Consider the following 72,089-nt stretch of genomic DNA (forward strand, 5'->3'; position numbering starts at 1 on the left):
AAAAAAAAAAAAAAAGTTATTTTATTTTAGGGATTCAATTAAACACCTAACACCTTAAGAAAGAAAGAAAAAAAAAACCAGAACATATACAAATGAATTCCTCTGTGTTCAGAGTGAAGCAACTCAAAATTAGAGTAAGTACATTTGTGAAATATAAAATAACAATATGAGACTAACACCCAAGGACAGTAGAGACAAAGGCCAGGAAGATTGCTCCACAGTTGGAAGCCTGCCTCATGAGCTGAGGGAGAAGACAGCTGGGATAGAAAAGGGATCACAAAGTCAATGACGGCTGGAGGGATCGTTCAGGATGGGAGATGTGTGCTGAAAGTGATAAAAGAACCAAACATGATGGCCTCTCAGTATCTTTATTGCAAACCATGAGAGAGAGTAAGAGGGGGAGGGGTGGGATGGGAGGTGGGCGGGGAGGGATACTGGGGTCATTGGTGGTAGAAAATGTGCATTGGTGGGGGATGGGTGTTTTATCATTGTATGACTGAAACTCAAACATGAAAGCTTTGTAACTGTAGCTCACAGTGATTCAATAAAAAAAGAGAATCAACAATTCAGTGGTAAACAAGTATACTTTAATAATAATTTTGGTAAAAGCATCTTTGCACAGATATGCAGGTATAAAACACACGAGATCCTTCTGTTTCTCAAGCACTTCTTAAAACAAATGTGACTTAAATATTTAAAAGTTTAAAAAAACCAAGACACCAATAGGTGTTTGTAAAGTTAAACTTGAGACAAATACATTTAATGTCCTAACACTGAAAACATCTTAAAACGTGACTTATTACTCTTACTAGGTTTGGATTTTAAGATTTACCTCAGCGAAGATACAAGTAAAAATATACTTATATAGCTAATCCATCATTATTTGAACATTACTTAGAAATTGGTCTTAAAATCACATTATTTTGAAAAACATTTACAAAATGCTCCAGTATTATTCTTATTGTCAACATCTCTTCTTGAGAAAGAAATGAGTATTAAAAAGTCTGTCCAAGTATTTCTGGGATGAGAAACAGACACTATGCTCACAAATTCAACCTATGAGAGTGTGCTAAAAGAGATCAACATCAAGAGGTAACATGAAGTTACAGAAGCCAACTTTAGGAGATCACTCATTGCAGTGTACTTCCCTCTTTCCTTAGGTTTCACCAGTATAGTTCTAGAGAGATGCATGTCCTAATTTCCGCATATTTAACAGTGATCAGTTTCCTTATAGGTATAAAATAGGCTTACTTCTTTGACAACATTAGTCTTAACTGCAAGGAAAAGGTTATTACAAGAACCCAATTCTAGGTGACTCAACCGTATTTTATCATCACAAGTAGCTTGCCAGTGTTTCCTAAGGAATATCATTAGTATTGTGGTTAATTCCAGATACTACAAAACACTAAGCATTCCTGGGCCACTCCCTGAAGCTAGCAGTTTCCAAAGTCACTGGGATAACCTAAGAATATACACATACACTTCCAACTGCCCCTTGATGAGAACCAATGAGCGCAATGATCCAAGATTAATATCTATTAACTTCTTGACTTCCACAGAAAGTAACTGCTTCATTACCTCCAGTAAACAATGACTGAAGAGGAATATTTGTTTAAAAATTTTGTAATTACATATTACTTTGAAAAGACAGGCAGATTTCTCCCAGTGGTAATCTGAAAAGAATAAATGCACAAAGAACAGTACTTATTTATCCCAAATGCACACATACAATAACAGGAAAAATGACTTTATGACCAACAGGCATAGTTTACCCACTTATCTTTAGTATAAAAAAATACGTTCAGTTATTACAGTAAGATTAAAAAGCAAGTATATCTTCTTGATAAATTCCTTCACACTGATGTTCCTGGAAATTGTTGCTGTCTCTGCTCCAAAACTTGCTGATTTAACAGTTGTTGCTGTTTCTGTAAAAACTGCACCACTTCAGGACTTCTTAATAATGACTTAAATGGAAGAAAAATATATTTATTAACAGCATTAAGGTGATGTAACAGGTCAGACTGTACCTGTGCAATGAAACTGCTATATATTTACAGATACACTATGCATGCAAAACGAAACATGCTTGAAATCAACTCATGTTGGCATCTGATGTGCCTTTATTAAACTTCAACTAATCAGAATAAAATATGATGTAAAACATGATGTAAAATACACCAAAATACTTAATCCTAACAATAATAATGGAGGAAGCCTGATCTTACCGGTGACTTTCCATACAAAGAAAATGAATTTTATTTACATGCCATGATATCATATATGCTCTTTGTGAAACATGAACAAACAAACAGCAAAGAATAACAGTGATCTCGGAATCAAAGGAAAAATGAAAGGGGGCCATCAGTACAAACAGCATTCAAGTGTGAGTTTGGAAGTATATCAAACATGAAGACTAGGACCAGAATTCACACTTCATTTTGTTTTGGGGGTCACAGCTCCAGTGTGCTCAAAGGGCCACGTGCAGTGTGGGGATTCAAACCTGGGCCTCCTGCATGCAAGGCAGGAGCCCACTGACCTCTTTTGCCCCGAAACTCAAATTTCTGGCATTCTTTCAGAAGTGAAAAATTGTGTGTTGGCATATACACCATGTTAGCAGGTTGCCAGATTTTCAGAAAACAGCTGCTCTAAAACCATCATTTTAAACTTAGTGGTAACTGTATAATGACTCTAAGACTATGGATACTGTTTTTATTAATAGTTATAAACTGACGAGAAAACAACCTTGGCTCAACAAATTACAAAGAGTCAACTTAATAGAGTACAAAAAGTTATGCAAAACGAAACATGTTTGAAATTAAATAATTACTTAACATTATAACACAGTTTATTTGTTGTGTATCTAGTAGTTTCGCTTGAAACTTCTCTGTGAAAACTGCCCAACTTTCCTTGAGAGTGTACAATAACTGCCTAGCTCTATCAAAGACCCAGAATTCAGTACAAGGAAATGTTTCAAAAGCACATCCTATGTGGTAGAGCACATCAGCGGTAGAGCACATCCCTTGTGTACATGCGGCTGTGGGTTGATCTCTGGATGGAGCGACAGATACACAGACGCATTTTCTCTCCCCTCCACCAAGACCGCTACCCCCTTATCTTGCTTAGCTACTCAAGTTTTAGTCAAGACAATTCAAAGTGCTCCTTTCCATATAGTCCGAGGAGGGCATTTTGAGTTTAGTTGTGTTGGGAGAGGCATAATTCAATTCTGATAACCACAAACATCTAAACAGTGCCACATATAACAACTCCGGTTAAGAGGTACACAATGACTTTACTGATACTCACCAGTCTTTTCTGATTTAACACTTGTTCTAAAAGGGTTGGTCTTGCAGGTCTATCTCCAAAAGATCCCGATCTTTGTTTAACAATGGAGAGTATATTATCTGTACTTTCCTGAAATGTAAGATAATCTTTCAGTGAGATGACCAGATCTTTGCTTCTCTTCGCTCTTGCTTAGTTCCCATGGGACTTGACAGTCAAAAGCAAGGAGCTGGAGAGTAGTACAGCAGGTAGGGTGCTTGCCATGCAAGCATCTGACCTGGGCTTCATCCCCAGCATCCACTATGGTCCCCCAAGCCTGTCAGGGATAATTCCTGAGTGTAGAGCCAGGAGCAACATCTGGGCACTTTGGGGTACAGCCCAAAAAACTAAGAAAAAAAAACCACCCTGGAACAATGAGAGGCAAGTTGCCGACAGTTAATTTTCTATCAACATCCTCACCCTACCGGGTCTTAAAAATCCTGAAACACCAAGTGGGTGGGTAGGAGTGGGGAACTAAGAGCTCTGCGAGGGTTATTTTCACTATTGCCCATAATGGCAAATGGAAATCGAAATTCTTTTCATAAAAAGCTAATCAGGTAAAAAACAAATTGAGCTTGCCTTTGGATAGGATATATAAACTCATGTGCGACTTATATGTTGCTAAGACTTTCTTGATAATTTTCCTTCAATTAACCAGCAATAAGCCTGGAGGACAGCAAAAGGTTGCCTAAAAGAACAACTGAAAGGGGCTGGAGAGATAGTAAAGTGGGCAGGTGCTTGTCTTGCTGGCAGCCCATAATGTCCCCTGAAGCACAGCCAGGAGTGATCCCTGAGTACAAAGCCAGGAGTAAGTCCTGAACACTGCTGGTTCTGGGTTGTGGCCCAAAAACTGAATAAGAAAAAGCAATCAATAAAAAAACTTTAAAAAAATTTTTAAAAAATTTTATTGAATCACCATGAGATAATAAAAAAACTTTCAACATTTAAAATGTACTAAGAAAAAAACTGGCAAACTGGACTAGAAAAGATTGCAAAGTATGGGGTATAAATAATCTGCAACTAGTAGAGACAAAACGGCTAAGTCCTCAAATGCCCAACTTGTGAGACTCAGTGGTGGAACACGTATGAAGCCTGAATATTGATGACTGGTTACTAAAATCAGCAGCACAAATGTGTCTTTCCAGTTACCTGGTAGGACACTTATATTTTTCTGGCCTAAGAAAATGTTGTAGTTAACAGAAACATTTTGAATCACACAAAACCATGATCCCGGCAAGCTACCGAGAGTATTTGATATGCCAAACACAGTAACAACAAAGTCTCCAATGGAGACGTTACTGGGCCCGCTCGAGCAAATCGACGATCAACGGGAGGGCCTTTACCTTTTACCTTACAAAACCATGATATAATATTAACCACAGTAGAGAGTTCTGACTAAGCAAATGTATTACCAGGCAGCAGAGCTCTTTTCCCTCCACACAGGTTATTCGTGAAGCTATCTGGTCTTCCTCCACTGGTCTCTGAGTTGCCTAACAGAACATCCCTTTAATCTTTTCATTATGAGAAGTCTACCAATGGGTTTGAAAACACTTTCAACTCTGAAACACTTTAATCCTCAAAAACTAAAAAAAAAAAAAAAAAAAAAAAAAAAAAAAAGTTGTAAAAAGAGGGTTCTAACAACAACAACTACAAAAAATCTCTTCAGCCTTCTCTTTTTATAGTTAGCTGATTCATGGTACTTTGTTTCATGTTTACGTGTACAAAATGTGAAATACCGTGAATCTTTATTCTCACCGCGCCATGGCATTATGAAGACCCAGATTAGTAACACAGGGTGGAAACTGCCTTGAATTATCTAATCCAAACTTCTGCAAATGTTGGAACTTCCTTTACAAAAGTTCTCAGTGCTTTTTTTCTGAGGAATGTTTCAGCTTTTCAGGCATTCCACTGCTTTTGAACAGCTCTACCATTATTGCAGCTTTAACTTAGGTTCAGCTGTATTACATATTCCTTGTAATTTTCACCTAAGAAGTCCTGATTGGTTCAGAACCATGCAAAATAAATCTACTTCTTTCAAACTAGAACCTCTTGGATATTAAATGATAATGACTCCCATCCCTCAGGATAATAGGGGCAACTTTTAGAGACTACATTTACATTATATCTACATTACATTTATATCTATTCCTAAGTAACCTTGATGTGTAAGAAATACCTTCAATACCCCAATTTCTAATCTGTTGACACCAAGCAGAGACATCAAAAGTCATTAACTTCACTCCCACAGTCCTACTGTTACTGTTACTCCCCAACTAGAAACTTTCACTGCGAAACTCCAAACCCAAATCCCACCGCTTGGTATTCAGTAGCATACAAAATTTGGCTTCAAACTCTCTAGATTCATCTTTCATGGATGTTTCCACCAATAGTCCATTTTCACCGACTGCCTTCCTCGGGGTCTTTCATAGCCCCAGTTTTCCTTTGCTACAACCTACAACAGGCTCTTCTCTCTGCTCACTTACCAAAATCCCAGGGGAAGCAGTATAGTGTGGAGGGAAGATTGTTTGGGATGGCTGCCTCAATGCCTCAATTTTCACGTAAGACATGAACTGATCTCACTGCTTTGGAGAGCCCGCTGACAGCTTAGTACAGTGCCTAACACAGGAGCAACCTGGCTGATGAAGAACTAACTCTTAAGTCATCCTCTTCGGCTTACAATCAGTTTGGCTTTTTCTCAGCAGTGCCATTCCAGGGCATCTCGTACTGCAAGGATCTATCCTCTCCAGCACTAAACCGACATTATATAACTGGCTTTTTATATCCTGACTAGGAATATTATTTTCTTTACCCTCAGTTCAACAAAATACTTAGAGTTCTTAAAACTTCAGTACTAGTAAAGTGCTCCAAAATACGATATACCACTATAGCGGGTCATTCCTTATAGGAGTCGTTTTCTTCTCTAAAAAAAGCACCCCGATTATTTTAGAACATGAATACTAGTAAGATTCATTGTGAGAGGTGGAGAGGCACTAATTCAGTATCTATTTGTCATTTATACATATTTTTCCTCGAACTGTAGCTGTGACTGTGGAGTTTTAAAAAGTTAACGATAAGAAATATATCCTGAAGTTACTACCCCTCTGTAAACAAATACGAAGTGAATGGGTAGATGCCACTAAAATATACAAAGGACAAACAAACCAACTTTCTTAGTTTTCATTCTGTAGTGAGATGCTATAATTTCTTACAGTTCAAGAATTGGTAAAATATGCCCCCCCCTTTTTATAAGGGGGTGGTAGTGGTGGCCACACGGTGCGGTGCTCAGGACTCACTCCTGATTCTGTGCTCAGTATCTCTCCTGTATGAGTTGGGGGATCGTATGGGGTTGTCAGGAATCAAACCGGGTTTGGCGGTATGCAAAAAAAAAAAATCCTACCCATCCTACCCACTCTATTATCATTCTGGCCCCTAAAATATGCAATTTTGCAGGAATACAGAAGAGGTTCTAAATCTAAGATCCCCGAACCCCAAAAGTAAGTGAACAAAATTTAAAAAATAAAGAATACACTAAAGAACATCTTATCAGTTAAAAAAATTATTTTCAGGATCACACCTTTTTTTTTGCTGCTTTGTTTTTGGGTCACATCCTGCAGTGCTCAGGGCTTACTCCTGCCTCTGTGCTCTGGGGTCACTTCTGGGGGTGCTTGAGAGACCCTATGTGGTGCTATGGATTCGGGAATCCAACCCAGGTTAGCTGTGTGCAAACCAAGCACCTTGATCCCTGTACTATTTCTTTGGCCTTTTAAACAAACTCCTCCAAATATATATAACTTTACATGACTAGATTTGACTGTTGTCTATGTTTCTTTTGGGGGGCAGCCGGCACAGCAGAGGGTGCTCAGGGTCTACCCTGGCTCTGTGCTCACGTGACTCCTAGCAGTGTTCAGGGACCATATCTGGTGCCGGGGACTCAAAACACCATGGTCACAGACACTTGGATCCCTTTTAACAGCCATGTATACTTTCCCTCTGTGTTGGAGGATCACACCATTTATTAAAAGGAGAAAAACACGAGGTGAAATATCTGCCTCCAAGTATAAAACTACTCCACGATCTATTGAATAGACTGATTCTCAACATGGAATTATTTCACAAATTCCCAACATGAAGAAAACAACCATTTAACAGGCGAAGAAAGACGATTCAAGGTCACACAGTCAGCAACTGGTAAGGTGGGGGAATTGCTGTCCTAAATCCAACTTGGCTTTTGGGCCACACCCACTGGTATGGGTTGGGGGATCCCAATGGGGTGCTGGGGATCGAACCCAGGTTGGCAGCATTGCAAGGCATGCATCTACCCGCTGTACTCTCTGGCGCCCTGGAGTACAGAATTAACCTTCAGTTGTGCTTGAGTGAAGCAACCCCCGTATCTTGAGACTTACCCTCCATTATTAATAATTTTTTTTCTTCAGGATACTATGAAATGGGGTACTAGGAACAGGGTTGTAGGCATGGAGTATAGAGGAAAAGAGTCTAACAAGATATTAAGTGGGAGTACTGAGAAAAAGCACTGAAAATATAGTTCTGAGAACTAGAATATTAAGAACCAGGGGCTGGAGTGATAGTACAGTGGTAGGCCGCTTCCAGGTGGTGCCAAGGATTTGATCCCCAGCATCCCATATGGTCCCTGAGCACCACCAGGAGTGATTCCGGGTGCAGAACCAGGAATAACCCCTGAGCAGTACGGAGGAGGCACCTGCCTTGCACACGGTGGACCCTAGTTTGATCCCCGGCATCACATCCTGGTCCCTCGAGGACTGACTGGCATGATCCTTGCTGTAAGACCTGGGCACCCCTAACTGTGACGCCGAAACAAGTGAACAGGTACTAAGCCAGGAACTAGAACAGAACACTGAGAACAGAGCACTAAGTACTCGGAGCAGAGGAAGCAGAACAGGGTGCAGAGACTAGGGATGCAGAACACAGCCACAGAAGAGCGCAGTGGCCAGGGAAGCGATCACCGTCCTCCGAGCACGCGATTCACCGAAGTTCCTACGGGTCTGCGCCCGTCTCTTGAGTGGCGAATCACACCCCTCGCCCGGTCCTTCCGTGTCCCATCGCCTGCACACACCGAATGGCCTCATCCATCCCAAGGAGGATCTGCACGAACTTTTCACAACTCGGGCAAGCCCTTCCTAACTCTCGGCTTCACGCCCGCCGGCCCTCCGAGCAGGCGGGCAGGCCTGGGCATGCTGGAATGGGCCCCCGGCGGAAGCGCGGGTCCTCCTCGCCCCCCTCCCCGGCCACGGCCCCCCTACCTCCAGCTTGACGCTGCCCGAGCCGCTGGCCGGGGCGCTCCCGCCGCCGTTCTGGGCCTGGTCGCTCTTCTTCTTCTTGTACTTGTCCTTGTACATCTTGTTGCGGTGCTTCTTGCACATCCACGGCTTGCGCTGCTTGGCCACCTGGCTGGTGGTCTCGCGGCAGCCCTCGTAGGTGCACGTCTTGCTCACGCAGCCCCCGCCGCCGCCGCCCCGCGCCGGGGCTGCCCCGCCGCCGCCGCCGCCCTCGCCCCCCGAGTGGGTCTCGTCGTCCTCCAGCTCCTCCAGACTCGCCGCGCTCTCGCCACCCCCGGGGGGGTCCGACGTGTCCAGCAGGTCCGCGTCGTCCTCCCCCGTCTCCTCCTCGCCGTCCCCCGCCGCTTCGCACGGGTGGCCCCCGGGCTGGCCCCGGCCGCCGCTGCCCCCCAGCGCGGCCGCCGCAGCCTCGTCCTGGCCCGCGCACGGCCGCATCACCAGCAGGGCGAACCGCGAGTCCGGGGCCGGGGCCGGGGCCGGGGCCGGGGCCGGGGCCGGGGCGGGCGCGGGGGCGCCGGGGCGGGGCGCGCCACCGCCGGCCGCCGGCCCCGCGGCCTCGGCCGCTCCCGGCGCCTCCGTGCTGCCGAGCGCGCGCGCGGGGCCCCCGGCGGCCCGCGCCTGCCCGCCCACCTGCCGGCCCGCTCAGCCCTGCGCGCCCCGGCGAGAGGAAACGGAGGCGGCGGCGACGGCGGCCGGCGCAGGCGCTTCCGCCGACGCCTGCGCGCCCCGAGCCGGGCCGGGCGCTCGGGCGCGGGGCGGGGGCGGGCGGCCGCGCGCCGGGGACTGCGCAGGTGCCGGGCGGGGCGGGGCGCGGGCGTTTCGCGGCGCCGGCCTCCGGCCTCCCGTTTGTTCCGGCCCTGAAACAAATGACGTTCCCCACCCGCAGCCCCGCGCCCCTGGAAACGCACCGGACTTTTCACTTCTAAGGTCGATCTGAAACAGCCGGTCTTGTGGACGATGAACGTGGGGGTAGAGGAGCCTTGGACCGACGTTAGGGAAAACAGGCGTCGGTCTACAGCTGCTTGGAACCGCTGCTCTGCTGAAACTGGGTGCATCCCCATGCCAGGCAGGAACAGGTGCCGCCCCGCCCCCGACAGACCGGCCCTGTTCTCTCGGCTCATTCCCTCTTCCCATCGATTGCAAAAGCTGGCCGGCCCTGGCCATCCAGCACGCAGTCCGGTCGTGCACAGTCCGTGTTTGGAGAGAGACGCATGCTCAGCTCCCCGGCGACGCTTTATTTTCATTCTCTATGGGAGCGATTGGGGGTGCTTGGGGCTTTCTGACTGGTGGTTCGTGTTGCACTTCTGGTGCTTTTTCCGGCTCTGAGAGGCGGCTGGAGGATGGGGGGTTGGGGCTGTGGTATTGAGGATTAAAATGAACACTGGCAGCATGCAAGGCACGTGCTCCTGGGAGTTACCTGCCTTGTCCACCCGTTCCATTTTATTTATTTATTTTGGGGTCACTCACAGCGGTGCTCAGGGATCTTGTAGTTCTGGAGAGCAACCCGGGGGGCCAACGAGCAAAGCATGTGGACATGTGCCCAGCCTGTTTGCCCTTATTCGGTGCCTTGAGCGCTCTCTCTCTCTCTCTCTCTCTCTCTCTCTCTCTCTCTCTCTCTCTCTCTCTCCCATTAAAGAGACACACAGAAGAAGGAGCAATCACTGGCCCTGATCCTTGTGATCAAGGCTTGCTGATAACAGCCTTTCTGAACCTGCGCGTTCTCATAGGCCAAAAGTGCACATGGGTCAATGGTGTGCTGACGCCATTGATGAAAGTTCGTTGTGAAAATGGGAAGAATGCAATGAGCTAGAGGTGAATATTAAACTGGAAACGCGCCTTCATTGCCTCATAAAGTATAACATCAGATTTGTAGGTAAAGGGTTGCACATCACCCATTATCCATTATTCTGCTTCCCCTCCCTTTTGTGACTTACGTTACATTCCCCCACCCAATAGTTGGATGAAATCGTGACTTGTGTATTTTTTTACATAAACTTTATTTGTAAGTGAAAGTATAAAGCTATAATTTGCAAAACTTTTGATAATTTATCAAGGATGGAAATTATGCTGTTGGTTTGTTTTGCAGTGCTAGATATCAAGCCCAGGGCATCACATATGCAAGGCAAGTGATAGACCCCCGTCCTGGGAACTAGGGTTTTAGATTTATTCAGTTACTCCACTCATATGTGAGAAGCAAAGCACTGGACAGATGAAATGAAGGGGAAAATCAGGCCAATGTCCCCCGGCTGTAAAGCTGTGATTACAGAGGAAGAGGGAAGGGATTGAAGTGGGGAGTAGCCAATGGACCATGTAGAGAGATTGTACCTGTGGTAGTTGTGTGGCAACAAAATTTAAGACAGTGAAATTTTACCCTTAAAATATGTATAGACAAAACACCCAAGGATAATAGAGATAAGGGCCAGGAAGATTGCTCCACGACCTGGAAGCTGTCCCCACATGCTGGGGGAAAAGGCAGCTGGGATAGAGAAGGGGTCACTAAGTAAATGATGCTGGAGGGCTTGCTCAGGATGGGAGATGCCTGCGGAAAGTAGACCATGGACCAAACATGCTGGTCACTTACTATTGTATTGCAAACCATAACACCCTAAGGAGAGAAAAAGTAAAAGGGAATGTGCCTTCCACAGAGGCGGAGGGGGGGATGGGGATGGTGGTGGGAGGGATACTGGGAACGTTGGTAGTGGAGAATGGGCACTGGTGGAGGGATGGGTCCTTGATCATTGTATGATTGAAACGTAATCACGAAATTTGTAGATCTGTAATTGTATCTCATGGTGATTCATTAAAAAAAGAAAAAGAAAAGAAAAAAACATAAAAAGAAAAAATATGCACAGATATGTAGGCTAATATTGTCTCTACCTTTCCTTTGAAACATTTATTCCACCTTTGAAAATTTGATTGAAGTATAACTTACATACCACGAAGTTCACCCACTTTAAGTGTTCAAGTCATTCTTTCTGATTCTATACAGAGTTGTGGAGCCATTACCATAACCGTAACTTTATTATTTTTTTATATTGTGCTATCTTTTTTTAAAATTTTTATTAGTGAAACACCATGAGGTACAGCTGTAGACTTAAAAACTTTTGTGCTTGGGTTTCAGTTATACAATGACCCATCCCTCCACCAGCGCCCATTCTCCTCCATCACTGATCCCAGTATCCCTCCCACCCTCCGTTCCCCCCATCCCACCCTACCTCTGTGGCAGGGAATTCCCTTTTGTTATCTCTCTCCTATTGAGTGCTGTCATAACCGTAACTTTAGAACACTGTTTAAAAATCAACTTGAAAAGAGTCCTTGTACCGCTGGGCTGTCACTCCTCATTCTTTCTCTCCTCTTCCTTCCCACAGCCCTGACATTCACTAATCTATATCCATTGCATGTTCAGAACATTTCATTAAATATCATTGATCACAGTATGTGTTTTTGTGGTGTCTTGTCTTTTTCACTCAATATGTAAATTATTTTTTCAATGAACACTTATTGTGTTTCTATTAGTAATATAGCTCTGTAGGCTCAATAAATATCAATATGAATAAGAATACAGCCTTCTTTCAAACAGCTTAGGGTAGTCTTATTCTGGGTAGAAATAATGGTTCCCCAGAGAAACCTGAATGAGGTAGGTATTAAGGCCAGCAGGGAAGGGTCCATCTGGATCCTTTGACACCTCCCTTTTGACCAGCTCTCCTGGCACCTCTTCCTAACCACAGGAACCACAGAAGTCATGTGGATGAACTATTTGGAACTGCAAGAGACTGAAGATGCCGCAGAATTTGCCCACAACACGAACTTTTGCTTCACTATAATGGGATTGTAAGGAAATTACCACCCACCTCCCACCCCATCTGATGCTATGATAGTTCTGAAAATAGAAAATATGGTGTAAAAAGACGGTGACATCAATGTGAAGAAATTTTCACTCAGAGCCTGACTTTTCTTAGAAAAGCCCTTCTTTGCTCATGAATATCAATTTCCATGCTTAGGAAAAAACTCTTCGTACACTGGTGCTGAGAAATTACACCTGTGGAGGGATGGGTGTTGGAAAATTGTACGACTGAAACACAATCATGAACAACTTTGTAATGCTCTATCTCATGGTGATTCAATAAAAAAGAAAAAGAAAAACTGTTAATATAAAATAAGATCCAGTTAATATAAAACAAGATCCTGTCACTGTCACTGTCCTCTCATTGTTCATCGATTTGCTCGAGCAGGCCCAGTAACGTCTCCATTGTGACACTTGTTACTGTGTTTGGCATATTGAATACGTCACAGGAAGCTTGCCAGGCTTTGTCTTGCGGGAGAGATACTCCCCATAGCTTGCCGGGCTCTCGGAGAGGGGTGGAGCAATTGAACCTGGGTCGACCAGGTCAGCTGCATGCAAGGCAAATGCCCTAGCCAATATGCTATCGATCCAATGATACGTTAGAAAGAAAAAAAAAAACTCTTTGAAGTATTCAGACTTCATTCTTCTCTGATCAGGTCTATTTTGACTTCCCTCTGTCTCCCTTAGAGCATGTATTAAACCTTCAATAAAACTTTCTTTTGCTTTTCTGTATGTCTTCTTAAATTCTGCTCAGTGGTGAAAGCAATGACCTGGACCCTGGGTTTGAGACTGTACGGTCTCTCTGGCCCCAAATGTTAATTTTAAGGCATAACCAGGATGGCATGTAGAATGAATTAGTCAAATACCTTCATCTTCTAAAATGAATTGAAGATTAGAGTTTGTGAGACCAGAAAAGAGCAGAGACATGGGGGCATACTGGAACAGAAATAGTTTAGGATAAGCTAAAACAAAACAGACTATTGTGTATCTAATACAGAACAGGTGATGTAGGGGGAGAAGGTAGTTAAAGTAGGGAGAACACTAAAACAAAGGCTTTTAAAAGAAGGAGAAGAATGAGGGGAATTATTTACAAGTGAAGGGTGAAATGCTCTTCTATATTGTGTGACACAAGGGCTGATTAATGTTTAAAATATTATTTCTTCAAGCTATATCATTTATTGAATCAACATCTGTAGCACTGTAGCACTGTCCTCCTGTTGTTCATCTATTTGCTCAAGCAGGCACTAGTAATGTCTCCATTGTGAGACTTGTTACTGTTTTTAGCATATTGAATATGCCATGGGGAGCAAAATCTAGAACCTAAAAATATGTGAAAGACTGTTCTCTAATAAGGGATAACTGAAAACTAGATTGGGGAGAGAAACAGTCATATAAGAGGCTCTGGGCAGGGTGCTTGAAGTTTTGGGGCAAAGTATCACAATCAAATTAAAAACCCAAGGAGTGCCCCCTACCCCAATAAACAGATGCTTTAACAAGGTAATTTTCAAATGACATATCTTATAATAGTATTTAACAGTAGAACATTTATAAGAATATTAGATATTCAAAATCTTTACCAATCCTAACCCATCCCAGGTGTCTTCCCTGTATGGCCAAGGTGGGCTCAGCAGAGAGGCGGGTGCATTACTGAGACTACCTCTCCAGCTTCCCACTTTACTCAACTCACCTGCAGCCGTATGAAACTCAATTTAAAATAGTTATATATTGCGCCAAGAAGACAGTTTCAAATATGGCTTCGAAGGTTTTATTTTTGTTTTGTGATATTCCAAACTTGATATTTATTTTCCCATTGATCATATTGAGAAATTTCATAAAAGCCTAGAGTGGACCCACTTCTCTGAAATAATTTCTTTGTGAACCGTCTTATTTAAGAAGTATTTTAAAGCTTTTCATTGACATTTGATCGGTTATGGGTTATTTATCATTAATGAGATTGCTTTAACCACCTATGATCTCTTTAAAGCAGGGCTGGAGAGATAGTACAGCATACAGGGTACTTACATTGCATGTGACTGACCTGGGTCGATCCTCAGCACCACACACGGTCCCCTGAGTACTGCCGGTACCGATCCCGAGGAGCACAGAGTCAGGAGTAATCCCTTAGCACCACCAGGTGTCCCTCTGCTCCCATCAAAAATTACTGAGGATTATGTCATTGATGGATATTAAAATGACTTATGAAAGCATATTTATTTGCTTCTTTTTAAGTGGGCTCTAAATGAACATTACTGATGCTCCACCTGTCAATGAAACAATGATGTTGAGCAAAGATTATTTTCCTTTTAAGCAAAATTTTTTCTTTTTGTTTTTGGGTTCCACCTAGAGGAACTTAGGGCTTACTCCTGGTTCTTACTCATGGTAGAGCTGGGGGTACCATACGGGATGCCAGGGATCAAAAAAGTCTTGACCACGTGCTAAGGAAATACACCTCCACTGGACCATACCATCAAGTTCCCTCTTAAATAATTTTTAAGGTTTCAAATATAGATACATTTTGTGTTTATCATTAGTAATTTTTTCTATGCTTTGGGGTCACACCTGACTGTGTTCAGGATTTACTCCTAACTGCTCTCAGGGATCACTTCTGATAAGCTTGGAGGACCCTATGGGGTGCCAGAGATTGAGCCTGGATTGGCTGCATGCAAGGCAAGTGTTCTACCTGCTGGACTATGGATTGGCCCCATCAGTGATTTTGAAAATATTATTTTTCTTCCACCATTTTTGCCCTTGAAGACTTTACATGTGTAAATAGTAAAACTTCATTGTCAAACATGATGCTTTTATATACTTTTAAATGACTTATTTGTGGTATGCAGATGATTTCAGCATATTTTGTAACTGTAAAGTAATAAGGCGATGATAGAGTTTTATTTAATAGTTAGTGTTTAATATTAAATTTTATTTGGTTGTGGGGTGAGAGATTCCCCAAGAAGTCTTGATCACACTTTTTCCCAAATTGAAGAGTCTTTATTAACCATCAGGGGTTGCCGAGCCTGAGAGCAAGACTCTCAGCACAAGAAACAGCTCTAAACCTAAGTCCAGGCAAAATTTTAAACATTTCTGATGTCTGCTTGACTACATCAATCAATGTACTCATTAGCTAAAGCAAGCAAGCACGATTACGGTAGAAAAGCTAGATGCTCACTGTTGGCATTGAATGGGTAAAATTTTCTTTTACTTGGCAGCTGCAAAGAGCAATGTGGAATAACTACTTAGTCTGAACTCAAGTTTTCTCTGGGGATCCTATCCCTGAGTCCTTGGGGTGTCTGGTCCTGCTTCCTGGTTAGCTTTTAGCAGCCACCTGATTTGCTACTAACTTTGGATCACCTCATCACAATTTTTATCTGAGTTTTATTAAATGTTCTTTTTTATTTGGAGACTATATATTTATATTGTGGGACTAAATAAATTTATTATTTATCTCAGAATTTTTACTTTGGAGAACCCGGCAGGCCACCGAAAGTATCCTGCCCACAGGGCAGAGTCTGGCAAACTTCCCGTGTCGTACTCAATATGCCAAATACCAGTGACAATGATAGGTCTCATTCTCCTAGCCCTGAAAGAGCATTGAATATGGCTCTTTTAAAAATCTCAGGGCTAGGAAGAAGGAGAAGTTACTGGTGCCTGCTCGAGGCAATCGGCAATCGACGAACAACAGGATGATCATGATCGTGATCTCAGAATTTTAGTTGTGAACCCAGTGTATCATACTAAGAATAATTAAATAGCCTAGATTTAAAATGCTTGCATGAATACAGTTTTAGCAAAGAAAATCCAAATTCTTTTTGGGGGGGTGGTTACAACCAGCGATGCACAGGAGTTATTCCCGGCTCATGCACTCAGGAATTACTCCTGGCGATGCTCAGGGAACCATATGGGATGCTGGGAATCGAACCCCAGTTGACCGCATGCAAGGTGATAGCAAGCCCTACCTGCTGTGCTATTGCTCCAACCTCGAAAATCCAAATTCTTAATGAAAGCAAAATTTCTATTAAATTGGAGTTCATTAGGTGAATTTTTTTCCTTTTGTAGGGAATTTTATTATAGTTGCAAATCGATGAACAACGGGAAGACAGTGACAGTGGCAGTGATACGATTAATTTTTCTTGATTATTGTGTAGAATGCAACATTTTATAACAATTTTTTCTGTATAAATAAAGTAATTTCATGCATAGAACATTGTTGGGCATTTCATTCACAGCATTACAATGTTTCATCGACTTTAAATATCATAAAAATATGTATTTTTTCCAGTTTGATCAATATGTTCCTTTACCAAATGCTCACTTAATTTTGATAGGTTTGTTGACTCCACTGGAAAAACTGCATAGGCGACTATACACATTGGTAACTGTTCATTTCTACAAAAAGCTGTGAAGTTCAATTTCAAATATGTAACTGAATATTTGCCCACATTTTAAATTTATATTTGACATTTGGGGGAAAAGAGCTTATTGAGAACATTTAAATATACACTTTGAATCAGCACCATTCTACAACTTTATATGTACACTTATAATTGTGCTGTTTTGGTGACTCAAAGACTTACCGCTGATGGAACAAAGGCTAAGATAAGAATAATAATAAGAGGTGCATAAGAATATTAAAAAGAGGTGCATCAGGTAGGATGCTTGCCTTGACCCTCTGCACTGCAACTGGTCCCCCAAGCCCAGCCACAGAGCTTTGAGCACAGCCAAGTGTGGTCCCCAAACAGACAAATTGGGCGAACAAAAGACCCATTCACAGTGGTTGATGATGAGCAATTCATGTTAAAAACACTCTAGTCACAGACATTGGGAAAACCTTGTTAAAAAAACAAACAAAAACTAAGTTTGCATCCGGAGCAATACTACAGGGTTAAAGTAGTATCATGGTGTTCCAGAGACCACCACAAATGATCCCTGAGCACAGAGTTAAAAGTAGGTCTGAGCCAGAGGAACCCAGGTATGCAGGACCTGTGGCTGAGATTTTCAAGCCTGCTCCGGATCAGGACTGGGCCTCCTCTCCCCAGACCCCAGTTTTCCAGTAGCTTGACAGTCACACCTACAAACTGCCCCTCCCCCAAAAGTCCATGTAATCTCATCAATAGCCAAGATCCAGAGACTACAAAATAAGGCCCGAGCGACAGCATAGAGTGTAGGGAGTTTGCTTTGCACGTGGCCAACCCAGGTTCGATTCCTCCGCCCCTCTCGGAGAGACTGGCAAGCTACCGAGAGTATCCCACCCGCTCAGCAAAGCCTGGCAAGCTACCCATGATGGATTCGATATGCCAAAAACAGTAACAAGAAGTCTCAAAATGGGGATGTTACTGGGGTCCGCTCAGGCAAATTGATGAACAACGGAGGACAGTGTACAGTGCTGTAGTGCTTATACTCGAGTCCACTGATGTACCTAGAGTAGCACATGTCTGTTTTGTTTCTTTTATTTTATGGCATTTTTCCCTTTCTGGGGGTCACCCCTCAGCCCCCTCCCACCCCATCTTCCTGCTTGACCCTTTGCTTTCTCCTCTCTGGAGGAATCTGCATTCTCACTAGTGCATGTTACTCACCCCTCAGGCTTCCCAGATAAACGTATCTTATTTCACTGTTCCTCCCCTTCCAGTACTCAAAGACTCATTTGCTTCTCCTCTCAGGGAGTCTGGCCCCAATTTAAATGCCTTAAATTCTGAATCTCAGAAGGCTTTTTCTGGTCCTCAGACAGATTGCGTATTTCACAGGCCTGGCATACCTTTGGGCTGATTTGCCTTGGAGACTGTCTCTTCTCAATCCCCAGGATCAGGTCACCTTACAACATTTACTGAAAAATATGTTGTCATAGTATACTGCACTGGAGAAAAAATTGAAAGAAATTAATGCTGATCCTAGGGCAAAGAAAAGAATAACGGGGAAAAACAAACTTTCTAGAGAACATGACAGCTCCAGATTTCACAGTAAAACAAGAATGACTTGAGAAACAGCTCAGTATAAATATCGTAAATAAGTAGAGGAAAAATGTATATAAAGGTCGTGAAGAGACAGACCCCATAAAAGAGAAGTTGTTTCCTTAAGAATTAAAATCTAAGAAACATACTAAAGAGAAACTTAACCAAAAGTGAGGGCCTCACTGGAACCATAGCACAGTGGGTAGGGCATTTGCCTTGCACGTGTCTGATTCAGGTTCTATCCTTGGCATCCCATATGGTCCCCTGAGCACTGCCAGGATTCATTTCTGAGTGCAAAGCCGGGAGTAACCCCTGAACATCACTAGGTGTGACCCAAAAGGGAAAAAAAGTTAATCTCAATGACCTTTAGATATAAAACAGAAAGGAAAGTGCACTATTATACAAAATGCACTAATTGGTATTAAAGATATTAGATATAAGAAAGATGTTGAATTATGACTCAAAAATTAAAAAGCCCTAACTTCTTAGCATGAAAGATAAGTCTTACCCTGACCTGGTGTCATTTTACCTTTCTGAATTGTTTCTTGATATAACCCTCATCTCTGTTCCAATTATACCAAACTCTTTGCGAGAATGATAGTTTCTCATATTTCCCTTTTGGTTTTTGCCTTCCACCCTACCTCCTCACTTTACTTAAACACTGTGGTTTACAAAGTTGTTCATGATGCTTTGTTACAGCCATTTAAGATTCCAACTCCAATCCCACCATCACTGTCACCTTTCCTCCACTATTATCCCCACTTTCCCAACCATCCCTCAAGCCTGCCCCCTTAGTAGGCTCTTGATAATTTGTTTTATTGCTTGTTACCACTAAACAGCTAAAGGAATGATCAAAAAATATTTCCATAGAAGAAAATTTGTGAAAATTATTGTCTCTCACTATGGGGACATTAAGTCCTAGTCTGTTGCTGTTGCTAGTTAAGCCTTTTGTGTTAATGTTTCTGTTAGTCAAGACTGTTTTATTTTAAATTTTTGTTGGTGAGACACCATGAGGTACAGTTGTAGACTTACAAATTTTTGTGCTCAGATTTCAATTATTCAATGATCAAACACCCATCCCTCCACCAGTGCCCATTTCCCACCACCACGGATCCCAGTATCCCTCCTACCCCCCCACCCCCCCCCATCCCACCCTGCCTCTGTAGCAGGGCATTCCCCTCTCTTCTGTCTCTCCTTTTGGGTGTTGTGGTTTGCAAAAGAGGCATTGAGTGGCATTCATGCAGTGTCCTTTTTGTATGGACACAAGAAGACAGTAAATGCTATGCTTTTGTAATGTGGGAGTTTATTGACTCAGTGATATTGTCCTCCTGGGCATCTATCTGTTCTCTCGACCTAAGTCTCAGCTGCCCTTACTTCCCAACACCCCCAAAGGCAGGATCCCAAGGAGGGACTGGATGGACCCAGGGCAAGCGGTGAGCTATGTGCTATGCTGGCATCTAAATGGGCCTGACCAAAGTGCCATAATGCTTAACTATAAGAGCTTGGTCATGGACAAATGTTGTCATGATCCAAAAAGTAATAACTAGATTCAAACCCTGCTAGGATTAGGAATGATTAATCTGGCTTGAGCACTGTAGTATGAGCCTGTGGCAAGATGTTCCCAAGAGCTGCCCTACAAGCCTCAGTGTATCCCTCTCTTACTGTGTCCATACAAAAAATAGTATTAGGATGTTGATTGAGTTATTGGACTGAGGAAAGGAGGAAAACTTACCTTAAGAGGTATTTTGCCCCTGGGCAGTCAGGAAGGGCTTTGGAACACCCCTAGGTGTTGTTTCTGCCCTTGAGCCTGTGAGCAAAGAAAGGGCTTTCTTATGTTGATTTGGCTACCAGACTGCGAGTGGTGTGGGCCCAGAGAGATGCGTGAGACAGGAGAGGAGAGAGAGCAGGGCAGCAAGGGTGAATGTGGACAAGGAGGACAGAAGGAGAGGAATGTAAAAGAATGCAGGAGCAGGCACGTGGAGAGAGGGAGCCCAGGCTGCGAGATGGAGCGCGGAGAGATGAGCTGGAGAGACAGGAGGAGACAGGAATGAGGGGCAGTGTGAGATAGAATGGGGCTCAGTGAGACTGGAACAGACGCGTGGGGAGAACAGGATAAACGGCCACCGATCAACCAGCTGGCTTGGTCCTCGTTTGCTCCTCCGTCTGCCCCGTGGCCTGGTCCACCCTGGCTGGGGAAGCGGCCCGACCCCCCCAACCTGGGCGGCCAGGGAGAGAGCCGCTGGGGCCTCTCCCTGGCCCCTCCTGAAGATTTTATACCGGAACCCCTGTACTAACTCTGTGGCACCTTTTATTTTGGTTTTGTTTTCCCCACACAGTGATTATTTCCATTTTATTCCCTAAAGCTCCTCAAATGCTATAATTTTATTAAATCCCATAAAATGGGGGTCTCAAAGTCATATTATGAGTTAAGGGCTTGGATTCTCAAGTCAGAGTCCCCTACTGTTGTTGTTTTTTTTTCCTGCTGGATTTACTGGTAAATGAACTTCTCTGTGTCTCTGTATTAAGAGCAAATTAATTCACAGTTGTTTAAAAAATTAAGTGAAGCAACAAGGGTAGAATGACTAAAATTATGACTACTACAAGCAAATATTCAATATACATTAGCAATAATTTCTCTCATTTAAATAAGGGCAAATCCTAGGTGAGTAATTTTAGGGGTCTGGCTAAGTATACTATTATGTATGCAACTCATTTTAACTTCAGGCCTCACCATCTTATGATAATAACTTCTCACATAAAGGTGTTTTTAAAGACATTCACATTTTCTGACAGTTTTTGTGTCTGTGCTTTACACCCATGATTCACAAGTATGAATAAGGAGAGCTTCAAGCAATTCAGATAAAATGCCTTTCTTGGACTGGATTCAGCCTTCCTTTGCAATTTTGTTCAGATTATAAAATAGTAAAGGAGTTGACTTTCACTCACAAGTGTGAAAACTTGCTGCAATTCAAGAATTATTCATCTCCAGAATTTCAGAGCTGGAAGGAACTTTAGAATAGTAAAAGGAGTTTAATGTTCCTTATAACATTGTAAGGAAAAAAAAAAACATTTTTCTCTCACTCACACTAACTGTCATGATGACCATCAAAAGTCCTTTGTGGCTAAAGATATACACACTTTTTCTATTTCAAGAAGAAAGATTGCATCAGTCTTGTGAGTTAATAAAAAAAATGAGCTATTTGAATCTTTCCTCACTTAAACTCTTAACTAGGTATACGTATTTGTGACTTACATTTTTCGCTTACAAAATACTACCAAGCATTCTGTTGGCCTACTTTACCTGAGAAGAAATTCTGGGAGTGTTTACATGGAGCTGTGATTTCTTCTCTTTCTATAGCTGGTATAAATAGTAAAAGCATAAGGACAGTGTCAGCAGTAACATGTGGCGTGCAGTTGTTGTGCCCAAGTTTCATATCCCCAATTGCAGAGAGACCAAGTCCACACATGACCATGCAAAAGCAAAGGAACTTTATTACTAGCCCGAGCCAGTGCTGGCTCGAGCCAGGATCCAAGTCTCATCCAACACAGTGGAGTCTTGACAAGGACCTCGACTCCAAATCTCAAGCAGTTTATATAGGGTTCAGAGTTAAGAGACAATTTATATACTGGTCTATTTTTAGCGTCGGCCCTATCACAATGGTGGTCAGCAATTAGACAATGGTTAGTAACAGTTTCTAAGAAGGGTACAGTGACCCTTCATGATGGTCAGACCCAACTGCCCAATTCCTTATCTTGGCAAATTACTCAACTGGGAGTTTACCAGCAACTGCAAGTCCAGCTTTGGGAAAACAGAAACTGAGGCCTAGCTGAGACTTAATGTAAGCTGTAGCTTGTCCTGGCATCAGGTTTGCCCTCACACAGTGTGTGCTCTTCTATGAATACCCAGACCACACTACTGGACCTTTCTTGCTCTACTAGTCCTATTTCAATTGGGGGGGGGGGCAGTGGTTATAAATTAAAAAGCACCTTGACACATCCCATTTAATCGTCATCTAAAATAAACACTCATTTTTCTATTGAGCAGATGAGAAAATAAAGATAATTAGCTGAGGGTCATTATCTCAAAACTGACAATTATATTCAACTCGAGCACAAGCTAGCATTCCAATGGACCTAGCATCCTTATTTAAGCTCTTAAATAGGAATAAGTATTTGTGACTTACATTTTTAGCTTATAAATACTATCAAGTATTCTGGAATACCTGGGGCCCAGAGTCAGGCCTTCTCACTCCAATTTTAGGAGTCCCTACTCTCCCACAATCTCTCCAATGTCAAGGCCCCTTTAAACCAAGGACATTTTGATGTCCTCTTCAGCATGTACCTCAGAGCTTTCTCTTGGTAAAATACACATAAACCATTTATAGGTAAGCACAACAGAAAAGAAATAGTGGAGGATCTAAGGGTTGTGAGAGAAGGAGATTTGATGAAAAAGATGGAACTCTAAAAGTAGTAACTCTTTCTTAATATTTGTTGAACTGAGATAAGACAAATTTGCAATAGAGCGGAAACCCATGTGTTTTCCCATCTATCTGATTGTCTTATCTGCCCACAGAATTCAGCCTCTCCATCTCTATCTCATTAATTACTTTTCCTTTCTTTTGTGAATTGGATGGAATACCTGATATAGTTTCCACAGATTTCATAAACCAAATTTGGAAATGAAAAATAGTTTCATGAAAAGTTTCTGTGATAAGAGACTGGCCCACAGGAACAAAAGCAACCAGTGTTGGTGCGGATGTGGCGAGAAAGGGACCTTCCTCCACTGCTGGTGGGAAAGCCAACTGGTTCAGCCCTTTTGGAAAACAGTATGAATGATTCTCAAAAGATTAGAAATTGGGCTCCCATTTGACCCAGCAATACCACTCCTGGGAATATATCCCAGAGAGGCAAAAAGGTATAGTCGAAGTGACATCTGCACTTGTTTGTTCATTGCAGCACTCTTTACAATAGTCATAATTTGGAAAAAATCTGAGTGCCTGAGAAGAGATGACTGGTTAAAGAAACTTTGGTACATCTTCACAATGGAGTACTATGTAGCTGTTAGAAAGGATGAGGTCATGAAATTTACATACAAGTGGTACTACTTGGAAAGTATCATGCTAAGCGAAATGAGTCAGAAAGAGAGGGACAGACAGAAAGATTGCATTCATCTGGGGAACATAAAGTAACAAAATAGGAGACTATCACTCAAGAATAGCCGAGATAAGTACCAGGAGGTTCACTCCATGGCTTGGAGGCCAGCCGCACATGCTAGGGGAAAAGGCAGCTCAAATAGAGAAGGGAGCACCAAATAAAGGGTGTTGGGAGGATCCTTCAGGATAGGAGATGCATGCTGAAAGTAGACTCTAGACCGAACACGATTGCCACTCAATGCCTCTTTTGCAAACCACCACACCCAAAAGGAGAGAGAGAACTAAAGGAAATGCCCTGCCACAGAGGCAAGGTGGGATGGGAGGGGGGGAAGGGGGGGTGAGAGGGGCACTGGGATCAGTGGTGGTGGAAAATGAGCACTGGTGGGGGATGGGTACTCGAACATTGTATAATTGAAACCCAAGCACAAAAGTTTGTAAGTCTACAACTGTACCTCATGGTGTTTCACTAATAAAAATTTAAAAAAAGAGAAAAGTTTCTGTGATAATGGTTCAAAGGTAAATCAAGAACGATGTGCAAAATCTGAGATGGATTGGTCTCTGTGTGCATCAGTCTTGACTTAAACATCTTAAGGATATAAGATTTCAATCACTAAATCTTCTCCTACTGACCATTTTCTTGAAGGAAACATTAAAAATTATCAAGGGAACAAGGATGTGCAACCCATCCCTTCCCACCCATTCTGGTTCAGTGACCATGTGGGATGCCAGGTCCATTGGCATGCCAACTTGTGCTTGGGTTGAATAGTAAGATCAATCTTTCCAAACCTGCATAGTATATGCATAAATATACATTACATATGCACATGCATATATAAAGAAATGATTGTTACTATAGGTTGATTAATGTCTAAATATATATCCAAACACATATACATATATATCATGATGTTGTATGTCTTTAATTTATGCAGTTAAATATTTCAGTAATATATATTAACTATATATACATAAATTTCACTATATATACACATAAATTTTAGTATATACGCATAAATATATAGTAAAATCAAAGTGACAACTGGTTTGATTAATGTCTATCTTGCATATAGACAGAATAAAAAGAGAGAAGAAAACAAATGTGACAAGGCTTCCTAAATATGCTAATGGAATGTTAGCTCCACAGATCATATGGTATATCCATCATACGTAACAACTGGAAGCCTGTTCTTTTGACTACTTTGTGTTTTTTTCTGTCTGTTTATTTCACTTAGCATGCCATTAACATCCATCTATGCTGTTAAAAAAGGCAGGATTCCATCCTCATTTTATGACTGAATAGAATTCCATTTTACATCTATACCAAACTTCTCTATTCATTCATCAACAGACTCAATAGTTTCTAAGACTTGGCTAATTGTGAATAATGCTCTTATGAACACAGGAGCAAACGTACTTTGAGTTAGTATTTTTCTCTCCTGGCTATATTCCTGAAGTAGTTCAAATGGGAGTTTTATTTTGAATCTTTTTATTATTTTTGTTTGTTTGTTTTTGCTTTTCTTGGGTCACACCAGGCAATGCACAGGGGTTACTCCTGGCTCTGCACTCAGGAATTACTCCTGGCGGTGCTCAGGGGACCATATGGGATGCTGGGAATTGAACCTGGGTTGGCTGCTTTCAAGGTGAATGCCCCACCTGCTGTGCTATTGCTCCAGCCCCTTATTTTGAATCTTTTTGAGGATGATCTGTATTGTTAGCTTTCCTGGCGGCAGTAGTGGAGGTAATGGTTTTCATAGTCACCAACTGTGCCCAGGGACTTCCTTCCTCTACTCCCACACCAGCAGTTGTTATTTTGTGTTCTTGCGGTGAACATGCAGCAGGCTGGTGGTGGGGGGCATCACTTCACGTGCCTGTTGGCTTTCCATATATGGCTTGGAGAAATGCCAACTGATTTTCACCCCGTTGGGTTTTGATGAAAATCCTCTGCTTCTAGTCTTCACTCCCACAACAAATCTACAATACTCATCATAGTTATTGGATGAATTATTCAGACTGCCACAGAACATTTTAATATGCCACACTTATTTGAAATGAAACAATTATCACATTGTAAAAGTATATAAAGAGCACAGCATTTAAACAGAACCTTTTCTTAGTCTCTAGTTTGCCAACAGTTAATAAAGCAATTAAATGGCTAGTTTTAAAAAATTGATTTTACTAGGTTATAATGAGTTCTATGCTTGCTTCTATTAAAAGCTAATGACAATCTATGGTTTTGATATATAAATATTTTATTTTATAAATAAAATTTTTGAGGGTGGTCATATTCAGTTGTGATTGGTGGGGGCATTCTCAGCATGGTACTTGGAGGCCACTCTCAGCAATACTGGAAACTATGTGGTATCAGTGATGGAACCCAGAGAGGTCCTGCATGGAAATCATGTGCTTTAACTGTTTTAGATATATCCCTTGTGCTAGATTTATTATTAAAAAAAATGGGCCAAAGAGATAGTACAGGGGTTGAGACTTGTTTGGAATGAGGTAGAGTCTTCCATGAGGTCCATCCTGATTTAGTCCCTGTCACTGAGCCACACCAGGAGTGATTCCTGATTACAGAACCAGGAGTAAGCCCCAAACACCACAGGTATGGCCCCCCACAAACAGCAAAAATAAACTAGCAAAGGAAAAATAAAAGATGAGCCAGTGTTAAGTATGATGTTGATTCTTTGTTGGTGTGTGTGAGATGAAATCTTCATATAAAAACAAGGGTCAATTTGAGATTTGTCTTCTTTTCTTTCATTCATCACCTGTAAAACTGCACATGTTCAAAACTGGGATGCTCCCAAGGGCTTTGTGGTTGAAGAACACATGAGTCATAAGTCTGTAATTCTTGTGCATTTCCCTGACACACTCAACTTCATATGGAGAAATGCTGAAAGTATGTGCATATTTCAAGCCTTTTCAGTCCTTCACGGGAAGCTTTGCTTGGGAAATGGGCAATGGTAGTATTTTACTGAGCAGGATGGATGAAATGGAAGAGACTGTTTTTCTAAACAAAGTTAGGAATACTACACTTTCAGTTTTTAATAGTTTAAAAATTTTTAAAAATTGGGGGACTACATCTAGCAGTGCTCAGGAGTTACCCCCAGCTCTGCACTCAGGCATCACTCCTGGCAGGGCTCAGGGAAACACGTGAGGTGCTGGGGATCAAATCTGGGTTGGCTGCAGGTATGGCAAGCACCTTAACCACTATTCTATCTCCCTACCCTCTATGTTGAATACTGTTAATCAACCACATAACAAAAATGAATTAACATGTGTGTGCAATGGATCTAACTGGTCTGATGACTAGGTATAAGGGAAATCAAAGTCATAGTTGGAAGTTTCTTAATATCCCATTTGACACTTCATGTTTCATGTCCGTCATTTTCATGAATGATTGATTCAATCAATGAATGATTCCTTCATTCTCTGCTATAAGAAAATATTACAGAAATTGAGTGAGGTTCTGATTCTGAGTCTTCAAATCTATATAATACAAAGGAGAACAGACTTCTACATTTCATTAGTTAAAAAAAAATTGGTACCCAAAGGAAGGTAACTATTCTTGCTTTTTTTTTAGAGAGAAAGGAAGATTTGGTCTATACCAGGCAGTGCATAGGGATTACTCCCAGCAGTGCTCAGGATACCATATATAGTATTAAGGATTGAACTAGGATCAGTTGTTTTAACTCTTATACAATCTCTTTAAGCCCTGCCTTTTCTTTTCCAAGGGGAAAATTTTGCGATTTTTTTGATGCTAGATAATAGAGCATGCTTAAAACTGTACTCCTCAGTTTATAATATCATCAGGTAATGCAATGCTATTTGGCTTCCTCTGACCTTAGTACAGAAAAGGTCTGTTATTATTATACAAAAGAAACATAATTGGGAATAAGGATGTATTATTTTCTACTTTGTGTTTTCCCAGAGCTAATTTTTTGGTTATGCTATAACATTATTTAAAAAAAAACTGTACTAAAACCTGCACTTTTGCTTCTCTAAGAGATTTTTCTATTCCTTGTCATGCTTACACGTTATGCCCTCTTTCTTTCTTTCTTTCTTTCTTTCTTTCTTTCTTTCTTTCTTTCTATCATTTTTCTCTTTTTCTCTCTATCTCTCTCTGTCCAATGTTATATAGTTTGAGGACTAGAAATTACCTCACAATGATGTCCTTTCTGTCAGAGCCTTCATACTTTTGAAAACACTTCCTTTATGGTAAGGAACCTGAATTTCTTTACTCCATCCTAGCTGTATTTTACTTCCTACACCTGGTAATACTGAAGAGGGGGTAAACATTTCTATAACATGCCCGGCGATTTCTAAAATAATCGCTGCTTCATTAAAACCCCTACTAATTCTCCAGAGCCTACAACTGAACTGCTATGTATGATGTTGCAAGCATTTCAACAATGAGAAAAGTTCTAAAATTAGAATAAGGAATAATTGGTTTTGAAATGTAAATTTTAAACTTTTGAAGCATTTCCAAGGAAGAGATAAAAAACAAGAGGGTTTCTGCATATTAGTCATAATAAACACCATTTCAGTAACATTTCCTTGGAACAATCTGGAATAAATATCTCGACATAGGTTTTGGAAGAAATTTGATATTATAGATGTGGCAAAGGCTTAAACATTTCTTTCATTGGCAAGGCCAGAATGATGCAGTGGAAAGAGAAGTGGGCTCAATTGTTTCAGGCTCAACTCTAATCTTTTTTTGGCAAGTCATTTATAATTGATCAACTGCTTTTTCATTCAGTACATGCCTAGCTTGATCCAGCACTGTGCTATCACCCAAATTCCTCATTTGCAAGATAAGGTGCCTAATCTGAGGATTGAGTAAACATGTGACATTATGTAAAACTAAGAATCATTTATTTAAAATCACATGATGAAAATATAAATGGGAGACAAAAATACTTTTTAAAAGTAGTAAGGGTTACTGTAATATGACATCACAAAATATTTTATATTATTTATTAGAAATGAGGGCTGGAGCGATGGTACAGGTAGGCCGTTTGCCCTGCGTGTAGCCGGCCCAGCCAAGCCGGCTTCGATTCCTCTGCCCCTCTCGAAGAGCCCGGCAAACTACCGAGAGTATCTCACCCGCACGGCAAAGCCTGGCAAGCTACCATGACATATTCAATATGCCAAACACAGTAACAAAAAGTCTCATGATGGAGACGTTACTGGGCCCGCTTGAGCAAATTGATGAATAACGGGAGGATCATGACCGTGACTGTGATAAGAAATGAATTTTAAAAAAACTGATTTTATGTGTGTGTGTGTGTGTGTGTGTGTGTGTGTGTCTGTGTGTGTGTGTGTGTCTGTGTATGTGTGTGACGGGGGGGAGAGACAAAACCCACAGCCTTATACAGTTATACATGAAAGGTATATACTCTACCATGGAGCCACATTTCTGACTTAAATGTACAAAAAAATCCCATTAATTTTTTCCCCTAGAATCCTACATGATCAAGAGGATAACTATGTCCAGAACATTTAAAAATTGCTTCAAGAGTTTTAAAGGAGAGGCCAACAAAAATCTCAAGGCCGAACTAGGCTGCCACAACGAAGGAAGACAAAATTGATCATCTGTACTTTCAATGCACGTACGCTAGCATCAGATGCATCCATCGAGGACCTGATGGTACAAGCGCGAATGATCAAGTACGACATCATTGGTCTGATGGAGACATGAAGGCACGAATCTCACCATGCCGTTTTCGACACTGGAGAAGAATTGTTCCTCGGAACATGCGATAAAAGAGGTGTCGGAGGCGTCGGTGTCCTTGTCAACACAAACTTGGCCATGACCATTGATTCATTTGAATGCCTAACAACCCAAATCGGACGTTTACAATTGAATAGATGTGGCTCACTGCCTGCAGTTTCTATCTTTGTTGTCTTCGCACCAACATCTCATTATGATGAAAGAGAAATGGAGAAGTTCTACATGGAGCTGGAAAAGTTCTATAAAGAAGACCACACCCTCTACAAGATCATTGTGGGTGATTTTAATGCCAAGATAGGACCGAGAAGATCAGCTGAAGAACTTCACATCGGGACACATGGCCTAGAATGGAATGAACAGGGTGAGAGACTGTCTGAGTTCATCATGTCGACCAGGACCATACATGGTAACTCACAGTTCCAGAAGGCAGAATCTAAACGTTGGACATGGGAGTCTCCGGGTGGACGATTCCACAACGAAATAGACCACATCATATTCAATCGATGGTTTTGCCTGACCAATGTCGCTGTTGTCCCAAAATTTCGAACAGGATCAGACCACCGTCTCCTTCATGCAAAATTCTACTTCACAGAGTGGGGAGAAAGGGCTGCAAAGTTCAAAAAGAGAACTCCCAGAACGACCACCAACTGGGCACTCTTTGGCACTATTGCGGCAACATGGGAAGAAGCCATTGTTGACAACGTTGACGAGGAATACGATCGACTGGTTCAGCACCTCCATGAATGTGCGAGGAATGCCGAGAGAGATAGCCACAAAAAACGCCTGTCTTCGAAAACTCTTGAGCTAATTCGCCAGCGTGGTTTGGCACATGCCTCAGGCAACCGCAAGCTAACGTCCGAGTTCGCAAAACAGTGCAGAGATGCGATCAAGGAAGACCTCAAAGAGAGAAGAGCAGAAGTACTGGTAGATGCGGCAGAAGCTGGGAAAAGTATTCGTAACGCCCACCTGTCCTTTGCCAACTACAAGACCAAGATGACTGCCCTCCGACGTCCTGATGGATCCATAACATCCTCCAGAACGGCAATGGAGAAGATTATCCATGACTTCTACTCAAATCTCTTCGATAGCCATGTCCACTTGCTGACATACCAAATTCCACAGGATGGATATGTCGTTCCCAACGTTCTCCCTTCCGAAATCCGACACGCCATTTCGTCGGTAAAGAAACAAACAGCACCCGGCCCAGACAAGGTCAGACCTGAACACCTGAAGAACCTGCCATCAGTACTCATCAATACACTGGCTCGGCTCTTCACTCGCTACCTGTCTGAATGCAAGGTTCCGTTCCAATGGAAAACCAGCAGGACCGTACTACTGTTCAAGAAGGGAGACATCCATGACATTGGCAACTATGGCCCGATCTGCCTATTGTCTGTCATCTACAAGTTGTTCACTCAAGTCATCCTAAATAGGATTGGCAGAACACTAGATGAAGGACAACCATGCAAGCAAGCCGGGTTCCGCAAAGGATTCAGCACCATCGACCATACCCACACAATAACCAAGCTCATTGAGGTTTCTCGGGAGTTCAAGATGCCGCTCTGTTTAACGTTCATTGATTTCAACAAGGCCTTTGATTCTGTTGAGACGGAAGCGGTCATTGAAGCCCTAGCCAATCAGGGCATTCAAGCCCAATACATCAGGATCCTCCGTGAGCTGTATTGTGGATTCACTACCAGGATCTCACCATTCTACAAAGAAGTGATCGTTGATGTCAAGAGAGGGATGCGGCAGGGTGATACCATTTCACCGAAACTCTTCAGTGCCACCCTCGAGAACATCATGCGATGACTGGAATGGGAAGGAATGGGAGTGAAGATAGATGGTCGGCAACTACACCACCTCTGCTTTGCTGATGACATTGTTTTAATAACACCAAGCATCAGCCAAGCAGCACAAATGCTGGCCGACTTTGACCGTGAGTGTGGAAAGGTAGGACTACAGCTGAATCTTACAAAGACAATGTTTATGAGAAGCAGCCTCGTTCCTGATGCCCCATTCACTCTCAACAGAACGACCATCTCTGAATGCAACAGCTATGTGTACCTAGGTCGAGAAGTCAAGATGACAGATGACCTGGCACCTGAGCTGCGCAGGAGGAAGAGAGCGGCTTGGAACGCCTTCAAGAACGTCGAAGAAATAGCTAATAGGACGAAGAACCTCCGGCTCCAGGCACATCTCTTTGATTCCACTGTTCTTCCTGCATTAACATATGCCTCAGAGACCTGGGCCCTACGCAAACAGGATGAGAACGCTATTCAGGTCTCCCAAAGAAGAATAGAAAGAGCTATGCTTGGAATATCACGTTTCACTCAAATGAGAGAAAGAATTCGGAGTTCTGACATCCGTCGACGATCAAGAATCAGGGACGCTGTCTCATTTGCCAAGGTGTCAAAAATCAGATGGGCTGGCCACGTAATGAGATTTAAAGATGACCGCTGGACTAGAGCTGTTACTGACTGGATTCCACGGGATGTCAAAAGACCGCGTGGCCGCCCACCTACCAGATGGTCAGACTTCTTCGTCAAGATCATGAACGATCGGTTTGAGGCTCTTCATGTTCCCAGAGTGAACAGATGCCATTGGGCTACACTAGCACGCGACAAGGACAAATGGAGACGTTACTGGCACCCGCTCAAGCAAATCGAGGACTAACGGGAAGTTAAGTGATTAAGTGATTATCATATTAAGTACCAATAACTGGGGTGATCTTTTAGGAGAAAAAATTTCCAATTTATACTCTATTCCGTTGAACTTGGGCTGGATTTGGTCTCATTAGATCCCAACATGGAATGGAATTGCGTGTTGATATAGTAAGTACACTGGAAAAACAAAAAACAAAAAACAAAAACAGAAACAGGAGTCCCTGGTTATTCAGTGACTAACTTAAATGCAATAATTTGGTTTCATTGGAACATCAATGATTTCTTATTGAATGATACCTTATTGAAGTTTTGTTTTGTTATTTAGAGGATAAAAATTTGTTTTAAACAACTAAGTCATAACAGTCAGAGTTCTGAAAAATTTGCAAAAGTGATTTGCAAGGTATTGCAAACAACATCAGGGGTAAGCTCTGAACACTGCCTGGTAAGGCACACACACATACACAATATAACAAAGACCATTTAAAAAACTGATACATTTTTAAGTTGTCAAGACAGAGAAAAAGGTCAAGAAATGGTATTTAGAAGATAGTGCTCGAAATGCTTCCAAAAAAAAGAGGAACAGATGAAAGAAGTGAAGAAACCTTGTCAATCTATTCCATTAGATAGAGTGATAGCACAGCGGTAGGGCGTTTGCCTTGCAGGCAGCCAACATGGCCGACCAGAGTTCGATTCCTCTGCCCCTCTCAGAGAGACCGGCAAGCTACCGAGAGTATCTCGCCCACAAGGCAGAGCCTGGCAAGCTCCCCGTGATGTATTTAATATGCCAAACACAGTAACAACAAGTCTCATGATGGAGACATTACTGGGCCCGCTCGAGCAAATTGATGAACAATGGGAGGACAGTGACAATGACAGAAGCCTGTTGACTTGCCTTAGTCATCCTATATCAAGCACAGAAGCCTGTCAGTAGCTATGTAAGAGGTTTTTTAAATGGTTTCTCGGGGGGTGGAGAGATAGTACAGCAGAAAAGGTATTTGCCTTGCATGTGGTTGGCCCAGGTTCAATCCCCATAGGGTCCCCAGAGGCCTGCCAGGAGTGATCCCTGAACACAGAGCCAGAGCAAGCCCTGAGCACTGCTGATGATGGAAAATAAAGTTTAAAAAAATGGTTCAATGCAGAGCTACTAATAAAAGTACAAGCAAATAGCAAACATCAAAAATGATCTGAAGGAAGTATAAGATAGTTCAAAGGCTCAAGAAATAGAGGTTTCAAGTACTTGGGTTCAAGCCCCACAAAGCCAGGTTCCCAGATCACCACTGGGTACAAGCCCAGCAGCTCCCCTGTGCTAGAGAGGCGCCTTCCCCATAAAGAAATGGTAATTTAGGGAATCTGTCAAATGTGATAGTACAGCAGGCAAGTACAGCCTTCAACGTAGGTTAGCTCCCCAGCACAACATAGGGTCCCCGAGCCCTCTGAGGAGTGAGCCCTGAGCACAGAGCCAGAAGTCAGACCAACTTAAGCATTGCAGGGTGTGGCCCCAAAATAAAAAACACAAAGCTAAAACGAGCTTACCCCTGATTCTGCACTCTGGGTTTCACTCCTTGCGGCCTCAGGAGACCATATGGCGAACACCCTCCCTGCTGTACTATCGCTCAGCGGGGACTTTATCATATATTCTTTTGAATATTATCCTTCTAGGGCTGGAGCAACAGCACAGCGGTAGGGCGTTTGCCTTGCACGTGGCCGGCCGGCCAACCTAAGTTCAATTCCTTCACCCCTCTGGGAGAGCCCGCCAAGCTACCGAGAGTATCTTGCCCGCACGGCAAAGCCTGGCAAGCTACCCGTGATGTATTCGATATGCCAAGCACAGTAACAACAAATCTCACAATGGAGATGTGACTGGGCCCACTAAGGGCAAATCGATGAACAACGGGAAGACAGTGCTACGGTGCAAACAACATAAAATAACACACACACACACACAAATTCCAGAGTGAGAGCCAGTGATCCTTGTCCCTCTGAGATATTTGAGCAGAGGGACAGGCTTGGAGGAGGCAGGGTTGACCCTTCTGTCCTTGCCAAGGATGTCCAGACGTGGTTTTGCTTAAAGGAGAAGCACAATCCAGGCAGAGCTACTGGCACCGCACCAGCTCAGGCAATACCAGGGAGCAAGGAAAGGTCTTGCCTGCCTCCGGAGGACAACACTTAAATTCACTGCTTTGTCTTCCCTGACCCTCCCAACCTCCCAAGCAAGTCACAATCTAAAGTAGATTAGAAAATGTTCTCATGTCAACTATATCCTCTTCATCCCTGCAACTCCCAATTATAGATCTTGTAGACTTTAGCACAGTAGGTAGGGCATTTGCCTTGCACGCGGCCGGCCCAGTTTCGATTTCTCCGTCCCTCTCAAAGAGACTGGCAAGCTACTGAGAGTATCCCGCCTGCACAGCAGAGCCTGGCTAGCTCCCCGTGGCATATTCAGTATGTCAAAAACAGTAACAACAAGTCTCAGAATGGAGACATTACTGGGCCCGCTCGAGCAAATGGATGAACAATGGGAGGACAGTGTGCTACAGTGCTACTGAGAAATAAGTTGAGTAATTGTTACACTTCACACAGTTCACAAATAGTAGAAGGACTTACAATCAATCAGGTCTTGGGATGCTAAACTTGTATGTCACCTGGTTGTCCAACTGCTCATATGTCCCATGATTGTCTACGAGGAATAAAAGCAAGCGATTCCGTCCACTTAGAGAGTAACTCAGATATTATATGTGGCACTTTGAGGGGAAAAGAGTGGCCACAAACTGATCAATAGAGAATCCATTATTGTTGGTAGTTGTGTGTTTAATATTATGGACATATCTTTTCTTTAAAAAGCATAGTCACTTTCAGAAAAAGGAGCTCATGCTTAAAAAAAATAAAGGGGGAGCTCTCGCTTGACATCGGTTTGTTATAAAAGAATTGACAAGATACCAAAGACTTGGAATGGAGTACAGTTACCATGTGAGAATGCTTATGAATAACAAAGCAAAGGAAATGTCCTCCCCCACACACTGCATCATTTCAGACTATGGAAAGAGACTTGTCAATGTTTCTAAGCTCCGTGGTGGGAGTTTAAAATCAGAGTACAAACAGACAGTTAAGAATTCTGAACAGGGTAGAACAAAAGAGTACATCATAATGAGCATGTTGACAAGAAGATGTATCAGGCGACTTAATAAATACCTCTTTTTATAAAAAAATTTTAGTCTTCATTATGTGTTCTGTTTCTTCAGCTCAGACTTTGCAAAATCCATTATATTTTTTAAAATAAAACAATTGCCATCACAACTTTCCATCTAGTGCTAAATATCCCCAGAGATGACAAACTCTTACTGTATTCAATTTAATACCAAATATTATCACTTAGCAAAATTTGTAAAATACCCCTATATTGGCTGTAGCCTCAAGGATCACTCATGGCCATGGACAAGGGACCAAAATGTGGGCTGGGAATAGAACCAGGTTAGCCACATGCAAGACAAGCACATGGCTGCTGTACTATTTTCCTCACCTTTTATAACATTTAAAAAAGTGTATTTTTTCTTTTGAGTCACCATGAATTACAGGGTTACAAAGTACAGGGTTATTTGGTATTGAGTTTCAGTTGTACAATGCATTAACACCAATACCTTCACCAGTGTCCTCTTCCCTCCACCAATGTCCGTTGGCTAACCCCTCCCCCAGTCTGCCTCTATGGCAAGCACTTTTCTCCTCCATCATTGTCCTAGTATTCCTTTCCTAGACTTACCCAGTATACCCCCGGCCAAGAGACAATTTTATGACCCAAGACCAACTCTCATGCTCTTGTTTTTGTTGACTTTAGGCATTGGTTATTTCCCTGTTTCTTTGTAGCCTGCATAGGAGATAGATAATTTTGTATCTGACCCTTTCCCTCTGACTAACTTCACTCAATATGATACTCACTAGATTCAACTATGTAGCAGAAAATTTCATGACTTTCTCTTTTCTTACAGCTTAGTACATTCCATTGTATATATTATGTACTGTAGCTTCTTTTTCCAGTCATCTTTAGAACAATTTAATGCTTTCATAGTTACATATAAGTTCTAACTAACGCTTATGAAATAATATATTCGGATTCCTGAGACCATTTTGTAACAATGAGGGTTCCCCCAGCACTATCACCTTCTTTGCCTTGGTTGCCCTTAGAAGAGTTTAGGAGTGAAGCTCCACTTGGGAGATAAGCTTCTCTCCTCATTTGTGTGAGAAAAAAAAAAAAAGGCCTCTTAAGCCCTTTCTCATTCCAACTTCTTTTTTTTTGTAGGAGTACTGCTATTTATTCAGCTACTGATTAGCTGATTGATCTCATTCCAACTTCTTAGCAGAAATTAATTCTCATTTTTACTTCCCTGCTTAAAAACTGATAGCAGCTTTCAAATATTTCAGATTTTTTTTTTTACTTCTTAGGTCACACACGGGGAAGCTCAGGGGTTACTCCTGGTTCTGCACTCAGGAATTACCTCTGGCATTGCTTATGGGGAGCCGGGGATGAATCCGGGTCGGCCGAGCACAAGGCAAATGCCCTTTCTTCTGTACTATGGTTCCGACTCCAGATTTTGAGATATTTTAAGAATATAATGCAAGATGCTGATGTGAACTTATAAACCTGGTTCTTACTTATCTGCCACCTCTTCCCTTTATTCCTTCCAAGTATGACCTTGTGGCCCTCTGGTTCTCACCGGTCCTTTGCACAGAACCCCAGGCTGCAGTAACTGCCTGACGGCCTGGGAAAGTCTGCTCAGCATTCCGGCGGCAGTCTGCCCTTCCTGGCTGGGCTTCATCTGGGCCACGGCCTTCCTGATGGACACGTTTCTCCCACTGGCCTTCTGCAGAGTGGGTACTGAGTAAATGTGTACTGGGAAAATGGGTGGATTCATGGATCTTTTTTTTCTTTTGGGGGATGAAGGGTGGGAACACACCCCAATGCTCCTGGCTCTGCACTCACGAATTACTCCTGGTGGTGCTCTGAAGACCGTACGGGCTGCCAGGAACAAACCCTGGTGGCCACATGCAAGACAAGTGCCCTACCTGCTTACTATTGCTCCAGTCCCAGATTTGTGAATGATTTCCCTCCCAGGAATGTCCCGAATAGAGAAGACAGGAGTTAAATGTTCACGGAATGCTGAAGAACCTGCTGCTATTAAGCTCTTGGTTTTCCATGTGATACGTTAGGAATCTATTTAAATCATCGAGGAACTGGCCAAAGCCTTCACCATGTATGGTAAAGAGAAAATTTCATGTATATTTTTAACTACATTTGAAATACAAATATTCTACAGGAGAAAGTCTACACACATATTCTTCCACCCACTGATGAATCATTCTTCTAGATTCCACTTTTTATTACTACTCTATATTTCTCCTTGACACTCAAGGACTCTAATTAGTGAGAAATGGATTTGTTTCTAGTGTCCTAGAAATGTGTCTTAAGAGGAAGGGTGTAAAAGCTTGAAATAAATATTAGGTCGGGATCTTAGAGCGAGCACAGCAGGGCAGGCACTTGCCTTGAAAGTAGCAGACAAGGGTTTGATCCCTGACACTCCATGCAGTTCCCCGAGCCCTATCAGGAGCCATGGCCCTGAGTGCAGAGCCAGGAATTAGTCCTGAGCACTGCCAACTGTGGGCCATCTTCCTCCCCCCCAAAAATAGTAAACCTTTGTAAGCGGTACATTTGATCTAATAAAGAAAGACATAAAGGTCGAATGGGTGACTTGAGTTCAGGCTCTAGCACTGTTCTGAGTCCGGTTCCAAGACTAGGATCTGATCTCCTAAGGCTGCCAATAGCACCTCCAAGCTGTTGATGGCTTGTCCTGCTTCATAGCTCAGGTGCAAAGGAAAGACTGCTGAAACTTCTGATTAGAAAAGAGGCAAGAAAAAGGAATCACAGCACAGTCCCCTTGTCGTGTTCCCTTTGGATCTTTCTTGCTACCTCACTGTGTATCTTTAAGTCACATATATGAGAGAGATAATTCTGTATCTGTCCCTTTCTTTTTTTTTATTTTTTATCAGTGAAACACCATGAGGTACAGTTGTAGACTTACAAATTTGTGTGCTTGGATTTCAATTTCAATATATAATTATTTCAATTATATTTCAATATGGGTCAAATACCCATCCCTCCACCAGTGCCCATTTCCCACCACCACGGGTCCCTCTATCCCTCCCGCTCCCCATCCCCCCACCTTGCCTCTGTGGCAGGGCATTCCCTTTTGTTCTCTCTCTCCCTTTGGGTGTGGTGGGTTTGCAAAAGAGGCATTGAGTGGTAATGATGACCAGTGCTTTAAAATTTTGTATTCTAGGAAGACTAGTTCCTGATATAAATGTTTTATATTAAAGAAAAGGCATTAATATTAACCTAAGAATGCACTACATGAATCATTTCTTCTTTTGAAGGAAGAATTCTTATAACTTTTATGTCTGGAGATTAGTATGCTTATTTTAAATATGAAACAATTCTAAAAATTTCTCTGTGTTTAACAGCAGTCTTTTGATGTTTCTTTTCTTTGTAGATTTATTATCACACATATTAAATATTACCTATCTTCAAGGTGATCTTTAATAAAAAGAGATTGTTGTCTTTGACATCTGCCTGCAGCATAGACTGATCCTTTAAGTGGCAGACATTATGAAGTCCATTATCTTTCAGAAGAATTATATCACATTGTTTGTGTCATTGTTAGTAAAATTTAATTCCAAGGATTTCAATTAAAATAAGGTCACAAACATAGGCTTTGAGGAGAGGAACACAGAGTAGGCAAAGTTTGCTATTGTCATTCATCATAATTAGACTCTGGTTCATGGCTTAGCAAACTGAAAGACCCTTTATTCACATATTTCCTGAGTGGTGGTAGGCACATGACTACATTTTCCTTTCCTTCCACACGTAAATAAATATCAAGAGAGTGTTTTGCCAGAATGTCATTTCTTTGGCTTCTTAGGAAAAGTGGTATAGATTTTTCTACTGCACTCACGCAGCTAATCAGTCATCAGACATTCACTTAGTATTGGCAAACGTGTCAGCTGCTGTGAAGTTTAAAACACTATGGGAAAGCCACGAAGGGAGGTGGAGGTCACAATAAATGTTGAGAAGTCTCTGTGTGCTAGGGCAACCTGTTGCTGATATTTCCCAGGACCCCCAATGTTTCAAAAGATAGAGAGGAAATAATACCCGCAGATCTTCCTTTCCAGCTACTCTTGTATTTCTCCCTCCTGCCTCTTTCCACAAACTCTATTAGTCTAACAATGTCTGTGCCCTCAAGGTGTTTCTACACTAGTCATGCAGTTCATGTCTTATATACTTGTGTATATAGAAGGGTTAAAATAGACACATTTAAGAAAATATATAAGACCCATGAACACTTGAAATTGGTGGGGATGAAGGGTTATTGTTAACATGGTTTGGGGCTCACAAGGGGCTTTGGAAGAGGTTCCTCAGTCTGGGGCACCCAGGATGGGGTCTAGACTTCCTTCCACAAACTAACTGAACTGGGGGATAACTGGCCACATATGCTTCAATCCACTTGATAAGAGGGTGTGGGTACTGGTCTTGGCCAACTGAGTTTTCACATAGCCATGGTTTTCAGGCCGTGGTGAGGTTGTTTTCTTTGTAGGGAAAGGAAAAAATAATACCAGTCTCCACCCAGGTATCTCATTTTCATTGTTTATTCTTTTTTTTTCTTTCTTGGCCACACCCAGCAATGCACAGGGGTTACTCCTGGCTCTGCACTCAGAAATTACTCCTGGTGGTGCTCCGGGGACCACATGGGATGCTGGGAATCGATCCTGGGTTGGCCACATGCAAGGCAAACGAATGCCCTACCCTGTACTATCGCTTCAGCCCCTCATTGTTTATTCTTGTGGAAAAGGATTTCAGGAGAGAACAGTGAAGCAAAAGTGGTTTTATTATAGAATTATGGGAGAGGAGAGGAGAGACGGAGAGAGAGAGAGAGAGAAAGAGAGAGAGAGACAGACAGACACACAGGAAAACAGGCAGACAAGCAGGCAGACAGACAGACAGAGAGAATGAGATAATGTACTCAAGAGAGAAAGAACTCAGGCTTCTCCAGAGTGGAGAGGGAGCCCCAGGACACATACCACCATTGGATATGAAAGTGCACATCTGTAGAAGGGAGTTGCAGATGACACACGTGACACACATGCTCAGGCACCACACCGTGCTCAGCACCAGCACAGGGGATCAGGTAGTGTATGCTCAGGCTCCCTTTGTTCAAGTTGGCTTTTATAGTTTCTCTCAAGCCTCCCCACGTGGGACTTTCTACCTAGGTAAGGGTCCGTTGCTAGGGTTGTTGTAAAGGGGTAGAGTTGGGAGTAGTTGTTCTTCTTTGAAATTCCTTTCCTGGCCTTTGTTCTGCTGGAGCTTCTCTCTCAAAGGGTTCAGCCTTCTCTGGGTCTGTGCTAGCACCAGGTACAGGTCTTATCAGGCCTTAGCTTCTGTGCTCACAAGGTGAGTTTTTAGCAGCTTTAAGGCTAATTGGTTTTATTACTTCTCAAGAATTCATTACCACTGGGGGCCCTTCCCTACAGACCTGCCTGCTTCATAATCTATGGTTTACTAATACTTTTTCCCACTTTATAGGTTAACTTTCTATTCTATTAACAATGCGTTTTGATGTGCAAAGCTAGTAATTTTAGTAAAGTACAATTAGTTTTTATTTTTCATTGCCTGTGCTTTTGATGTGATAGAATCACTGCCAAATAGTTATTCTCTTGAAACTGATATATATAGTTGACTATGTACCAGTTAGAAACAAATTAAAGGTAAAAAGTAAGTAAAGTAAAGTAAAGTAAAGGCCCTCCCATTGATCGTCGTTTTGCTCGAGCGGGCCCAGTAACGTCTCTATTGGAGACTTTGTTGTTACTGTGTCTGGCATATCGAATACTCTCGGTAGCTTGCCGGGCTCTCCGAGAGGGGCCGAGGAATCGAACTCAGGTTGGACATGTTGGCCGCTTGTAAGGCGAATGCCCTACTGCTGTGCTATCGCTCCAGCTGGAGCGAAAGGTAAAAAGGAGATAGACAAATCAATTACTTGAAAAATCTCTTACAAATATATGTCCTATATTGACTTAGGAAAAGAAACTTGGTTTCAAGTTCTGGTTCTAAACTAATTTTCTGTTCTGAACTATTTAATGATGTTCATAGTGGGAAAGAGAGCTCCCAAATCTGTCTTTCTATTGAAGCACCCTGTGGAGTGTGCCTGCTAGGGCAGGTACTGCCTTTTCAATTTCCCTTAGAAATTATGCAAAGGTTTTAGATGAGAATATCTCACCAGATGTTCATCTTTTCTGGTACCAATCGTTTGTGCAAAGTCATCAAATGGTCCTGAATTTTAATGTGTTTTTGTAAAAGGGTGCCGATTTACTGACATACCATATGTGTAAACTTTAAAAACAGGATTGAAATATTTGATTTTTTATTTTGTTTTGTTTGGGGCCTACACCTGACAGTGCTCCTGGCTTACTCTGCTTCTGTAAGGGATTTCTTCTGGCAGGGGACCAAACAGGTACCAGGGATGAAACCTGGCTGATCTGCATGCAAGGCAAGTATCCTACTGCTGGACTACTGCTCTAGCCTATTTTTCAGCTTTTAAAAAGTGAGCATAAGGGCTGGAGAGATAGCACAGTGGATAGGGCTTTTGCCTTGCACGTGGCTGACCTGGGTTCGAGTCCCTGAATTTCATATGGTCCCCCAAGCATGCTAGGAATAAACTCTAGCATTACTGGGTGTGACCCCAAAAGCCAAAAAAATTAAAATGTGAGCATATAATAGAATTGTTATAGTGGCATACATTATTTTCAACTATGTGATAATATAGTGATGGAAATAATTTAGAGTGTCCATTTTTCTTTCACAAGCAGCTTTTAGCTGACGTTATCAAAATCAAAATGATCCAATGGCAGCTATACTGTGAGGGAAAATATTAAGAATTTTAATATCTGGGGCTGGATCGATAGCACAGCGGGCAGGGCGTTTGCCTTGCATGCAGCCGACCCAGATTTGATTCCCAGCATCCCATATGGTCCCTTGAGCACCACCAGGAGTAATCTTTTGAGTGCGTGCAGAGCCAGGAGTAACCCCTGTGCATAGCCAGGTGTGACCCGAAAAGAAAAAAAAAGAATTTTTATGTCTTTGAAAACATCTTCCATATAGCATATTCTGACAACTACTGTCATTCCAAAGAAAGACAGTGAATTTAGAACGTGGTGTTTTATACAATAAAGTGTATGACATATTCAAAAAAATCTCTAATGTATTTTGCCATAGTCAGAAAGCTCCTCTGTGTCATTTCAAAGGTTTCCATGGTTATTCCTTCATGCAATTACATTATTATGAGTTTAATATTTTATACGGGTCTTGTCTTTATGGAAAGTAACTACATTTTTGGCATCGGATTACACTTTGGCTTCACCTTCCTTGCTGTAACATCTTGACTATGAAGGATACAGTGCAAGAATTCATATGTTGAAATATTTCTGTGACTTTATTCCACAACATTTTTATTCAACTTAAAGGAGCCATTATCGTTATCATTTTTTTCTTAATTCATTACTTTGGTGGTAGACAGAGGAGGGTTGGGCCATACTTGGCTATACTTGGGGCTTACTTCTGACTTTGCTCAGGGATAACTCCGGGCAGTGCTTGGGGGGAATCTTACTCAGCGTTGGGGATTGAAGCAGAGGCAACTGTGTGCAAGGCAAGCACCTGAACCCTGTATGCTCTGGCTGTTACTATTGACATTAAGTATATATTTGTGTATGCTTTTCTTTAGTGGTCCATAAGAAAATATTTTATTTTCTATATTTGTCTTTTCACTGGGGGTAGGGGGCGGACAAAGCCAGAAATGCTCAGGGCTTCTGTGCTTAGGGATCACTCCTGGTGGTGCTCACAGGACCATATTTGGTGCCAGGGATAAAACTTGTGTCAGTCACGTGCAAGGCAAACATTGGCTTTAATTTCAGGGTTAAGGGTTAGTGGTGGTTAGGGGGATGAGTGGGAGTCAGAATCAGGTCATGTGTTTTACCATCTGAGCCATTGATCCAGCCATGTCCATCTGTCACACTCTAGAGAGCTAGGTTTGTTGCCTTCCAGCATAGCTCTTCATCAGAGTCTGGGAGGAGTCAGAGACTCCAGATACGGGCCTGAGACCTACATCAGGACTGAGTGTGCTCAGTGTGGAGCTGGTCACTGTAGCAGTAGCTGTGACATGACCCAGAACTTCAAATGGGATAGATTTTATCTTTATTTACCCTGTATTTTTAGGTCACACAGTTGCTGCATTTATTCCAATTATTATCTATGATGACGCAAGTATTTAGACAAATCCAATGAATTACCTTGGTCCATGAAATTATCCCCAGGACTCTATCCTGTGGTAGTAACACCAACTTCTTAGTTAACCAGCTCCTCAGTTCAACCAGAAATTAAATTGTTTCCTTACCTGTCGGGCTATTGGCATGATGCCCAACACAGTCAGATGCTAGTCATACCTTTAAGGTGAACGGAACTCTGCCATGCACTATCGGAAGAAATGTCCCTTCTCTGGATACTAGGCCCTAAAAAATTCATTTCCAAGGTACAGGCCCTAGCTTGAAAGGTGTAGAAGCACAAATGCTGAAATAGATCCCACGTGGATGATGAAGGCTACTACTTCTACTTCTCTTGGTTCCTATAGCCCTTTATCCTTATTGTCGGAGGCAAAGAAGTATATATTAGCTGTTGATTTGAGCCATGTATCTGGTTTTGATGACAGACACAAACATCACAAGATGTTGGACCTCTAACTGAGCCTTCAACAAGGGTTCATCACTGCTGGGCTGATAACTTCTAGATGCCGAGATACACAGTATTGTTAGTGAATTATCTGGAGTAAGGTCCATTTTTATATCTCCTTTGCTTTCTTGTGTTGGGAGGGGGATATTGTATGGAGAACAGAGTGAAGGGTAAGGTATGCTAATAGAGAAACTGAGAGGCAATCTCCATATTTGGAATACCTATCAGTTTTAGAATGAATTAGTTAACTATTATCACCTGAAATATGGAAAAGGCCTGATACAATTCACTGATGCAATTGTTGACTGATACTTAAAAAAATGATCATCACTTGAGGCACATCTTTAGTCTCTGAAGCTGGCACACCGGCCACTTGGAAGTGGTTGTAACAAGATTGGTCAAGCTGGAGAGATGCCTTGTTATTAAGTCCATGCATTCTCCCTCCCACCAGAGTCCCTGCTCATGGGCTCATTGGGTAACAATGAACTGATCAAGGAGACTATTCAGGATCAGCCCATCAAGCCATCTTCCAGGATAACCTACAGTTAGGGAAATAAGGTGACAACGGACTATTTTCAGCTACTGCAATATTGTGTAGTACGTAGTACTCTTACACATCTCAGAGTCATTCTTGTCTGTTTTTCCTCTGAAAGTTGGTTAATGGAAACTGAAGTAGGTGGCTTGGCAGTTTGAGTCAGCAGTCAAAGTCACATACTCATAGTTTTGAATCTATTCCAGTCCTATCTCTAGAGTCCCACGCCATCTTAGAGTGATTGTTATATGTTTATCCAATAGAATGACTCGGTGGCTCTTAGAATATGCTGTGCTATACGAGCGTCACACTTTCTTCCATTTTTCCACAACAATTTATCAAACAGAGATATTAGAGCAGGTTTATCCTAGTAGTCAGGGGGTCTACTAGGATATTTTAGCTTGAGGAATCTTAAAAGTCCTCCCAAAATGTCCTTGGAACTGCATCACTATTTAAGAGACTCCCATCCCATCTTACTTGCATTCTTCTATTTATTTTTTAATTAAGATTAGATCAGCATTGTATGTCAACTCTCATCTGAGCATTTATTTCTTGTGGGTCTTCATTATAAACCCTTTGCCTTTCTCACAAACCCTAAAAGTCTAATCGCAGAAATGATATTGATATTATCAAGAAAGTGTGTGTGTGGGGTGGGTGACTGGGGTTGGGGCTGAGGTGGAGGAATGGACTGAAGTGTTTAATGAACTGTCATGTCCTATTCTTGACATTTTGTTCATGGGCATAAAACAATTAGAAGACTTTAATTTAAAAGACAGTTTAGAATTCTTTAAAAAATTAGAAGACTTTAAAAGACATTTTAAAATTCTTTTAATGAGAAAAAAATTCAGTCTTTAAAAAAGATTAACACAAAAAAAGTGTTTCTGATCCCACAAAGCTAAAATGTCTACAGAAAATTTATGTGAGTTGTGGAGTATATAGTTCCAGGATTCAGAAACTCCAAGGTGGAGGAGAGAGTTTGAATAGGGGATACTGATTTGGGCTTTCTCAGCGTTCAGGAGAAGCGGAAAGAAAGGACAAAATCACCCAGGCAGAATGTGCAGAGAAGGACTTTTATGATGGAAATATGGGGCTCACCACTGTTTAATGGGAGGACAGATGGCATCTTTTAGATGGGCAAAGAGAGTGGAAATATGATGCAGCAGGAAAGCTAGAGTACTTTAAAAAAAAGAAGATAAGGAAGCTCAAGAAGAAAGGGAGCCCTAAATGAGGGAACCCAAAAAATGTTGGGTGTCCTGGGGTGGTCAGTTGAGACAGGAGACTAAGATGATTTCTGGTTGCTGTTAGGGATCAGAGGAAAAGGAATTACATAGTCAAATCCAAGGAGAAGCTGAAATATAATAATATAATAGGCTCAAAAATGAGAGAAAAGCATTAAAGTGAAGACGTAGAGATGTGCTTCTCTTTCAAGTCAGTGAGAAGTGGGTAGGCAGAATTCAGACTTTCACTTATTCTTGTTAATTTTTTTTTTCCAGATATGCAGAACGAGCCAACAGAAAGGGAGAGATGGAAGTTCCAGCAGAGAGAAGAGAATGAAGCAAGCTGAGAATCCCACACAATAGTTCTGTTTAATGAGAGTTCTTAGATGAAGAGAGAAGCAAAAAGGAATTTCTTCTAGATGAGTTTTTAATGTAAATAAATCGACGCATTCTTGTGAAGCACTTGACTTCTATATCCAAAGATGCTGTGCCTCTACGCACATTCTAGCAAAGGCTGAATCACACTCAACACCAACACACACAGTTGTTTCTGTTTTATTTTTTATTATTTTTTATTTTTTAGTGTTTTGTTTGTTTTAGGAACACACCTGGTGGTCTCAGGGCTTACTTCTGGCTCTGTGCTCAGGGATCACTTTCAGTAATGGTTGGGTGACCATATGTAGTGCCAATGATCAAACCGGTGTTGGCCATGCACCAGACAAATCACTTAACCCCTGTACTATCTCTCCATCCCACACAGAGACCTTTTTGAACATAAAAGAACCAATCAAGTTGACTATGCATGACTCACCCATTAAAAGATTCCTGTAACAATTTGACTCTGTTTCCATCCAAGTCTCAGTGAAAGAGTCTCAAACAATTAAACATTCTATTAACCAGAGAAAAAGTTTATACAAAAACTCACGGCAAGGAAAGCTTTAGTCTAATCTCCCCCACATTACATTTCATTATGACAGATGTAGTTCATTCCAGCTTCTTATTTACATAGCACACAGACATACTGTCATTACAGAAAATAAGCCTTAAAAGCATTAGCTTTTAAAACACTGAAACTGAAAATTTCCCACTCATTCATCAGTATGTTAAAAAATATGCTCTTCTTTCTATTAAGTTCTGTGTCTCGGTTTTATTTCGGCTCGTGCTCTTTATCCTTCTCATGTTTTCAAAAAGAAGCAAAAGCACTGAGAGACTCAGTCGAAGCTATTCTTCCAGTTTTCTAAAACTGCTGACAAATCTATAACAATAATTTAGTCACCAAATCTGATGTAAGGTACCCAACGTACCAGGGAACAGGTTTTCTGTGGTACCTGTGCATAAAAACATTAACAAAAAAATAAAATTGAAAGTTAAAGGAAAAAAATTTGAGTTATTTTCAGTTAACTGTTTTTTTCACTGAGGAGCATTTATAAAGACATTAATGCTTAGTAACAAAAATAGAATTAATGTTAACTTTTCTATGAAACAAGCAATATGAAAAGCCAAATGACATAAATTATCTTGAAGATTTTCCAAGCTAGTGTACTTAACAAATATGCACCAGAAAGAACTAAGTTATTTTGTTTTACCTTGTTGATATTCCTTGGTTTACAGTTGGATGGTGCTGATAAACACATTTTATTTTATTTAAATTTTTATTAGCGAAACACCAGGAGGTACAGTTTTAGACTTACAAATTTTTGTGCTTGGGTTTCAGTTATACAATGATCGAGTACCCATCCCTCCACCAGTGCCCATTCTCCACCAACACTGATCCCAGTATCCCTCCCACTCCCAATCCCTCCCCCCCGCCCCCCGATCCTGATCCCACCCTGTCTCTGTGGCAGGGCATTCCCTTTTGTTCTCTCTCTCCTTTTGGGTGTTGTGGTCTGCAAAAGAGGCATTGAGTGGCAATCATGTTTGGTCCATAGTCTACTATCAACATGCATCTCCCATCCTGGGAGGATCCTCCCAAAACCCTTTATTTGGTGCTCCCTTCTCTATCTGAGCTGCTTTTCCCCTAGCATGTGTGGCTGGCCTCCAAGCCATGGAGTGAACCTCCTGGTACTAATCTCAGCTATTCTTGAGTGCTAGTCTCCTATTTTGTTACTTTATGTTCCCCAGATGAATGCAATCTTTCTATGTCTATCCCTCTCTTTCTGATTCATTTCACTTAACATGATACTTCCCATGTAGTACCACTTGTATGAAAATTTCATGACTTCATCTTTTCTAACAGCTACATAGTACTCCATTGTGTATATGTACCAAAGTTTCTTTCAGGTCCTTTACTTCCTTAGTTAAGCTGATTCCTAGGTACTTGATTTTCTGGGGCACAATTATGAACGGGATTGTTTTTTACATGTCACTTTCTTCTCTCATGACATTTGTGTGTAGGAAAGCCATGGACTTTTGGGTATTGATTTTATAGCCTACAACTTTACTATACAAGTGTATTGTTTCTAGGAGTTTCTTGGTAGAGGTTTTAGGGTTCTCTAAGTATAGTATCATATCATCTGCGAATAGTGAAAGCTTGATTTCTTCCTTTCCTACCTGAATGCCCTTAATATCTTTTTCTTGACTAATCGCTATTGCAAGTACTTCCAGTACTATATTGAACAGCAGTGCAGAGAATGGGCATCCTTGTCTAGTCCTTGATCTTAGAGGGAAGGCTCTCAGTTTTTCCCCATTGAGGATGATGCTTGCTCTAGGCTTGTGGTAGATGGCTTTAACTATATTGAGAAAAGTTCCCTCTATACTCATTTTGGCAAGGGTTTTCATCATAAACGGGTGCTGGATCTTGTCAAATGCTTTCTCTGCATCTATTGATATGATCATATGGTTTTTATCTTTTCTTTTGTTGATATGATGGATTATGTTGATTGATTTCCGAATGTTAAACCATCCTTGCATCCTCGGGATGACTCCCACTTGGTCATGGTGTGTGCTCTTTTTGATGACTTGCTGAATTCTATTTGCTAGTATTTTGTTGAGAATCTTCGCATCTGTGTTCATCAGGGATATCAGCCTGTAGTTTTCTTTTCTTGTGGTGTTTTTGTTTCCTTTTGGTATTAGAGAGATACGGGCTTCATAGAAACTGTTTGGGAGAGTTTCTGTTTCTTCAATTTCCTGGAAAAGCTTGAGAAGAACTGGCAATAGGTCCTCTTTAAATATTTGGAAAAATTCACTAGTGAATCCATCTGGACCTGGACTTTTGTTTTTGGGAAACTTTTGATTACAGTTTAAATTTCCTTGATGTTAATAGGTCTATTCGGGTACTCTAGATCTTCTTGATTCTCTTCTTGGGAGATCATAGGAATCCAGGAATGTGTCGATTTCTTCTAGGTTCTCTTGTTTCGTGGCCATACAGGCTTTGAAAGTAGTCTCTGATGATCTTTTGAATTTCTTTGTTTTTTTTTGTGATATCCCCCTTCTCATTTCTGATTCAGCTTATTAGGGTTCTCTTTCTTTCTTTGTGAGTCTTGCTAGTGGGATAAAGCCATTTTAAGATGAAGTGTTTTAGGATAAAAATGCAGTAAATACACCTAGCCTACTGACCACCACAGTCTTCCTGAGCCTACATTAAAAGTTCTCCAAATGATTGCATTAGATTATAGTTGGGCAAAATCATTTAGCAGAAAGTTTATTGTATAAAGAAGTGTGGAATATATCCTTTAGCTTATTGAATTTCATACTGAAAATGAGAAACAGTCTGTAGAGTATTGGTTGCTTATTTTGGTGATCTTGTGTCTGGGGACTGTGGCTCTCTGCCACTGTCTGGCATCATGGTAGAGTGGTATACTGCCTGTCATTTGCTTGGGAAAAGATAAAAATTCAAAATAAAGATACTATTGACTATATCAATTTTGTACCATGCACATTCAAAATGATATGTTGAAATAATCTAAGTTAGAGACGGTCTGCCTATCTTTGGTGATAATTTCATAGTAAGGCTTTAAGGTACTGGACTGTGTGTAGATCACTAATTATCTGTAAGATGTGCTGTTGAGTTGAATGAAATTTCTGCAGATATAGTCATAACCATATATCACTATTCAGATTTTTCTTCATATAAAAATAGTAGGGACTTTCTCCTACATTAAAAAAATAGTAGGGACATTAACGTTTATGAGTCTACATTGAACACTAGGGAAATAAAATGAAGTGTTGAAGGTAGTTAAGAGAAAAATGTATGAAAGGTGATAGTTGATGACTTAGGATTTTTCAGAATTATCGAAAGACATTCATTTCAGAATGTAAGAATACAAAAAATTCTCAACACAATAGCTAAAATAAATCAACTTTGAGATATATGCTGTCTTGAAAATTTTAAAGATAGGAGCAAGAAAAGCAAGTTGCCTATATGAGAATTGTTTTTAGGTTCTTGAATTCCAGTGAGATCCAGAATCACCAGAAAAAATAACAAATATGCAGCTGCCTGGACCTTACCACGTCAAGATGCTGATAAAATGGTATAGAGTGGGGTCAGAGCTGCATTTCTAATAAGTCACAGTTGCAGGGTAATACCACATATTGGCATTAGAATTCATATTTTAGCATCAACAGTGGAGATTTTAAGACAGAGACTAACAATTTGAAATCTTGAAAGAAAAAAATGTCTATCTCGAGTCACATATCCACTTAAAATTTCATTTAAGGATGAGGGAAAATGATGACATTTTCAATAAATACAAGAGTATGGTACCAATTAAACTTCATTTATGGGATGCTGAGAATTGAACCCAGGTCTGCCGCATGCAAGGCAAACTCCCTTCCCGCTGTGCTATTGCTCCAGCCCCTCAAAGATATGTTTAAAATGCAAGAAATGATGAGGAAGATGAACATATTAGTATGTATAAAATATTGAGCCTATGAAAGGATATTTAATTTTGCAGGTAGAAATTATTATAGAATTAGAAGCAGAGTTAGAGTAGCTGGTGAGTAAATGGAGGGATTTTAGGTAAAGCTTTACTAGATATTTTATTTGTTCAAGGAAAGTAGAGATTGAATTATTTTTATTTTAAGTTAAAGTAAATATTGTATTTTTAAAGATTATCACTATTACTAAAATTAAATGAATAATTTTTAAAAAAAATTTTATTAGTGAACACCATGAGGTACAGTTGTAGACTTAGAAATTTTTGTGCTTGGGTTTCGATTATACAATGATCAAATACCCATCCTTCCACCAGTGTCCATTTTCCATCACCATGTATCCCAGTATCCCTCCCACACCCATCCCCCCCATCCCACCCTGCCTCTGTGGCAGGGCATTCCCTTTTGTTTTAAATGAATAATTTTTAAAATTTCAGAAAGAAACTGGATAAATTAAAAGGGTAGAATAATCCAAAAATGAAAAGAGATGAAAGTATAAAAATAACAGGACAAATAGAAACTACAAAAATATTTTCAAATATTTCATAATAAAGTGGACACAAATGAATCAAACTTGCCAGTTATAAGTGTCAAACTAAGTTAAAAAGTGAACAAGTTCTGTGATGTTTTTCGAGACACATCTTTTAAAAAAAAAAAATAAAGAGGCGAGAATTGGACTTAAAATTAATTGTATGGGGAAACAGATTTCCATTTTTGACACTAGATCTGCATGAAATATTTCAATGAAATGCCCTGTACAATTTGAAAAAAAAAAATAAAAAAGGACACAGTAAACAGAAGAATGAAAAAATATGCCAAGTGTTAATTTCCTAAGCATGGCATAACAATTACTATAACTGAAGTGACTTAAAATAATACAAATATGTTCCATCACAACCCTGGGGCTCAAATATCTAAAATCAAGTTCTGGCTAGGTTGTTGTCTGTTCTGCTGTCTTTGTGGGAAGTCTGTTTTATACTTTCTCCTACATGCTGGTGACCACCAGAAATTCAGCAATTTTGTTGTTACTGCTCGGTAGACGAATATAATATTCCAATCTCTGTCTCCACATGCCCTGCTCTGCGTCTTTTATGTGAAATCTCCCTCTCCTTTTTATAAGGAAACCAGATATTCAATTTAGGTTCCACGCTAAAATCCTGAGCTCTTTACTGAATTACTGTGGTGAAGGCCCTATTTTTAATAAAACCTTGGGGTTTTCCAAAAAATTTTTAAATTAAATCACTTTGAGATAGTTACAAAGTTGTTCATTATTGGGTGTTGTCACACAACGTCTCAACACCCAGCCCTCACCAGTGTACATTTCCCACTACCACTGTCCCCAGTTTTCTTCCTTCTGACCTCCGCCCACAGTCTGCCTCTGGGGCAGGCACAGAAACCTTAGTCATGAGCACTGGGATTAGTACTGGGGTCACACTTGTGCTACTTGGGACAATATTTTCTAAAAGTCCATACTCCTGTTCCCCTAAAAGTATGGAGTACTGCAAAAGTACAGCTATCCCATTCCAACGTTTCAAAATGTGAAAATTATACATAAAAATTTATCAGATAAAATCATGCAATGCATATAAAAGTAATACCTACTAAGTCAACGTATGCCATTCTTGTATAAACTTATTTTATATTCTGTAAGGGTAGTTCTATATAAAATTACTGTTTTAATTCACCATATCATGATAGATATGGATGAAACATAACCATCTCAATAAGTATTAAAATGAATTAAAGCTCAGTTTGTTCATTTTTAAGTTAAATCTTTTAGCAAACTAGAAATAGAAGAGAATTTAATTAATCTGATTAAATGTTTCTATCAAAAGCCTACAGCAAATACCCTTTGTGGTGAATCATTAGAAAGATCTCCTTTGAAATCAGTGGGTCAAAAAGACCTTTAATAGTAGCAGTTTTTAAATAGTGGATTGGAGGTTCTACTCAACAAATGGTTAAAAATGAAAATAATAAAAAAGACATAATAAAAAATAAAGTTGTAATACTCATAATGATTATCTCATTAAGTAAGATTGGTGTACATTACTAAAATTAATAAAGAAAATCAGCAAGCTCCCTAGATATACTAGATATTATATCTAATGAGCACATGTATGCAGCATAAAATTTATTTGCTATTCTGAAAATCCTAGGGTCCTGGAAAATGATACTTAACTTACTATGCCTGTGATACTAATAAAAATGTCATTATTTTCCCATCATTCTTAAGGTAAAGGTAAAGGTAAAGGCCCTCCCGTTGATCGTCAATTTGCTCGAGCGGGCCCAGTAACGTCTCCATTGGAGACTTTGTTGTTACTGTGTCTGGCATATCGAATACTCTCGGTAGCTTGCCGGGCTCTCCGAGAGGGGCGGAGGAATAGAACTCGGGTCGGCCATGTTGGCCGCTTGTAAGGCGAACGCCCTACCCGCTGTGTTACTGGGCCCGCTCGAGCAAATCATTCTTAAGTGAATGAAAAAACAAAACCTGGATGATAACAAATCTGTTTCCAAAATGGTTACTGAATATTTTAAGCCTACTCTAGTAAGTAAAAGTAAAGTAAAGGCCCTCCCGTTGATCATCGATTTGCTCGAGCGGGCCCAGTAACAGCTCCATTGGAGACTTTGTTGTTACTGTGTTTGGCATATCGAATACGTCACGGGGAGCTTGCCAGGCCCTGCCGTGCAGGCGAGATACTCTTGGTAGCTTGCCGGGCTCTCCGAGAGGGGCGGAGGAATCGAACTCGGGTCGGCCATGTTGGCTGGAGCCTACTCTAGAGAACTTGAATTTGAAAAAAATAATCTTTTTGGAATATGACTACTCATTGACAATCCAGCTGGTCAAACTTGATTGTTGTTATATTTTAAGAAGTTTCTCCAACTAAGCAATCTTCAGTACCTATCACACTGATCAGCCAATTGCCATCAATACTGATACAAGATTCTCTACCAGCAAAAAGATTATGACTCTCTGAAGGCTCAGATTATGGTAACTTTTTAACAATAAAGTTTCTTAAAAACTTAGCATGTATATTATTTTTTGAAATAATGCCATTGTACAGATGTCTAATTCTCCTATTCATAAGGGGAGGTTGAAATATCAACATTAACTGGAGTTTGGAAGAAGTTGAGTCTAACCCTAATGGATGATTTGGAGGGATTCAAATCTTCAGTGGAGGAAGAACTTTTAGATATAGTGGAAATAGCAAGTAAATTACTATTTGAAGTAGAATTTGAGGATGAGACTGACTGCTATAATCTTGCCGTGAAACTTTAATGTGAGGAGTAGCTTTCATGAATGAGCAAACAAAAAGTTTGTCGGAGGCCATACCCAGGAATGCTCAGGGGTGGCTCTGTGCCCAGGGATCACTCCTGGAAGGACTTGGGAATCATATGATGTGCCAGGGATAGAACTCAGGTTGGCTACATACAAGGCAAGCAGTTACCTGCTGTATATTGCTCTGGCCCCACTAAAGGAGTTCTTGAAATGCAGTCTACTCCTACTGAAGATGCAGTAAATATTTCTGAAAAGACAATTGAGAATTTTAAATGTTATATGATTTTAGTTAGCTGAGCAGCATCTGGGTTGGATACCTGTTCAAGGGAGAATACGGGCTTGAAGAGCAAAGCATTTTTTTTTTATTAGTGAGACATCATGAGATGCAGTTGTAGACTTACAAATTTTTGTGCTTGAGTTTCAATTATACAATGATCAAATGCCCATCCCTCCACCAGTGCCCATTTCCCACCACCACAGATCTCAGTATCCCTCCCATCCCCCATACCCCCAATCCCACCCTGCTTCTGTGGCAGGGCATTCCCTTTTGTTCTCTCTAAGAGCAAAGCAGTTTTTGCCAAGAATTTTGTTTCATTTTGTCTTAAGTAGAACTTAAACTTTTGTGAAGGTGACCTCAAGATAATTACTTTAATTTCTTGTGAATTATAATTAAAAACATAAACACAACAAATCTAGGAAACAGAAGTGATATTAATTTTCTTCTTGTGAATCTCTCCTGTTGGTTTCCATGAGATTTTGTTGGATAGTTGAGGTGCTTTGGGGTTCTTTCCCAAAATTGGGGTATTTGACAGTGAGCACCACTAAGTAATGCCCCCATTAATAAAATGAACAAACGACCTGAATAGACACTTCTGCAAAGAAGATATCCAGTTGACCAACAGATACTTCAGAGAAAAGTTTCATTAACACTTTTTGCTAGAGAAGTGAAAATCAAATCAGCAAAGCAATTTCAGTGCCCAAGGACAAGTAAGTGACAAAGAGACAGTATGCATGCACACAGAATACTACTCAGATATAATAAAGGATGGAAGCTTGCCATTTGCAGTAACATGGATGAAACCAGAGGGGTTTATGCTCAGGAAATAAAGAGGAGAAATATAAGTGTGAAATGACCTCATTTGTATGTAGTATGTAAAGAAATCAATCAAGGGAACAGACACCAAACTCCAAGAAGCCCTTGGCTTCTTATCACAGATCTGAGATTGCAAGAGTACAGCGGGGACCAAAGGGCGGGGAGTATTAGACGTTAAGGGTGGCAGAGAGACATTGACAGTTTTGTGGTGGGCATGGCATTGTAATATACATTAATGAAACTATACTCCTAAAATATAGACAGTATTATAAAGCAATATCAGTTGCATGAAAAATTAAACAGGGGTCAGGAGAGAGATGACAGCAGCTAAGGCGCTTGTCTTTTATGTGACTGCCTGGTGTCTGATTCTGGCATCCCACATGGTCCCCCTACCACTTCCAGAAGTAATTCCTGAATGAAGAACAGGAGTAACCCTTGAGTGAGTGTTTCCCAAAAATCAGAAAAAGAAAAGAAAAAAAGAAAGAAAAGAGGAATAAGTCACTTTTGGCCAACCATTGGTAAAGTGTCAGTGTCTGTAAGAATTTGAGTAAGATGCATGTTGCCTTGCAAGATGCATACTATTTCCCAGTATATTTTGAGATACATGAAGCTGAATTAAAAATATTATGTTGGTAGAGGTGGAGAGGAAACTGAACAACAATTCATGAACACATAACCCCTGCTTATGATTATTTCACGCTTATGAATGGAATGTTCAAAGTAACAATGTAACCACCACCAGGGGGCGAATATCCTTCTGCTTGCAAAACCAGCTGCGGGACGGAATGAAAAACATTTGTCTGCTTAGATTCATTGGAAAGAAAAGAAAATCTCAGATCATTTTTTCAGAATCACAGAAACTACAAAATGTGTCTCCAAGACCTAATACCAGGTTTAAGTAGGTTAATATGTCAACGGGAGGACAGTGATACAGTGACACGTTAATTGTATGTCCCATGGAAAATAGTACCATAAATACTGGATAGGTTTTAGAGGATGATTCTAAAATCATGAATTTTTAATTTCTTGATTCAATTAGACAATAAAAAACCATTATAGATTAATCAACGTGTTTTATTTAAAATATACCTATAGGGTATATTATTTTACACATATAATTATAGTATTATTTATAATTTTTAATGGAAAACTTCCCAAGTGCAAATTTCAGGACTCATTCCACTTATTTCAGTGTCAACCTATTATTTCAAGTAATTAAATGCCAAATGAAGAGAAAATGCAAATTAATGTATTCATCCTTAATATTTTCCTATATCATTTTAGATATAGGAAAGGAGAGAAACAAGAAAGGACAAAATGTAGTTCAAAATAACCCCTATTTTTCCTCATGAAAAAATTTAATGTTCGGCTTTATTTTTTTGTAGGCAGTTAAAGAGTAAAGCCCTTTTTCACCATCCAATAACCTCTGGAAATAAATTATAAAAGTTCCAGGCCAGGTATAAAACAAGCTATGCTGTGCTTATCAAACATTGGCAAGCTCTGCAAACACTGTGTGCCAAACACAAAGGCGTTGTTCATTGTACACTCACCCCCAGCCTGCCTCAAAGTTGACACAGGCAGGAATTCCTGTCATTAATGGTACGGTTCTCCCGTTATTCATCGATTTGCAGGCCCAGTAACGTCTCCATCATGAGACTTGTTACTGTGTTTGGCATATTCATCATGAGACTTGTTATTACTGTGTTTGGCATATCGAATACGTCAGGGGTAGCTTGCCAGGCTCTGCAGTGCGTGTGAGATACTCTCGATAGCTTGCAGGGCTCTCTGAGAGGGGCGGAGGAATCAAATCCGCTCAGCCAGGCAGCCGCTGGCAAGGCAAATGCCCTACTGCTGTGCTATCGCTCCAGCCTGTCATTAACATGATCTCCAAAAGGCAGAGACAGTCCCTTTCAGCAAGGTCTTTCCTTGTCTTGTAGCGGTGCTGTTGAACTTCCTTCCCCTTTCAAATTGCAGAATCAGTTGGGTGTCAGCAACTCCCTCTGCTAAAGGAAGGTCTGGTTATAAACCACTAAGGACATTTCATTTCTAGATAGACCTAAGGAAAAAATACAGTTCTTACACATTCAACACTTGATACCAAGTGTTTCTGCATCTTATTTATAAAATACTGTTCTTATTAGAAGAAATAATGAAGAACAACTCATCATGTGATTTGAGGCGATAAATTTGAGATTATAAAATTAAGGGCATTAGGGCCATCAAGGGATCTGGTGGCCTCTGGAAATTATATCAGAGTTGTAAAAAAAAAGAGTATAGTTTTTTTTATTAATTTATTTCTTTATTGAATCACTGTGGGAAAAGTTACAGAGCTTTCGGATTTAGGTCTCAGTCATGTAAATATCAAACACATTTCCCTTTACCAATACTTATTTTTAACCACAAACCCCAATAGAACCCCACCTCCCACCCCTCCCAATTCCTGTGAGGCAGATGAGTTCTGGTTAATACTCTATCTACTTTGACTAGATACATTGTTTCGATAGAAGATGCACAATTATTGTTTAGAGTTTACGACCCCCCCACCATCAGACATGCTGAAACAGCCGTTGTGAAATGATTTGCTTTCTACAGCTGGGTTTAAGAATAAAATGATGGTTTTGGATTTCTGCTATTTTACTTATTAACCCTGCAAGTATTTCTATTAAAAGTTAGATAGTTAAGAGATTGGTTTCTGTGCTCTGGAGTCATGGCCGTGCCGGAGAGCCGCTCGTGGGGGGCAGCTGGTGACCTCGGTCGGGCGTGAAGGACGGACCAGATTGCCCCCCTTCCCATGAGGTCCCTGCCGCCCCCACCCCCGGCTCAGACCTGCTGTCCACAAGGCTCCCGTGCGGCCGCCATCTTTCTTTCCCAAAAGAGTATAGTTTTAAAGAACAGTGACAGAGTTTCATCAGATTCTCTAGTTGGTAACTCCAAAAAATTGCACAATTATAGCTCTATATCCTCAATTTTTCTTTTTTCTTTTTTCCTCAGAAAAAATTTTTTTAAAAAGGGAAAACTCCTTCAGAAAAAAAAAAAGAAAAACTCTAGGACTAGAAACACAAGATTTGAAGAGTCTTATGGGTGGGGGCTCACACAGTCTGCCCCACTGGTACTTCCAATCCACAGGTCACTTGGAATGATAAATGATATATAACAATGTTTCTTTTTCTTTTAAAAATTTTATTGATTGAGATTCTGTGGCTTACAATACTGATAAAAATAATAATTTCTTATGCCTATAATTTCAACAGGACACCAGCCCCAGTGTACCCACATCTTTCCCCTAAAGAAGCCCAATGCCTCTCCCTTTAACCACCCCATGTCAATTGTGTTATGTTGCCATTATGTTGTCTCTGGCCCTTCGTTTCTACTTGTTGTGTATCTTTAAGTCCCAGAAACGAGAGGATCATTCTGAGTCTATCCCTTTCCTTATGACTGACTTCACTCAGCATAATCTCCTCTAATTCCGTACATGTTGCTGTAAATTGCATGATTTTGTTCTTTCTTAGGGCGGCTGTAGCATTCCATTGTGTAGCAACGCATCTTAACCACCTGAAATAAATGCTTGGATCCCAACTCCAGGTTCAGCACATCACAGATAGACCTGCCTAGCAGGTCTAACAGGTTTCAAGACCATGTTGCCCCTGGCTGTCTTGGAGAACCACAACTCTCCTCCTGAAACTCATCACAAACCTGCCCTTGGGATTTATTTGCCTGTTTCTTTCCTCATCATCTTTCTTACTAGGATAAACCCTCCATTTCTCTATATTTTTGCAACCCTTCATTTCTGCATCGAGAATCTGAAGTTCTAACTCAGACCTCCAACGTTTCTGCTTCGATTGGGTACTTGTTAGGAAGAGGATGAGCTTCCAGTGTTGGAGAAACATTTCTTAGAAGAAATAGGAACAGAGGACATACATACAAGGAAAAACTCAATCCACATTCAAAAGAGAGAAACTGGTAAAATAACTGAGCATTTAAGATTTATTTATTTAATTACTATTTGGGGGGCCACAACCCAGTTGCGCTCAGAACTCACTCCTGGCTCTACACTCAGGAGTCAGAATCCCCCCTGGTGGGTCCTGGAGACCTTGTGTTGTACTGGGGATTGAACCTGGGTCAGCTGTGTGCAAGGCAGTACTTGCTGGACTCTTACTTTCTGGACTCTTACTTGCTGGACTCTCTCCAGCCCTAATTTGAGCATTTTAAATTGATGTCTAGCATATCATAATATGATGGACTATTATCATGTAGCCCATGTGAATGATTGTTAATATATTTCACTTGGGGGGAGGGTATGGAATCTAAGAAATCTGATGTGTACTTTACATTTCCGGTGTGTCTCCTACACTACTCCTTTTTAGGGTGCTCACTAGCAATAGTGGCTGGTGGTTACTACACTGGATGGCATAGTTTGATAGTGTTTGCAGTGAGAGAGAACTGAACTTCTCTGCTTCCGTTTTCGGACAGAACCCTCCCATCCCAAACACTATTCTTCATCTAAATTCATCCCTCACTATAGAAGCACCACCTCATAAAAGACTTGAGTTTCTGCGGCAGGAGTCATAGTACATTGGGGAGGGTGTTTTTCTTGCACACGCCGGACCCAGGTTCAATCCAGGCAACCCCATACGCTCCCCTGAGCACCACCAGGAGTAATTCTTGAGCACAGAACCAGGGGTAATGTCTGAGCATCGCCGGTGTGGCCCCGAAACTAAGAAAGTTAAAATAAAAAGATTTTTGAGGTTTCTTTGTGGGCAAATAAGTTTAGATATTTTTTGTAGAAAAGTTTTGCATTCACTGTCAGAGAAGATATCCTTTTCCCAAACCAGGCATTTCTTCTATGACACTAACATCACTGCAGGCTGGTTGACTATGATATTCCAGTCAAGTATGGAAGTGTGAAATAATTGCTTTTAATTCTTCCTGGGAAAGTCTGAGAAATTACATTGAATAGAATTCTCCAGGACAATTGATACATAAGTGAATGAAAATAAGTCACCTCAGTAAATAAAGTAACACCTTCGCCCTCAGCATCTCCCACCTGGTAGCCTCTAGAGGTCACACCTATGATAGCGCTGCCTGGGTGAGAACTGATTGCACTTGAGAATTTCCTCTGTGATGTGGGCAAATATTTAATAAAAATGCCTACTCTGTTCACATTTTTCTAGCCCCAGAACCCTGAAGTGTAGCCATTTGTTTTCATTTTTTCCTCAAGAATTCCTTCATCCATGACACATTATCTTTTTAAACATCTCAAGTTGAAAATAATTTTTCTTTGTCTCTCTCACTGTCAACCTTTCAGGATGACAAGATTTTAATTGGTAAGAATTTAGTCATATAAGATTATAACTCACACTTTTGAAGCTATTCAGTCTCTCACGAACCCCTTTAAAATGTGGCTCTGATATATATATATATATATATATATATATATATTCTTCATAGATTATATAGACTATCTTTCAATGCCAGATGTTTTGCATTTGCTGTGAAATCACTAAAATTTTTCCACTAATAGAGAGTAAGACAACATGGGATATGTCTCTGACTCTGACGGAAACTCTGGCCATGTCTATGTGTTTTTTATACACAAAGTTAATCAGTGAAGGATAATATTAAGTTTGACCATATGAAACAATTGTTTTCATAAGTTAAAATGTACAAATATTAAATTTTATGTAAACAACCATAGCTATCACTGTATCACTGTCATCCCGTTAATTGTTGAATTACTCAAGTGAGCACCAGTAAGGTCTCTATTTCTCCCAGCCCTGAGATTTTTTAAAAATTTTTATTAGTGAAACACCATGAGGTACAGTTGCAGACTTACAAATTTTTGTGCTTGGGTTTCAGTTATACAATGATCGAGTACCCATCCCTCCACCAGTGCCCGTTCTCCACCGCCACTGATCCCAGTATCCCTCCCCCCACAACCCCCCTCCCATCCTGCCTCTGTGGCAGGGCATTCCCTGTTGTTCTCTCTTTCCTTTTGGGTGTTGTGGTTTGTAAAAGAGGCATTGAGTGGCAATAATATTTGGTCTATAGTTTACTTTCAGCATCCAGCCCTGAGATTTTTAACAGCCTCTCCTTACTCATCTTTTCCCAAGGATTGGAGGTTCTTTCAGGGTGAGGGGAATGAGACCTATTGTCGTTACTGTATTTGGCACATTGAATACACCACGGGGAGCTTGTGTCAGGCTTTGCCCATGCGGGTGGAATACGCTCGGTAGCTTGCAGGGCTCTCTGAGAAGCACAAATGGGTAGAAAGTGTCTTATAATGTGTCCAGAAAGTGGCCTGGAGTGTGGCGGTGTTTGGGCAGTTGAGGCTGGCTGCCCGGGCTGGGTCCCTTGGGGTGGGGAGGGCTTTCACCCGCCCCACAGCCTGGCGCGGAGTCCGTAACTATAGAGGTGGTATTTTTCTTTTCTGTTTGCCTACCATGCATTTAACATTGAGTGGTTAAAAATCAAACACCATGAATTTCAGGTGTGGAAAAGAAATAGAGCAGAATTCCTTCCAGTCATAATTGTGCCTTGGCTGTCCGTTAAACCCGATTGTATGGTGACATCATCTGAAGTTGTTAGTGTGTTTCCAAGATCTTGGATCCATGAGTGAAGATAAGAACATAAGAATGGGAGTGGGAGAGCTTAATTGGGAGTTTAATTACAAAGAGAAATAAGAAACTTAGGGTAGAGATGCTTCAAAAGGGGAGGGAACCCCAAAGAGGTGCTGCTTGGGATCTAACTGGGCTTTTCTTTGCTAGCTTTCTTTTTTAAAACTCTCCTGTCCCGGGTTCCGGGGCTGAGCATCCTCCACCCAGAACCTCCATCTTCCAGTAGGCAGGGGTCACACCCACCAACTGGCCCCTGGCGCCGTGTAATCCCATCAACGGCTAAGACCCAGAGACTACAAAACCCAGCTCCCGGAAGCACATGGCTGCATTCTTGGTTGTGCGACATCTTATCATCTCATTCTTACTTTGGACAAACCTGCAGGCTACCGAATGTAACCTGCCCACACAGCAGAGTCTGGCAAACTCCCTGTGGCGTGCCCAATATGCCAAATACCAGTAATAATGATGGGTGTCATTCTCCTAACCCTGAAAGAGCCTTGAATATGGCACTTTTTAAAATCTCAGGGCTAGGATGAAGGAGACGTTACTGGGGCCTGCTCGAGGCATTTGACGAACAACAGGATGATCATGATCGTGATTGTGACCTGTCTTTTATTTCTCAAATAAGATTAGGAACCGTTAAGCAGTTTGGGAATGGAACCCTACAGCAGGTTCCCTTTTTGAGTCTGTATTACCTGATAATACGATAGTGGCAGTTTTATAAATGAAATAAGAATTTCCCGATACTGACCATGAGCATTTTTCCATGTGTCTTTTGACCACCTGTATGTCTTTTTTGGAGAAGCATCGTTCAGTGCCCCTGCCTGGACCTATCTCTCTTCTTTGCTTCTGGGGCTCTTCCTGACTCATACCACCACTTCAGCATGTTCAAAAAATATTTAATGAACTCTAGAGACAAGATTTTTGCTCCCTTACCTAGATTTTGACTTGCTTCAAAAGTGTGTTTGTGTGTGTGTGTGTTTGTGTGTCTGTATTTCGGTGTTAGGGCCACACCTGGCTGTGCTCAGGACTTACTCCTGACTCTGTACTTATGGAGCTCTTGGCCAAGCTCAGGGACCATACACAGTGCCAGGGATAAAATTGTGATTAGCCTCATGCAAGGAAAGTGCCCTACCTGCTATACTATTTCCCTGGCCTCAATGTTTACTTATTTCTTGATCCCTTTCTTTACTGAGGGCACTCCCATTTATTCATATTCTTATTTCTCCATCCCTTCACCCCAATTTTCTCATGCACCCTTTCTCTGTCTTTCCAGTTAAGAATTCTTTCCCCGTCTCCTACAGAAAAAAATGTTTAAAAAGTTTTTTATTAGTGAATCATCGTGAGGTAGTTACAGACTTACAAACTTTTGTGCTTGCGTTTCAGTTATACAATGGTCGAGTACCATCCCTCCACCAGTGCCCATTTTCCACCATCAATGGTCCCAGCATCCCTCACACCACCCCCACCCCATCCCCTCCACCCCACCCCTCCTCTGTGGCAGGGCATTCCCTTTGGCTCTCTCTCTCTCTCCTTTTGGGTGTTGTGGTTTGCAGTAGAGGTATTAAGTGTCCATCATGTTCGGTCTTTAGTCTACTTTCAGTCTGCATCTCCCATTTTGAGCGGGCCCTCCTAGCACCCTTTACTTGGTGGTCCCTTCTCTGTCTGAGTTGCCTTTTCCCCAGTATGTGAGGCCAGCTTCTAAGCTGTGGAGTAATCCTCCTGGTACTTATCTACACTGTTCTTAGGTGTTAGTCTCCCATTCCTACAGAAAAAATGTTAATCTGTCTTCTTTTATCTTTTTTCTTAGTACTATGACCATTTCAATTCTGGTTAGATTTTCTCTCCTTTTTCTCACAAAGTGGCTATGAACATTGTCCTTATCAATGACATCTTGAGCTGCTCTTTGACAATTTGTGTTCGTATCTCTACATGTCTTATTTCACATCTTATTTTTCTACATTTCTTGTTTACTGAGACCTCATTGTATACCATGCACATTGGGAGCTCTGAGTATGCGGTGGTGGTGAATAACATCATCGGCCTTCCTGGAGTTTCTAGTGCACTTGGGGTGATCATCATTATTAACATCAGCCTCCTTCCCCCTCTCCCCTCCAATTTCACAAATAGGTATGATAGCAGTGAAGATAGATGTCATGAAGGTATACACAGGTGGCTAGAAATAAGTGCTCTAGTCTTATAAAATAAAACCCTGCATTCCCCACTCTTTGGGCTGGAGTGATAGCATAGCAGGTAGGGCGTTTGCCTCGCACACAGCCAACCCAGGTTCAATTCCTCTGCCCCTCTTTGAGAGTCTGGCAAGCTCCCGAGAGTATCCAGGCCTCACAGTAAAGCCTGGCACGCTCCCCGTGACGTATTTGATATGCCAAACACAGTAACAACAAGTCTCACAATGGAGACTTTACTGGTGCCTGCTCGAGGAAATTGATGAACAACGGAAAGACTGTGCTGCAGTGCTACCCCCACCTTTTAAAGCCTCCCTATAAGTGGTTTTAAAATGGACAATTAGTGATAGTTTGGAGTTTGCCAGGTCACAGGATGTGCAAGTGACTGAAGGGGAAAAGATGGGGGATAGAATCTGGATTAGAAACATGTAAACCCTGGGGGTATGGTGCCACCAGCAGGTCAGTCTGTACCTGTGAGGTGAGTGTATCAGCAGCCTGATGGTGCCTTCAGACTTTCAGATACCCCAAAATTGCTGCTGTACCTTTGGACAGAACCCAAAAACTTGGGCCAAAGTTTACCAAGAAAGTAAAGGGCCAAAAGTTAGGTATGTGGAAAACACACCCACAAACCACGTCCGGCTCAGCTATATACTTGGAGGCATGGCCTCTCTGGTTCCTGATCGAACTGCTTGATGGCCATGATCCCAGAGAATCAGAAACAAATCTCGAAACCCAATGGCTTTTGGCAGAACTACATCCGGTTCCTGCAGTAGGTTACCGGCGCAGGGCCACCCCAGATGGAAATAGGTTTTGTGCCTTGGCCTGTTCCCTCTGGTAGCCCGGTGGCCGCCATCCTCCAGAAGACACTGGACAGTCAGGTTTGGGCCCACAGTGACGAGACATGTGGGGCCTCACGGGATGGGGGTGGAGCCGGCTCCATCCTCCCCATCCCAAACAGACCCAAGTCGTCGCCCACGAACTGCCTCTCTGGCTCCTGATCAGGCTGCTTAATGGCCATGATCCCAGAGACAAAGAAACAAATCTCGAAACCCAGTGGCTTTTGGCAGAAATGTGTCCGGACCATGCAGTAGGTTACTGTCGTCGGGCCACCCCAAGGGGGAAGGGGTGCTGTCCCTCAGCCTGCTCCCCTTTGGTGGCTCGGTGACTGCCATCCTCCAGAGGCCACTGGACAGTCAGGTTTGGACCCTCAGTGACGAGACACGTGGGGCTTCACGGGATGGGGGTGGAGCTGGCCCTTTCCTCCCCATTCCAACGAGACCCCGAGTCGCCGCCCATGAACGGCCTCTCTGGCTCCTGATCAAGCTGCTAAACGACCATGATCCCAGAGACTCAGGAACAAATCTCGGAACCCAGCAGGTCTTGACAGAAATCCCTTCAGATTTTTTTTTGTAGGAGTACTGCTATTTATTCAGCCACTGATTAGCTGATTGAATTGGGCATGAACTCCACCTTACGTTTTTAAAAATTTTATTTATTTTTTCTTTTTATATTTATTTATTGAATCACTGTGGGAAAAGTTACTAGGCTTTCCGGTTTAAGTCTCGGTCATACAATGATCAAACACCTTTCCCTTCACCAGTACTCATTTTTCACCACCAAGAACCCCAGTATAACCCCCCTCCAATCCCTCCAAATGCCTGTGAGGCAGACGATTTCTACTTAATTCTTCTCTACATTGATTACATTCACTATTTCGACAAAAGATGCACCATTATTGTTTAGAATTCCCCCCCAACAATCAGAATTGCTGAAAAGGCATTGTGAAATATTTTGTTTTCTGTAGCTGGTTATGAGAATCATATAATGTCACAAGCCACGATTTTGGATTTCTGCAAAGAGCCAGATAATTATGAGATTGGTTTCTGTGTGCTGGTGTTATGGCCATGCAGGAGGGCCACTCATGGGGGGTAAATCGTGACCTCGGTAGGATGTGAAGGATGTGCCGGTACTGACCCCCTTCCCATGAGACTGCAGTTGCCCCGTCACTGCCGGCTCATACCTGGCTTTACAATAAGCTCTGAGGTAGCCGCCACCTTGCTGCCAGGGGGGAAAAAGGCGGAAGGGAGCAACACCCTTTCCCTTCCAGGGAGGCATGGCGCCATAGTTTAACACATGGTCCATTCACTTTTCTGCCGCAAGCTGCCGGGCTCTGGATTAAGTTCTTTTGCCTCTGGAGCCATGGCCATGCCAGAGAGCCGCGTGTGGGGGCAACTTATGACCTCAGTAGGGAGTGAAGGACGAGCTGGTACCGCCCCCCTTCCCAGAGACTGCAGTTGCCACATCACCACCGGCTCATACCTGGCTTTCCAATAAGCTCTGAGCTGGCAGCCACCTTGTATGCAGTCCAGATGCATTTCTGCGAAAAGCCGCTGGGTTTCAAGATTTGTTTCCGAGTCTCTGGTATCATGGCCATTAATCAGTTTGATCAGGAGCCAGAGAGGACATTTGTAGGCAGCGATTCGGGGTCTCGTTGGGATGGGGAGAAAGAGTTGGCTCCACCCCATGTGGTGAGGCCCCGTGTGTCTCGTCACTGCAGGCCCAAACCTGACTGTCCAGTGGCCTCTGGAGGATTGTGGTCACCAGGCCGCCAGGGGGTACATGCCAAGGCACGAAACCTATTCCCACCTGGAGTGGCCCAGCGCCAGTAACCTACTGTAGGAACAGGACGCATTTCTGCCAGAAGCCTTTGGGTTCCGAGATTCGTTTCTGAGTCTCTGGGATCATGGCCATTAAAGCAGTTCATCAGGAACTAGAGAGGCTATGCCTCCAATTATATAGCTGAGCCGGAGTTGGTTTGTGGGTGTGTCTCCCACATACCTAACTTTTGGCCATTTACTTTCTTGGTAAACTTTGGCCCAAGTTTTTGGGTTCTGTCCAAAGGCACAGCAGTAATTTTGGGGTATCTGAAAGTCTGACGATGCCATCAGGCTGCTGATGCACTCATCTCACAGGTACAGATTGACCTGCTGGCGGCACCATACCCCCTAATCCCTCCAGATTTAATTGTTAAAATTTCAGAATTTCAAAATTGACATCATATGTTGTTCATAACCAACAATCGAAAACAAATTGTTTACTGTCGCCTTTTTGGCAGATCCGAGTGTTGGGGTAAAATTTCAAATAATAATGGTGGGTCAGGTGTCAAAATATTGAATGTAATCAAAGTAGAGAGAGAGTAATGTGGAGGTCATCTGCCCCACAGTTGGGGGAGGGTGGAGGATGGGGGTATACTGGGGTTTTTGGTGGTGGAGAATGGGCACTGGTGAAGGTACAGGTGTTTCACTGTAGAATAAAATGTACAATGTAGAAGTCTTTCAAGACTTAAACCTGAAAGCTTTGTAACTGCTCTCACAGTGATTCAATAAATAAAATTAAAAAAATGAAAAAAAAAGTAAGGTGGAGTTCATGCCCAATTCAATCAGCCTAATCAGTGGCTGAATAAATAGCAGTACTCCTATATTAAAGGGAAAAAAAAAAAGAAAGAAAGAAAGACGTAAACCCTGCATTATATGCCGGCCCCTGGCTGTGCTTTCCATCATCCCCATTGCCTCTCATGGTCATTATCTTGCTCTTCTATCCCACATCCCCTTTTAGTTGCTTTTGCATTCCAATCTGTTTTCCTCCTGAATATGCTTGTTCTTTCTCTTGACTCTACGTTCACAGATACCTCTTGGGCTAGTGTTCAGTCTATTTCTTCCTTGTTTACTTAATACTATCAATTCACTTTCTGTAAATTCTCTTAAGCATGTTGTATTTTTCATTGCTTTATTTTCTATTTTGCTTTTTTAAGCTGGAGGAGGCAAGGCCAGTCGAAGGGACCGCTGAGAGTATAATTGATGTCAGAGTGGAGAGGAGGACAGGTGGTCATTATCCTAATGTCAGACTATGCACAAAGACCAGAAGCTTTTAGTAAAACCTAAAGCCACCTTTCTATAATTCAGAAAAAAAAGTCCATACTCATTTTTCCCTTTCCTTCATGGTAACAGTGAGCCCAGTCCCAGTGGCAGCTCAGGAGAATTGCCAGAGAATTGATTTTATTCTGTAGAATGGATCAAGCATGAACTGAAGAATATTAATCTGTGATTTTTGAACCTCTAATACTGACTGACTTTTTACATTTACATACACTATGTAACTCAAGAGGAGAAAAAATAGAAAAATGTCTGCCTATAATGGGATTTTCTGTATAAAATCCTGTTGTATTTTGAGAATATTCCTGTAAAGCTTTGAATTTTTCCATGTGATTCACAGAGGAATATTCAAATAAGACTTTATAATTGTCATTAGAATTTGAAGTATACCAAAATGAACTTCAAAAATTCTTAAAATTTACTAATTTCTATAAAGCAGGACTTTGATATCTTTAACCTGGTGTAAATATAAGAGATCTTGGGATCTACCCCAAAGGCCCCAAAACACTATTTTAAAAAGACATTTGTACTCTTATGTTCATTGAAACATTATTCACAGTAGCTATAAATTGGAAAAAGCCAAGTGTCAAAAAATAGATGCATGGATGAAGAAACTGTATTATATATGTAACATAGACATGCATATGTGTAATACATATGCACATATTTACACATTTACGCTGTTTAGATGGAACTAGAGGGTATCATGCTGAGTGAAGTTAGTCAGGAGAAGGACAGATGTTGAATGATCTCTCTCATATGTGAGATATAAGGAAAGCCCATCAGGGACTAACAATGGATAAAGGCTACAGAATATGAAAACTGGTCTACAGTACAGAGTTTACCAAGTGTGAGGGAAAGTAGGGGAGGATTGGATGGTATCCTGAGATAATGGTGGAGGGATGCGACACTCTGGCAGAGGGTACGGTATTAGAATATTGTTTGCATGAAATCCTATCATGAGATGTATTGTAAATTACTGCCTCAATTATTTTTTAAAATTGTGTTCTTACTAGATACTAGTTGTGGAGCTGAGCTTTGAATGCGAGAAAATAGTCCAGTTGTACTCTTCTGTTTGTGTCTATTTTGTTTTCCTTAAACCACTTGTTGAGGTTTTTCTTCATCCACTTTATATTCTTGACTCCGTTTTCACAAATGAACATGTCATACATTTATGGGTTTATTCCTGGGCTCGCAATTCTATTCTGTTGACTTGAATGTCGCTTTTTACTTTCCTAATGCCATATCATTTTGATTCATATAGTTTTATAAGTTATTTTAGAAACATTGTTTCTTGATATGATTCCATAACCCTGTTGTTTCCAATTCTTATTAATCTTCTTCAATTAACATGTATTGGGGTCCATTATGTCACAGGTATTAAAACAAACTCAGATGATATAAAATCATTTATTCAACAAAGAATACAAATACTACTGTATATCAGACACTGTTCTTGATTCTTGGCATCTAGCAGTGGATAGGACAAACAAAATCTATGAAACAAGAAAAAATAAAACAAAAAATAATAGAGAAGTAAATATTTTCTCTTAACCTAGTGGACAGGATGGAAGACAGCATTTAAAGCACCTACTGTAAGTGATTGTTTTGAAAGACAAGATTTTATCTTTTTCTTCACCATCATCATCATCATCATCATCATCTTCTTCTTCTTCTTCTTCTTCTCCTTCTCCTTCTCCTTCTCCTTCTCCTTCTCCTTCTCCTTCTCCTTCTCCTTCTCCTTCTCCTTCTCCTTCTCCTTCTTCTTCTTCTTCTTCTTCTTCTTCTTCTTCTTCTATTATTATTATTATGAATTTTTTGTCACACCCAGTGGTGTTCAGTGCTTAATTTAGCTCTGTGCTCAGGGATAGCTTCTGGTGGGCCTCTGAGTATCATGTTCCAAATTAAACCTGGGTTCACCGGCCACATGGAAGTCAAGCACCTTATCCACTGTAGTTGCTTTCTGACCTAGGATTTTATAATGTTATAAGAAGGAGTCAGTCTGAGAACAGGTAACAGAAATTCTGACAACAGAAATTGTAAGCATCTAGCACACAAGTTTAAGTAAGATAGGAAATCAGTTGTACGGAGGCATGAACAAAGGCAAACAGACTCCAGCAGTTTCCCTAAGAATGATACAAGTAGTTATTTCTCAGTAACTGAATCTTAGAGTCAGATAGAATAGCAAACTTGTTATGAGACCAGGGAAATTCAGTATAGTTCAGAAAAATACACTTGCATAGTCTTGGTTTCATGTAGTTTGATTCTAGTGGAGAAATTGATGATAAAACAGAGCACAGTGGCAAATTTCTCTTTGTGACATTGTAGTTTGGAGAGAAACATAAAGCACTAAGTGAGAAAAGGGAAATTTATTTGGAGAAAAACAAAATAATAAGAATAGAGAAATAGTCCATTTGTGTGTGTGCGTGTTCATGTACAAACTTGCATACTATTTTAAGTGGAATTGTTGAAATTTGATCCACCAAGGCACCCTGGAGGGGGTCGGGTGAGCCCATCATCCACCCAAAAGAGACCTGGAAGCCGAAAACCTCCAGACCCAATTGCCACCATGGTCATGATGGATCTCCACAGGCTCAGGACAAAACCAAAACACCCCCCCCCACACACACACACACATCCAAGCATCAGAATAAATCTTCTGAAAAACTCAGATATGCTGGTTTTGTGACCGAAATCACCACGCTCTCATGGCATTAAGAATGGGCCGCCTCCCCCCCGTTTCCCTTGTCTTCCAGGGCCTGGTGATTTCACCCACAAACTGCCTCTGGGTATCAATCACATAAGCTCATTAATGGTCAAGATCCAGAGACTCACAAATAAATCTCGGAAGAGAGTGACAAATCGCAGAGTTACACTTAACTTCAAACTGTATCTCCCTATGTAAAATTTTAGAATTCCTGAAGTGACATCTCATAATCTATGCCACTGATGTATCAAGAGTAGCACAACACATTTAATGGGATATCAACTCGAAATAATGGTAGTGATAAAGTGTAATGGTGGTGGGTTTGGTGTTAGAATATTGAATTTAATAAATTATTGTGTTCAAACTTAGAAAAATAAAAATCAAAAAAAGAATGAGCCCACGAAGACTGATAGATAATAACAAGAGTTCCTACCTCAGGAGCTCAGTCCTTTAGAGAAGCTGCACAAGTATAGTATCATGGGAAGTGCCCAGAGAGGGAGGGAAGGTGTGTGGGTTGTCAACTTCACCCAGTTATGCATTAGGGGATGGTTAGGGCAAGAATTACAGATGAAGTGCTGTTTTTTCTATAATCTGAAAGTTGAGTTAGAGTAATTAAATAGGACCAAGGGTATGAACTATTTTGTGTTCCAATAAAAAGGAGTATATCTGTACATTAAGGTACAAATCAAACTTTTTTTAAAATTTTTTTAATTTTTTTAATTTATTTATTGAATCACTGTGGGAAAGGTTACAAAGCTTTCAGGTTTAGGTCTCAGTCATGCAAATATCAAACACATTTCCCTTTACCAATACTTATTTTTAACCATGAAGAACCCCAATAAAACCCCACCCCCCACCCCTCCCAGTCCATGTGAGGCAGAAGAATTCTAGTTAACACTCTATCTGCTTTGATTAGATTCACTGTTTCAATAAAAGATTCACCACTATTATTTAGAGTTTACCCCCCCCCCAAATCAGGCATGCTGAAAACGCATTGTGAAGTGATTTGCTTTCTACAGCTGGGTTCAAGAATTAAATGTTGGTTTTGGATTTCTGCTATTTTACCTATTGACCCTAGAAGTATTTCTACTGAAAGTCAGATAGTTAAGAAATTGGTTTCTGTGTTCTGGAGTTGTGGCCGTGCTGGAGAGCCGCTCGTGGGGGGCAACTGGTGGCCTCGGTAGGGCATGAAGGACGGACCGAAACGCCCCCCTTCCCATGAGGTTTTAGTCGCCCCCACACCCCCGGCTCATTACCTGCTGTCCACAAGGCTCCCAGGCGGCCGCCATCTTTCTTTCCAGAGAGGAGAGGGCGAATGGGGCAACACCGTTTCCCCTCCGGCAGACTTGATGGCCTGGATTAACGCATAGTCCTTTAACTTTTCTGCTCCAAGCTGCCGGGTTCTGCATTAAGTCCTTGTGCTTCTGGGGCCGTGGCCGTGCTGGGAGCCGCTCGTGGGGGGCAACTGGTGACCTCGGTAGGGCGTGAAGGACGGACCGGAACGCCCCCCTTCCCATGAGGTTTTAGTCACCCCCACACCCCCGGCTCATACCTGCTGTCCACAAGGCTCCCATGCGGCCACCATCCTTCTTTCCAGAGAAGAGAGGGCGAATGGGGCAACACCCTTTCCTCTCTGGAAAGACATGATGGCCTGGATTAACGCATAGTCCGTTCACTTTTCTGCTCCAAGCTGCTGGGTTCTGCATTAAGTCCTTGTGCTTCTGGGGCTGTGGCCGTGCTGGGAGCCGCTCGTGGGGGGCAACTGGTGACCTCGGTAGGGCGTGAAGGACGGACCGGAACGCCCCCCTTCCCATGAGGTTTTAGTCACCCCCACACCCCCGGCTCATACCTGCTGTCCACAAGGCTCCCATGCGA

At 41.5% G+C, this 72,089-nt stretch overlaps 1 protein-coding gene across 1 annotated transcript; it reads right to left on the reverse strand.

Annotated features, from left to right (window-relative positions):
• Positions 1 to 571: 571 nt before the first annotated feature.
• On the reverse strand, positions 572 to 9,754 carry RFXAP (regulatory factor X associated protein). Its single transcript, XM_056109090.1, has 4 exons — positions 9,264 to 9,754; positions 8,598 to 9,213; positions 3,304 to 3,411; positions 572 to 1,964 (listed from the first exon to the last, which is right to left on the reverse strand). The coding sequence occupies exons 1-4, from the start codon at positions 9,752 to 9,754 to the stop codon at positions 1,854 to 1,856; spliced, it is 1,326 nt and encodes a 441-aa protein (XP_055965065.1). The 3' UTR covers positions 572 to 1,853.
• Positions 9,755 to 72,089: the final 62,335 nt, after the last annotated feature.

This window comes from Sorex fumeus, unplaced genomic scaffold (assembly GCF_029834395.1).
Source record: "Sorex fumeus unplaced genomic scaffold, SorFum_2.1 ptg000008l, whole genome shotgun sequence".
Taxonomy (NCBI): Eukaryota; Metazoa; Chordata; class Mammalia; order Eulipotyphla; family Soricidae; genus Sorex; species Sorex fumeus.

Bases quoted from the DNA above. Each gene is read 5' to 3' on its own strand.
- RFXAP (XM_056109090.1), bottom strand. From the start codon at position 9,754: ATGAGCCGAGAGAACAGGGCCGGTCTGTCGGGGGCGGGGCGGCACCTG. The intron at 9,214-9,263 runs GTGGGCGGGCAG...CGCGCTCGGCAG, and splicing joins AGGGCTGAGCGGGCCGGCAG to CACGGAGGCGCCGGGAGCGG. The intron at 1,965-3,303 runs GTGAGTATCAGT...CTTCCATTTAAG, and splicing joins TGTTAAATCAGAAAAGACTG to TCATTATTAAGAAGTCCTGA.